The 71,515-nt window shown below is 45.9% G+C and overlaps 2 protein-coding genes across 5 annotated transcripts; one reads left to right on the forward strand and one right to left on the reverse strand.

Annotated features, from left to right (window-relative positions):
- The first annotated feature begins 17,898 nt into the window (after positions 1-17,898).
- Positions 17,899-33,924, forward strand: PDZK1 (PDZ domain containing 1). Of its 3 annotated transcripts, none has more exons than XM_074997821.1 (9): positions 17,899-18,086; positions 24,202-24,413; positions 24,814-25,054; positions 26,363-26,499; positions 28,599-28,794; positions 29,556-29,752; positions 30,706-30,900; positions 31,679-31,978; positions 33,025-33,924. In XM_074997821.1, the coding sequence occupies exons 2-9, from the start codon at positions 24,204-24,206 to the stop codon at positions 33,091-33,093; spliced, it is 1,545 nt and encodes a 514-aa protein (XP_074853922.1). In that variant the 5' UTR covers positions 17,899-18,086; positions 24,202-24,203; the 3' UTR covers positions 33,094-33,924. The 3 variants fall into 3 exon arrangements, with proteins under 3 accessions (XP_074853922.1, XP_074853913.1, XP_074853930.1); XM_074997812.1 differs by lacking the exon at positions 17,899-18,086 and adding an exon at positions 18,792-18,878; XM_074997829.1 differs by lacking the exon at positions 17,899-18,086 and adding an exon at positions 18,792-18,878 and having other exon boundaries at positions 28,599-28,788.
- Positions 33,925-34,362: 438 nt separating this feature from the next.
- On the reverse strand, positions 34,363-60,224 carry LOC142014766 (Golgi pH regulator). Of its 2 annotated transcripts, none has more exons than XM_074997843.1 (14): positions 60,115-60,224; positions 56,507-56,566; positions 55,200-55,303; positions 54,013-54,119; positions 53,354-53,455; positions 50,333-50,453; positions 49,954-50,034; positions 45,919-46,028; positions 42,523-42,611; positions 41,710-41,802; positions 41,257-41,352; positions 36,719-36,808; positions 35,137-35,202; positions 34,363-35,030 (listed from the first exon to the last, which is right to left on the reverse strand). In XM_074997843.1, the coding sequence occupies exons 1-14, from the start codon at positions 60,154-60,156 to the stop codon at positions 34,824-34,826; spliced, it is 1,368 nt and encodes a 455-aa protein (XP_074853944.1). In that variant the 5' UTR covers positions 60,157-60,224; the 3' UTR covers positions 34,363-34,823. The 2 variants fall into 2 exon arrangements, 1 of the variants encoding a protein (XP_074853944.1); XR_012646039.1 differs by lacking the exon at positions 34,363-35,030 and adding an exon at positions 40,504-40,645 and having other exon boundaries at positions 35,153-35,202.
- Positions 60,225-71,515: the final 11,291 nt, after the last annotated feature.

Below are 71,515 nucleotides of genomic sequence, written 5' to 3' on the forward strand. Positions count from 1 at the left end.
TTCCACGCAGGTGACCTCTGGTGTGCCAGTGTGACCTTGCCTGCCCCGGCCTGTCCTGCTGCTGCTGCTGCTGCTGCTGCTGCTCTAGGGAAAACCCCGGCATGGCAGCAGGCTGGGGAACTGTGTGCACAGTGCAGCAGGAAGGAGCCAAGCTAATATGGCCCCCCAGCACAGGGTTTGCGTGTTTCACTGGGAATTTTAAAACACTCACCCTAGACCAATGTTGCCTCTAATCTTTTCCACCCTTCCCCCAGTCCCCACCCCCAGCTCAGAATCTGCTGCCTCCCCCACAGCTTCCACTAGCTCCTCTGCCCCCATTACCTCCCCCACCACACCCTGGTGGCCTCCGCTGCCACCAAGGGAGCACAGCCCATAACTTCAGGGACACTGCTGCTCACTTCCAGGGCTCATGGGGGTGGGGGACCCCTGCTAATCGCAGGGATGAAAAGTGAAGCCCTACTTAAACAGTTAGCTCACCCCGGTCTAGGGCATGCAGGTTAGCCAAATATTTTCTGCCAAGGCAAGCTTCAAGACAAGATTGAGTTTGATAAATGTCAGCTTTCCTCAAAAAAAGTGCATTTTTCATCAGAAAACCAGAATTTTCAATTTCCAATCATTTGACTGAAAACTTCCAATTTTTCCAAAGAATGACCTCATTGTTTTACAAGGTATGTAAAAATTTTTTTTTCCTATCAGCTCTAGACATTCCTTCCGCCAAAGGCAGAGTTCATCTTCTTTCTCAGTCTACGTCCATTCTACAAGTGAAAGGGTGTGATTGTAGCATGGGTCGGCAAACCCCTCCTAGCTGCACTCTAACCAGCACAGATAATAGCAGTGTAGACATAAAAGCAGAGATTCAGCACAGACTAACTGAGTATGTCCCCATCATCCCTAGAGGGCAGATTTGCAGAGATGTCCTTACCTACAGCTTTTATTCCCAGCGTTGCCACCAGAAGACCCACAATAAGGCTGCTGCTTCTTCCACATCCAACTAACTGACCCTTGATTACTGTCATTTTCTGGAATGCCATCAGATTGAAATCTTAAACAGTTTTCAGCAGATCACTTTCCACTCCCAGCAGGGAGAGAGAGAGCATGCGAAGCCTCTTGTGACACTTTTGAGCTATCTGGCAAGTATGAATCTTCCCCCGTACTAGTTCCGTGTTCACTATTCAAAGCCACTAGACCTCATCTGAGCACACACCACTGTGAAGAGATCCTCTTAAAGAGACAGACAACCATCAACACTTCTGCCCCTCAGTACACCTACTCAGTACTTACAAAGGTGGCCTCCTAAAGTTCTAGTTATTCCAAGGCTGGCCCTCTGCAGCCAAGAGCATGGAAAGTCATACCTCCCTAGAATGGAGCCAAATTATCATCACGCCAATTTGCAGCGATTTCAATGACATTGAAGAAATTCAATTCAACAGACTTTCTAGCTTCTTTCCCTTTTCAGCATGGCTTGGTGCCAGCTAGCTGATCAAACATATAGTTCATCAAAAAGGGGTCACGAAACGCCAGCCAACTGTATTTAGAAATAAAAAATCCCATACTCCGTACTCTGTCCCATTCATTACCATTTAGCGGGGAAGGCAGACTTCCTGTCTTGTCCCATTTAGGAATTCACTGGAACACTCTTGGTGTGAAATGTTGACTTCAGTGCTATTGCTTTCATATTCTGGGAGCGTTAGGGAGCCATAAAGGAAGAGAATTAAAAATCATACTTGCACCAGCCTCACCCTAGTTGAAGGGTACTAGGCATCCAATTCCTGAATCAGGCCTGTCCACAGAGGTGGATGGAGAAGGGGGCAGTTGCCCCTGGATCCCTTTGAAACACTGTGGCTGCATGCGGCTGTCAGGGAGTGGGGTGGGGCCAGCACCATGGTCCAGGCAATACTGAGGACTAACTGCCCTTAGCCCCACCTCTTTTACTCTTGCCCTCCCCTTCCAGGGTGTAGAGCCAGGCCCCACTCCCACCTTGCCCTGGGGCCTGCAGCGACTGTTGGCTGCACTGTCCCTGATACAGCATGTATGCTTCCCTTCTAGCTAGGAAATATGGATGTCTTTGGAAGAGATTCTAACAATTACTACAGAAAAAATGTTTTCTAAACCTAAAACCAAGTTAGAAAACTTGAACTCTAAGTTCAATCATCCTTGGTTAGTACCACCCCCAGTTGGAATCAAGGTGAGCCCATTTCAAGAAGTCCTCAGGTTTGGTATCAAAAAGCACCCAGAAGTGGGGATTCACCCCACCAGCCCCAGACCTCTGGCCCGAGCACAATAAGACATTTATAAAAACAAAACTAAGCAGGGAATATTGGCTTTCGTAAGTTTTCGAAAACTAACAATTTCCACCTGAGCTAGAAACACGGAAAAAACAGCTCCCCTCTCAGCATATTTCTGGTCGTCCACTCTTGATTAGAACCAGGAAGAACAGAGAGGTGGGAAAATGACAAACATATATTCAGACCCAAGAGAAGTGTCCATGATGCAAAAGTTTGAGGTAATTCCTAAACTAGTCAAATCACCTCTCATATCACTAACTGATTCTGATGGCCCTAGGTCAGTAACGATGCCCTGTTTTGGAAAGCACCACCATGTGTTAAGAGTGTTTCTACTTCAGATGCGAAGTGGCAGAGTAATTCCTGTCTCACCTTCTTTGCTAGGGCTCGACTCAGTGCAGTTTAAACTGTCCAATAGCCTAGGTAACATTTTACAATATTTGATTAAGTTCTGTTAGAGCATGGAAAAAAGCGTGTAATCTTTCAATAGCATTTTAAAAGGTGGTGGCTAATGTGTGGGAGAGGGAACTCAGTGAAGCCATGGAGCAGTTTCAGTAGTGTATGAAGGCAATCAAAGCCACAGACTGTGTTAACAGAGGATAAATTAGCCTTCTATCCTCATTCACAGACTGAAGAATAAAATCCTCTGCTCAACAAATCAGCTTCCAGCAGCAAACTAAATGTGAATGACTTTAATACTGGTGAAGGGTGCCAGGTGGACGGCCTTTGAAACTGCCATCATAACATAGGAGATTCAAGTAACAGTCCAAGACTCTTCCACATTGCTGTGCCTATCCTATCCACTCTTCATTGTGCCTCAGTACTGCCCTACAGAGTCTACTTCTAATGTTGAGAAAAGGGTTTACCATCTAGGGCCCATTAAGTCTATGGACTCTACTGAGGAAGCTCACAGGGGTGATCAGTTGTGATTATAACGTAATTATGTGGGCAGACTTGCAAATGAAACTGAACTGAAAAGCCTCCCTCTTTCCACACAAGCCATTCTACAGACCTCAGAAAGTTAAAACCTTTAAGCCGCTAGAAACTTCTGCCTGGACTTTGGCTGGCAACTTGGAAGCCTACTAACAGTCCCCTGGGCCATCCACTTTCCCATATGGCTGTTGGATTTTTGAGTGAACCGGGAAGACGTCAGGAGCAGCATGGGAAATTAAAATATGCCCATTTCATTTTACACAGAGGTACTAAAAATAAAATATTCAACCAACTAGTTCAAATGCTCAACTAAGCAAATGAACAGCAAAATTCTATTCCCCCACTCACTCGAAGAAATGAATGCTTGCTTGTTTTAAGGAAAATAACATCGCTTTAGATTTACAGTACCTGCCACTATTCAGTTGCAGTAACATCTGAATTTTTTGTGCAAGATGTATGTTTTCATGACAGTTTTGCAAGGCAAGGGTAAATTAGACAGGAAATGACCTACAAGATAAGATCATCTAGTCTCTCTGCTTGACATAGTGGGATTGTTTCAGCATATTCATGTATTCCATGAATTTTCCACTCCGCAGAATCCGTCCAGTCAGAAAAAAATATTAAGATTCCAGTACTTCTGCATAACATGCATCAATGTCAAATGCTACATATTTATCACAAAACTAGAGTTAGCTTCAAAGTCTGCCTTTAAGTATTTAAATCCAGTCACATTTAATGTACTTCGCCCCCCCCCCCCCCCCAAAAAAAAGACAAATAGTGTAACAATTAGAGCTGGCTGGAATCTTCATCGCCAAATGAGACCTTGGCAAAAAGTTCTGTTTTATCCAAGCTCAACTGTTTCATGAGTACATACCAGTTTCCAAGAGACAGATTCACCAGCAAGGTATTTTGAGGGGACAGGAAGGAAAAAAGGAGCTACAGATGAGTGACTCGATTACTAGGCAGGGAGGTGGAAGAGCATGATATAGGTCTCAGTGGAACATGAACTCTGAAACATCAAAAGTTGCCATCAAACAGACTTGTCATCGTTCATTCAGGTCTGTGAATTATAAAGCAACTAATGAACAGTTAAAAACTATACAGATTTGTCCCAAACTGTTGCACATTCACCTGTATGAGATGGCCGAGTGAGTTTGGAACTTCTCAATCGTGAATAATGAAGATTATTTTGTTTCCACTGCCATGAAAATGTTTTGAGCCCTGAAGAGGGGGAAAGGAGAAGAGTATATTTTAACCACGAACAAATTTTCTGAGTGGAAAACAACATAACCACCTGGATATAAACTAAGCTTAAGATCGATCCATTCAGATGATGCGGGTTGCAACTACCCCGACAGATATCTAGCTGGCTTATACAGTTACACACTTCTGTGATCACAGCAAATGCCACCTGAGGTTCTGCCAACGTATCCAGATGTGTAAGCTAACCAAGACCATGAAGAACTAAAACCCTGAGAGTTAAAAACTTATACTGATACTATAAAACAGCTTCTCCCCACATCAAACCCTGGTTTGTATGGGATTTTTTAAAAAAGAACGTCACTAATTAAACAACTTATTGACTATTTTGTCTTCTTGACTTGTGTGTTTTCTCTTTTGGTCAAAGTGTCTCTGAGTTAGCACCTGTATCTAGAGTCTGAAGGTTTGTATCACCTCCTCCTCACACTCCATCATAAACGTAAAGAACAGAGAGCTTGTTCCCATGACCACCATGCCGTATGTTGTGTCAGACACAAGCCTTTCAAAACCACAATGACTGCACTAGGTCATGGAGAGAAGCAGCTCTCCTCCCCCGCATTTCTATTAGCAGCTTTACCTAACAGGCTCGCTGCCAGGTACTGTCAAAGCCAAAAACACAAATTCATCTCAGATGTTCAAAGACAAGACAGGAAACAAGAGCTCAAGGGGCTGCAATTAGGTCACCTCCTCATCTTCACAGCTTCACTCAGACTTTCCAGTGCGCTGATGGTGCTGAGGAAGGTGAACCCGATTACAGATCAAGCTACTTTTTGTGGCAAGCCTGGATGCACCCAAATAGAAATTCTATCCCCAAATAGGACAGATGGTCCATTTCATTTGCACATCAGTACCTACCACGCTCCTCTAGCTCACAGCTACTGCAACATCAACAGTGCATGAAGGAAACACTAATACAGAATTGGAAACAAGCAGCCAGCCTACGCTTCAGTTTTGCCTTTGGGTGCATCAAGGTCTCTATATGCTCTGGAAGGCAGAAACATAGGACGCTACACTCATGCCTAAGGCACCACCTTCTAATTCAGTATAGCAATTTCAGTTTTGTGGAAGCTGGGTCACAGGGGGTTCCCCTCACTGACTTTAATTCAGTTCAATCAGACTCTGCAGCTCAGCAACAAGTTGCCTGTGAGAAGAGGCATATGATACCTCTAAGCAAAGTCCCTTCCACCAGTTATGAGAACCGCACATTTCACTACCCTATGTGTCCAAAACATAAGGGAATTTTAACTAAAATGACCAAAATGTTCACACTGGAATTGTGGGAATGAGCCATACAAATTAATTTAGATAAATAGTTTCTTCCTCCACTTTAGCAGTACATGACATCAGATAGCTCCTTTTCCTGTGCTTTTCAGACACAAGGGTATCAGAGCCAGGAAAGAGAACAACATATATTCAGGGAAAAAGAATTCCAAGGGCAAAAACAGTGAAAAAACATCCTGCTTTCTGCTCTCCCAACCCAACACACAATCCTGCATAGAGACTGAAGTTTCATATCATACACACTGTAACAAAGTTTGAGTTTTATATTTTATTTATAGATATAATTAACTAAACCCAAGTTATACAGATAAATTAAAGAAACATTTTGAAAAATATTAGTAAAAACAATCAGGAATCCTGTAGCACCTTCAAGACTAATAATTCTATTACAGCTTCAGCTTTCATGGGTAAAACCCACTTCATCAGAAAGACTAATGTGGAAAATCAAAGGCAGGTATATAGGTAAGAAAACTGTGGAAAAGAAAGATGTTACTATCCACTGTAAATCAGGGTGATCAGTCATGGTGATTGTGGCCATTGGATGTAGCTGATGAGGAGAAATGGGCATCTATCAAGGGGAAGTTGCCCCTGTAGCATATTAACCTATTTAGATCCTTATTAGCCATGTGTCTACACGTGCATGCTACTTCGAAGTAGCGGCACTAACTTCGAAATAGCGCCCGTCACGGATACACGTGTCGGGCGCTATTTCGAAGTTAACCGACGTTAGGCGGCGAGACGTCGAAGCCGCTATCCTCATCAGGAGATAGGAACAGCACCCTACTTCGACGTTCAACGTCGAAGTAGGGACCGTGTAGTCATTGCGCGTCCCGCAACGTCGAAATTGCGGGGTCCTCCATGGCGTCCATCAGCTGAGGGGTTGAGAGACACTCTGCAGTCCCTCAGCTCAATGGTGGCCGCGTGGAGCGGCCCCTTAAAGGTCCCCTCCCCCTCCCTTCCTGTGCAGGAAGCTGGGGGAACGTGCAGGCGGCAGCCTAGACACGCGGCCAGCCTGCACATCCCTCAGCCACCCAGAACAGGGCCAGCACCTGCCATGGCTGCCCGGAAGCCCCCCCAGCACCCCCAGGGGAGCCAGAGCAGCCAGGCCAGCCAGCCCGGCAGCCAGGCTGGGAAGCGGCAGCACGGCCCCTCCTGGACAGAGGCCGAGCTGCGGGACCTGCTGGGGCTCTGGAGCAAGGAGGAGGTGCTCCAGGTATTGGGGAGCAAGAGGCGGAACGCGGATGCGTTCGCTCGGCTGGCCGAGGGCCTGGCTGCCCCGGGTCACCCTGCCTGCACTCTTGACCATGTCAGGAGTAAGGTTAAGGAGCTGCGGCAGGGTTACACCCGGGCCTGGGATGCAGCCAGCCGATCTGGGGCCGCCCCCGTCACTTGCCCCTTTTACAGGGAGCTCAGGGACATCTTGGGCCCCCAGCACACCTCCTCCCCTCTGGCCACCCTTGATACCTCGGCCGACGAGCCCCAGCAGGCCCTGCAGCCGGAGTCCGCCCCGGAGGTAAGCCCCGCACCCCGGGGGCCCCCCCGGAGCCCACCCCGGGGCCATCGCAGCAGGAGAAAGAGGAGGAGGAGGAGGAGGAAGGGGGCTCCTCCTCTGCAGAGTCCGGGCTGCAGATCCTCCTCCTGCCCTCCTGGAGCAGCAGCCGCGCCTCCGCCCCCCGGGGATCTCTGGACCGTGGGAGTGGACCGACAGGTATGTACCCCCCTCTGGTTGACACCCCCGGGGTTGAGGGGTGGGGGGTAATAGATATGTGCCCAGGGCCCCCCACATGCCCACATGGCCATGGCCCCAAGGACAGCAGGGCCATGTCCCTCACAGCAGTGCATCAGCCCCTGCCCCTGCCCCCACCCCACGACAGTGCCATGGCCCATCCCCGGGGAAGGGGGGAGCGGAACCTCGAAGGGCCCCCGGGAGGAGGGGGTGGGACACCCCACAGCAGCAGCATGTGATGGAGTGGGGGGAGTGCAAAAGGGAGACTCAGGCTAGATATGAACCACCAGCTGAATAGCTCCCAGGGGCAAAGGATGATCCTGGGGCTACAGCTGGCAGGTGACACCTCTGCCCTGAACAAAGAGGAGGGAGGAGCCGAGCTGGCTTTGAATCGGGGCGGGGGCCGCAGGTAGAGGCTAGGGGAAGGGAGAGCTGGAAGGCAGCCAGCCTGAGGAGGGGGAAAGCCACACCCCAGAGGGGCACCCCTTGGGGTCTTCTCCCCAGGACAGGTTGGAAGGACTGTCTCTCACTGCTGTGCAGTCACTCCCGAGAGAAACCAGGCATCTGTGGCCTAAGAAACCTCTCCTGTCAGACCCTGCTGAGTGAAGTGAGAGTTACTCCCGCAAGGGGACGGGGTGCAGTGCAGGGGGACCCCTGAACCCCATCCATCCCAGTAGCATCTCCCGGGGACGGGGATGGGGAACCTGCAGCACAGGGCTGGGGGGACAAGGGTCACACCTCGGGGCCCACACTAACGCCTGTCTCTATTCTTCTTCCCCTCCTCCTCCTGTGTTCCGCAGCTGCACCATCGGAAGGACTGGAAGAGAGCGCCAGCGAGGCATCAGTGGTCCCGGAATCCACTCCGGGGCCATCGCTCCAGGCAAGCCCCTCGGCGGAGGACCGACCGGCCCCACGGCGGGCTAGACAGCGGACCCCGCAACAGCACCCGACGGTGACGGACCCCCAGCTGCTGGCCATCCATCGTCGGCAGCTGGAGGTCGCGGAGCAGCGCCTGCGGGTGGACCAACGCCGCCTGGACCTGCAGGAGCGGGCGCTGGCCTGGCGCCAAGAGGCATGGGGGGCCTACATGGAGACATTCAACCGTCTGGTGGACTACCTGGCCTCTCATGCCGCGCCGGCCGCCACAGCGCCCGCTCTGCCTGCTCCACCCGCCGCACCACCTGCTGCTCCGCACGTCGCCGTCCCATCCGCCGTCGCCCTGCCACCCACCACCGAGGGCTGGACCGCCGAGGGACACCTGGGGCCAGCTGAGACTTGCCGGTCATATCTTCCGGTCCACCCGGCCCCCAGCCAGCCCCAGACAGGGCTGTGGCCGAGGCGGGGCTCCCGGTAGCCCACCCCCAGTGCCGGACTATAGGGGCGTGGGGCCCGGGACGTGGCCCCCCCCTTGTATATAGTTTATAAGACTGTTGCGACATTTATTTGTGCCCCCCCTTTGCCCCACTCCCCCCATGTAAATAGTTCTCCCCTTCCTTATAATCCCTGTTTTTTTTTTATTGAAGAACATATCCATTCTATGCAATCTTTTTTATTATTGTTTTATTTGTACAGAATACTTTTGTTAGAAGAGGTCTTGTATATAGTTTGTTCTTGTTTTAATTATAGTTAAAAAAAAAAAAGTTCTAAAAGAAAAACCAGTTTATGTTCAGCCACACGTGCGTGCTGTCATTTGTCCAGGAAAAGTGGCGGGGGGGCGGTTGGGTGCTCCGTGGTGTGGGCGTAGGGGCAGGGAGTGTTGTGGAGGAAGGGATGGGCAGTGGGGGGCCTGGCAGAGTTCACCCCGTGGCCTCATCATCGAAGTGGGCCCACAGGGCCTCCCGGACCTGGGTCCTTTCGGGGTCCACCTGGCGACTGGGGGCAGTGGGTGGCTGCAGGTCGGCCCTGCCAGCCTCCACAGCCCAGCCCTGATAAAAGGTCTCCCCCTTGCTCTCCATCAAATTGTGCAGGGCGCAGCAGGCACCCACAATCCGGGGGATGTTGTTGGGGCCCGCATCCAGGCGGGTGAGGAGACATCTCCAGCGTCCTTTCAGGCGGCCAAATGAGCGCTCCACCACCTGGCGCGCGTGGTTCAGGCGCTCGTTGAAGCGCTCCTGGCTGGCTGACAGATGGCCCGTGTACAGGTGCATGAGCCAGGGCCGGAGGGGGTATGCTGCATCTGCGATGACGCAGAGGGACATGGTGGTGTCCCCCACAGGGATCTCCCGCTGGGGGATGTAGGTCCCCGCCTCCAGCCAGCAGCACAGGCCCGAGTTCCGGAAAACCCGGGTGTCGTGGGTGCTGCCAGGCCAGCCCACATAAATGTCCTGGAAACGGCCCCGGCTGTCCACCAAGGCCTGGAGGACCACAGAATGGTAGCCCTTGCGATTGATGTAGCGTCCTCCACTGTGATGTGGGGCGCAGGTGGGGATGTGAGTCCCATCCAGAGCCCCGAAGCAATTGGGGAAGCCCAGTGTGGCAAAGGCCGCGATGGTGGCATCTGGGTCCCCCAGCCTCACAAGCCTGTGCAGGAGCATGGCGTTGATGGCACGCACAACCTGCAGGGAAAGCACATGGGAGAGCACCAGTGAGGGGTGAGCAGGGTGTTCGTGGCCCTGCCCTGCCCTGCCCTGCCCGGGCTCCCCTCCCCTGCCCTGCCCTCCCCCCGTGGGTCCTCTTACCTCCATGAGGACAGCCCCGACGATGGCCTTGCTGACACCAAACTGCTGTCCCACGGATTGGTAGCTGTCTGGAGTGGCCAGCTTCCAGACAGCGACGCCGACCCATTTCTCCACAGGGAGGGCATGCCGCATGGCAGTGTCCTGGTGCCTGAGTGCGGGGGGTGAGCCACTGGCACAGCTCCATAAATGTCTGCCAGCTCATCCTGAAGTTCCTGAGCCAGCGGTCGTTGTCCTACTCCTCAAGCACCAGCCGCTCCCACCAGTTGGTGCTGGTGGGATAGCTCCACAGGCGGTGGCATGTGAGGCGGAGGGGGGGCGGGGTGCTGCAGGGTTGGGGGTTGAGCCCTGCTGCCCTGGGGGCAGCTCCTCCTCCGGTGTAGCAAGGAGGTGCTCAGCTGCCTCCCGCATGGCATGGAGCAGGGCGAGCCCTGCTCCTGCCAGGAGGGCTGGGTGGACCTCTGACTGCTGCTGCTGCTGCTGCTGCTGGGGGTCCATGCCTGCGTCGCCCGGGGTCTCTGTGCCTCTGGCTCCTCAGATCGCGTGCTGTGCAGGCTGTGTGTGTCTGGGAGGGGCCCTTTAGGGGAGCGGCTAGCTGTTGCCCCGGAAGCGCTAGTCCACCCTGTGACCCTGTCTGCAGCTGTGCCTGGCATCCCTATTTCGATGTGTGCTACTTTGGCGTGTAGACGTTCCCTCGCAGTGCCTATTTCGATGTGGTGCTGCGCAACGTCGAAGTTGAACGTTGACGTTGCCAGCCCTGGAGGACGTGCAGACGCTATTCATCGAAATAAGCTACTTCGATGTCACTACATGGAAATAAGCTACTTCGATGTAGCATTCACGTGTAGACGTAGCCATTGAGGATGAACTGTATAGTTTTGAACTGGCATATGAGCTCTAATTCAGCTGTTTCCCTTGGTAATCAAGTTTTCAAGCTTTTTGTAGAAGGTTGGCTACTTCTAAATACATAAACTTGTAGGGGAACACTTTAACCTCTAGGCCCATTCAGTGAAGGATCACCCTAATTTACAATGGATAGTAACGTCTTTCTTTTGCAGCAATTTTCTTCCAATTTTCTGACAAAGTGGGTATTTCCCATGAAAGCTTAGGCCTCAAAAAATCTGTTACTCTCTTTGGCTCTACAGTACAGTACTCCTTGTTGCTTCTACAGATAAATACTAACACAGCTATCCCTCAGAGACAGCAAAATTGAATTAAGATCCCAAAATTCAAATTCATATCCAATAAACAATCTAATAGCCTAAAAAGGTGATTCTGAGGTGTATAGTCCTTGAATAAAAGGACATTATAAAGGCCAATTCAATATTTATACACTTTCTGCAAAGAATAAGAAACACTGGAGAAAACTGCCATTTTAATTCTCTAAGGCTTAAAAACTACAAACCCAACATAACAGCTTTGCTGGTCTATTTTTAATATCAAAGTTTTTGCTCCCCTTCCACAAAGGAATGGTCACAGAAAATCTTTCAGTAGCATTTATAACAAGAATTTTGAGGACAATGCTAATTTGTTATACCTGATTAACCAAAAAATGAAGTGGAAACATTTCTCAACCTTAGATATACAACTTCTTTTAACTCAAACCTGAATGCATGTGGGACTTTTCCAAGTAAATCGTTACTTGACTCATAGCTACTCGGGGGCGGGTTACTTGCAACGCCTCTGCACCCTTTGCAAAGCTTATTTACACTCACAACCACACTCATTCAGACACACACCACTAAAAACGAACATTCATACCTGCATGCAGTGTAGTCATAGCCATGTTGGCCCCCCAAAATTACAAAGACAACATGAGTGAAGCAGTGTCTCATGTGGGACCAACTTCCGTTGGTGAGAGAGAAGTTTTTAGGCCATACAGAAGCCCTAGGTGGCTCAGAAGTATGCATCTCTCACCAACGGATGTTGGTCCATTAAGAGAGAATACATCACCTGCCTTCCCTCTCTCTTAATATCTGATCAGCATGTCTGATGCATGACTCCTCCATTGAGGAAGCTGCACAAGCCCAGACTGCTCCTACCCTGAAGCCTGACCCCACTCAGCTCCAGCTCCTCCTCCTCCTCCTCCTGAAGCTTGATTCACACTCGGCCCCCTCCCACAGACCTCCCCCCAGCACTCACACATCTTCCTCTCCCTCCTGTTTCCTTCCCCACCTGCTGCTCATGTCTCTTTGACCCCTCCTTCAGCCTCCTTCCCCCATCCCACAGCTTGTGCCTCTTTGCCCCTCCCACAGGCTGTCCACCTGCCTATCAACTACCCAACCTGCTGGCCAGCCACTGACTTCTGCCCCCCCTCACCCACTCCAGCAAGGCTCCCATGCGGGCAGAGCAGGATGGGATAAGAACAAATAGGGCTAGGGATCTTTTAAAAAATCCAATACATTCAAAACAAAACTAAATTTAAATAAAACAAGACTGAATTCTAAGGCTTAACTGCAAAAATACCCATTCGTGCACCTATTCCTGCATGTTACTTCCTTCAGTCTCAGGACAAGCCAATTAGCAAATCTATTTCAGTGTAATTATTTCTCCTTATATTCCACTGGCCTGAGCAGATATCAAAATAACTATTCATATGGCACTCATTAGAAAAGAAGAAAAAGACATTTCTTTATTTTACTAAAAACTAGGTTTTTAAATCTTCAGAGGACCCTAACTATTAAATAATCATTTCAGTACATAGTCCAGGAAAAATTTATCAGAAGATGTATGTAAGAAAAAAATGGAAAGGTTTTTCATAGATGCCAGAGCCAGAAGGGGCCATAAACTTTCTCAAAATAAGTCTTGCTTGTACTACAGCATATATTTTAGCAATGCATGGAGTCTCAGCTGTAAAATTGTCAGCAAAGGAGAATCTACCACGACCCAATGGTAAACTGGAACAATTATTCATTAATTACCTTCGCAGTTAAATATTTACAGCTCATTTCTAATCTGAATTTGTTGAGTTCAACTTCCAACCACTGGATCCTTATTACACTGTACTTTTGTCAACTAGCGTTAAAAAATATACTCCAACATTTGTTCCCTGTATAAGTATTTTCAATCCATTGTCAGTCACTCCTCAATCTTCTCTTTGTTAATCTAAATAGATTGAGTCCTTTAAGTCTATCACTATAACCCTTTAATGAATCGCACGGCCTTACCTATGAATCCTCTCTGATTTACCAACAACATTCTCGAATTATAGGAAAAGAACTGGACGCTGTGTTCCAGTCACAGTCACACCACTGCCAAACACAGCAGCAGTATTACGTTAACGTTAACCTCTTTACTCCTGCTCGCTAGTCCTGTTTCACACATAGTGTCACTGCAGATTTGCTCAAGGGCAAGCTACCAAGAAACCCTCAGTCCTGACGCTGAGGAATGGATCTCTCTCAGGGCAGCAGAATGGACTAGTGGTTAGACTTGTAGTTGTCACCCATTTGCAAACCAAGATTCCCCACCTTTAGCAGTGTGGTAACGACAGTTTGCTTTTGACCTCCTCTCCCTTGAAACCTATTCACAACCTCTCCTGTTGCGGACTACTGAGTTAGAGCCCAGGGCTACGATTCATATTTGGGTTCCATTCCCAAATCCTTCTTTCTTTCTGTGAGGCAAGTCAGTCACAAGCAAGACATTTAACCCTTCCATGCCTCAGTTTCATTTGGAAGATAGAGGTATAATAGCCAGCAGGTGATAGGCTTGACCGGCTCTTGGGAGCAGCGGGCGGGGGTTGGCTCTGTGCTCCCACAAGAGGTGGGACTTCAGGTGGAAGCAGCAGGGCTGGGGGCAGCCAGTCCTCACTGCCACCTCAGGCACGCTGTACTAGACCCCCCATTCCCCAGGCAGCCCTGAGAGCTGCCCAGAGCGCACCGCAAGGCACTCTGGTGACAATTTACAGGGCCCAGGACTCCAGCCTCTACCACTCCTGCAGTAGTGGTGGCAGCAGCTGGGAACCCCAGGCCCTTTTAAATTGCTGGGCTGTGGGGCAACTGCTTTCTCCCTCGACTCCCCCCTCCCTTCCACCGTCTGCAGACCTGAATTATAGTTACTATATGTTATTTGGATGGAGGCGTTACAGAAGCTCTGCATGTTATTTTACTCATTGGCTAAAGAGTCAGCTCACTTTACACTTAAAACAACCTGAGATTGCCCCTATGCTCTACAATTAAACAAAGGTTTTTCTTTTCATGCGTCGTGCAAATATAATCCTGTAACTAATCAGGCACCGTACCATACACCTTCAATCCCTGTATTTATGTCTGATACAAAATTGGAATAAGGTCTAGTAACGAGGCCACTGCCTGAGACACAGACGAGCTTCCAGGAATTTCCTCCAAGCCCACATCTGCCAGCACCAGCTGTTAGGACCAAATCAGAGCAGAAGAAACACAAGCTTGCTTTAAAGTTGTTACTCCCTAACTGCTCGCATATGGAAGAATGTGAGGAGGCAAATGCAGCTAAATTAGGAAGGAACACGACGGAGTGCACCAGGCCCCGAGCCACCATATTCAGGACTTAGGTACAGGTAATTAACCAAGGGGCAGGGGAAAGGAAGGAGAAGGTGGTCATTGTTAAAGTGAGCTCACATTTTGTCATGGAGCGTTAGAACCATTGTATTAAACTGTCCTGGGTTAGTGCTGACAAGCCATGCAATATTCAGTGCTTCCCTGAGAAGCGCTGCTTCTGCAATCAGGTGATTAAATGAGACTATCAGCTTTCTATTTGTTGAAGGAAACTTCTAGCCCCCACAACATCAGAGATGTTTGAAAACAAGCCTGCTAGGGTATGCAGGCAGGAAGACTGAGCTCAGTCTATTATCAGCATTCAATCCCCAAATGTGGGCCTCTCCCTGCTGGCTGAATGTGGCAGCACAATCACTCCCCACCTCCTTTTTTTAACTATTAAAAATATTCTTTTTTACATAAATCTTCAAAAACTTTTTACAACTTGGTCATCTTAGTGGATACAAAGAACTGAAGTATAATTTGACCCACAGAACTAGGGTTTTCTGTCTCGCCTGGGATTCAGGTGGCTCAAACCTCCACCTGGCTCACACTCTGGGGTCAATTCCCTTCTGAGACAAGAAAAGTCCAAACAAACAAAACATTACTTCATCCAGCTTGTGCCCTCTCAAGCCCACCTTCTAGGTTCAGTTCCCCTTCCCCTCCTGGGCTGTCTTTCAGTCTCTCTGGGATAGCACCCTTACTCCCAAGTTCTTCCCTTGAAATTAGTCTTGGCCCCTTTGGGATAGCTTTGAGTCTTCTCTGCTCTGGGGTAAGGTGCTAACTCCAGGGAGTCCACCCAGACCCCACTTCAAGGTCTTCTACAGGAGTCCAATTTGTTCACTATCAGAGAACATAAGAACATAAGAATGGCCATACTGGGTCAGACCAAAGGTCCATCAAGCCCAGCATCCCATCTGCCGACGGTGGCCAATGCCAGGTGCCCCAGAGAAGGAGAACAGAAGACAAGTGATTTATCTCCTGCCATCCATCTCCTGCCCTTGTTATGAAGGCTAGGGCACCATACTTTATCCCTGGCTAATAGCCATTTATGGACCTGACCTGCAAAAATTTATCAAGCTCTTTTTTAAACCCTAATAGAGTCCTGGCCTTCACAGCCTCCTCGGGCAAGGAGTTCCACAGGTTGACTGTGCGCTGTGTGAAGAAAAATTTCCTTTTATTAGTTTTGAACCTACTACCCATCAATTTCATTTGGTGTCCCCTAGTTCTTGTATTATGGGAAAAGGTAAATAATTTTTCTATATTCACTTTCTCCACACCATTCATGATTTTATATACCTCTATCATATCGCCCCTCAATCGCCTCTTTTCCAAACTGAAAAGTCCCAGTCTCTCTAGCCTCTCCCCATATGGGACCCTTTCCAAGCCCCTAATCATCTTAGTCGCCCTTTTCTGAACCTTTTCTAATGCCAATATATCTTTTTTGAGGTAGCCATGGTAGTCTGTATCTTTGAGAACAACAAGAAGTCCTGTGGCACCTTACAGACTGGTATTTTGGGGCATAAGCTTTAGTGGGCAAAGATCCACTTTGTCAGATGCATGAGTGTGGGGGAGGCGGGAGGAGTTCAGAGGAGTATTTAAAGAGTGGGGTCCCAGTAAAAGGGAGGGCCAGAGCTGACAAGGTCTATTCATGTTGAGTAGTAAGAGAGGGAGCGACTTCTAACTCACTTAGACAAAGGGTTAATGGGCACAAAACAGACACCAAAATACTCCAGATCCACAAACCAGTTAGTCAACATTTTAATGGAATGGGGCATTCTGTTAAAGACTTGAAAGTATGCATGTTTGAAAAAAAACTTTTGCACCGCTGTTCAAAGGGAAGCAGCTGAGCCAGCTTTTATATTCAAATTCGGCACATTAACACGTGGTTTGAACCGGGATGAGAATTTTCTGAGTCACTATAGGAGCTCATCTTCATATTTGGCTTAATCTAATTCTTGACCTCCCCCCACACACTCTTTGATTTGCTCACCTTTATCATTTTTTTCTGATTTGTCCTCTTTGATTACTGTTTTTGGTTCTCTGCGCCTTAAATATGGAGTCTGTTCTGGTCTGGCTGTGGTCTGAAGAAGTGGGTCTGTCCCACGAAAGCTCACCTAATAAATTATTTTGCTAGTCTTTAAAGTGCTACTTGACTGCTTTTTGTTTTGAAGGTCTATTCAGTCAGGGTGGAAATGGCCCATTATCAGTAGCATACATCAAGAGGAGAAAAAACAAGTCAGATCAGCTGGGGGGTGTGTGGCCCATTGACAGATTCTAATGTGGAGGTGTGAACTTCAATAGCAATGAAACTGCTTTTGTAAGGGGCCAGCCACAATTTGTTCACTGAAGTTTCTCCAGCAAAATCAGTTTTCCCAGACTGTCTCACTGGGACATCTACACAACAAGCGGCAGTAAATCTCAGAGCCTGAGATGACAGATACAGGCTCATGCTATGGTGCTACAAACACCAGCGCTGATGTTGTTGTTTGGCCCATGAAGCCCAAATCCCTCCCTAGACTACAGAACCTGGGTTTTTATTTTCAGAACTATAGCACGAGCCCAACTTGCTAGACCCAGGCACTGAGACTCCCAGCCACTCACTGTGAAGGTAAGGGTTGCCAGCCCTCACAGATTGTCCTGGAGTCTTCAGAAATTAAAGATTAATCTGTCATTAGATTGTCATGTGATGAATCCTTCAGGAAAGCAGCCAACTAAAATCAGCAACCTTAGACATAGTCTTTGAGGCTCAGGTGTTTCAGGCAATTAATTCTCTCTCTCTCTCTCTCTCTCTCACACCCCCATCAAAGACGGTCTAACTATGGGTTTGTCTATCACGTAGCACAATGGGGCTTTATTAAGCCTCAGGATACTATTGCAATACAAATAATTCCTACGCTCAGCATGCCTTGCAAACTCACACAGCATCCATGCCCAAGGTCCAGGAGGAAGATTTTCCACATTCATCCTGACTATATGCAAAGAGTGTATTATTGCAACATTCAGGGGGCGATTTCCAGGCCTTTACTTCCACTTCTACCCCTCTTGGAACTGCTTTTTCCGATTCTTTAGCCCTTGACAGACACAGATATCATGCCTCACTGATTCCACAGAAAATCTGTCTGGTTTACACAGGTAAATATGTTTAAGTGTATTTTTCCTAGTAAACTGAGCTAATTTGCTATGGACACAAGCAAGTTATTAAAATTGGAACTCCACAATGCCATTTTGCCACACTGTAAATAGGCCAGTATTAATTCAGAGACTACAGTAGTCCCCTGAGTTATGCAAGGGTTCCGTTCCCGCTCACCCTCGCATAAATCGAATTTCACTTAAGTCGGGGGATGGCTTTTTTTCCCGGGTGGACCACACGTTCTGCAGCTGAGGAAGCAGCAGAAGCACCTAAATCTCCTTTTGAAAGGTAAGTCGTGGAGTTGATGGGGCGGTTGGGAAGGGTTAAGCCTGGGGTGGGTGGGGGCTGTGGGTGGAAGGCACAGGGGTTAAGCCTGGGGAGGGTTATGTCTGCAGGGAGCATAGGGGGGATGGAGTTGAGCCAGGGCCACGCAGCCCTGCAGGGGGTTGAGTTGGAGTCGCACGGGGGTGGGGGGGGTGAGTTGGAGCCATGCATGGAGGGGATGAGCTGGAGCCGTACAGGGGGTGGAATTAAGCTGGGTGTGGGGTGAGCCAGAGCCATGCTGGAGGGTTGAACCAGGGCTGCGGGGAGCAGGATTTTGATGAGAATTAAGCACAACTCAAAATTGCGCATTTCAAGGGATTACCGTACAAGGATCAGAGGTGCAACAGAACTGTTATTATTTCCAATAGCTGAGTCCCTGCCACCAAAGTCTGCTGATGTGCTTTTCCAGTAGCTGAGACAGGTCTTATATACAATCCATGCGAGCCCTTGTATGTCTCAGGGGAACTGCTCTCAGCGAGGGCAAAGATCAGGCTTAGCTTGTATCTGCGTCCTGTGAAAGTCTGGGTTTGAGAGTACAATGATCAGTAAAAACCCAAAGCAGAATTCAAAGTTGCTGAGAAAGGAGAAGTGACTTGCGCTCTGCTGCCAGGTAATGGAGGAGGTGAACGCATGAAGTGAGACTCAGTTAAATAGATCACCTTTTAAATTAACCTTTGCTCAGTGCAAGTTCAGCCGTACCTGCAGGGACATACACAGGAGAGACTTCTCTAGGGCACAGCAGACAGACCGACACAGGTAAGAACTTCCCTTCTTTCTTCACTAACCCCTTCCCCCAACTTCCCACTAGTTACTATCCTGGTTACCTTTGTAGGTTCTTTACCCCCATTTGCCATAAAACATTCATGCAGCAAAAGGAGAATTAGCATTGAGCCCTGTACTAGCACCCTTGCTTGTCACTGCAGTGCACCAGTTCACCACCTGCCTTCCCCAACACCTGAATGTTTCTTCAGCCTTGTCTAGGCTGGGATTTGCCTCTATTTCAGGCACCGGTGTGTACTCCAGAGTACGAACAGCTATGAGCTTCAGTTTTCACCAATGCAGCCTGCTCTGGTTCAAGTAGAGTGAGCTCCACAAGCGGTAGCTTTGCCTGCCTACATGAAAAATTTGCCATAGTACAACTGCATGGTGGCTAAAATCAGGACAAAAGGAGAATTTTCAAAGGGAAGGGCAAGTAAATCATGTGTTGTGGCTTCTTCTTCTTCACTGACAGGGGAGTTGTATTTGGGATGACCTGAGAACCTGTCAAGTGAAACTTTCCAATTTGAGTCTAGATTAGTAGGAAAGGCTGCACCCCCTACAACAACAGAATTTACTTCAGTCTTAATTTCTCTTTTGTGGATATGTTTGAGGTATTGCAGTATATTAAATCTTTCCAGCTATCTGATCTATGGGCTGGGTCCTAAGGTACCAAAATGTTCCTATATCTCAGCTTCAGTAAAACATCTGTGCCTCTCTGACCTTCAGTATGCTAGCTGACCTAACCCACTCATGTTCCTTCACCTAGAGGGACAACAGTCTATTAAAAATGGGGAGGAAGATCATTTTAGGGTTTGTGTACATATGGAAAGTAATCTAAAAGGAAGTCTGGTGTGAATTTAAAGAATCTTTCACTTGTGAACCTCATTCAAGAACAAAGGTATCTTGTGCTAAATTAAATAGCTCCAGAAGGAGATGGTTCACACAGGGAATTAATCAGGAATAGCTATTCCAGAATATGAGTGGCGTCTGCGTGTGAGTCTGTCCACCAATTCACCTTCAGAGACATAGTAAAAATAGAGCCAACAATTTGGTAGGAAATGTCAGCAGCTAGGAATTTTCTAGCATGAATGGGAGCTGTGACAACCTTGTCAAGAGAGAACAACAAGAAGTCCTGTGGCACCTTATAGACTAACAGATGTTTTGGAGCATTAGCTTTCATGGGCAAAGACCCGCTTCTTCAGATGACAACCCTTGTTGTCATCTTAGAAATACTCTCTTTTAAATTTTCCCTACACCCAGGAAGTCCCAGGCCAGACCATCCCAGCAACACAGGCCTATTCCTCTATAAACTAATCCAATTTACTGTTTGATGATTCTCACTAGCCACAAAGCAGCTGATGGACTCTGTGAACCCAGGCTAGTGGGTGGTAACAGAGAGAGGTTCACAGGATCACAAACCGGCAGTGATTAGATTACCAGCCAGATGTAGTGAGACAGTTCCTACATCTCTTGGTCATGATATCTGGTGCATAAGGAGATAAACAAGAGTGCCTTTGAAAACATTACAGTAGGATATCACACGTACTTTATTTGCCCAGGTTGTGATTAATGTGTTATCTCTACATCACAGCTTGCCTTGGTCATATGGTAGATTTTTCTCTTAGTGATGGTGAAGGGATAGGTCATGAACTACAGGACATTACTACACAGTTCTGAAGAGCCACTCAGAGAAAGATGTCTTAGTTAACTACCCCCACATTCTACGCAAATACTGACTAGTAGCATTCTTTGGCAGTAGTTGTTGAAACAGTGAAACGTACTCTGCCCTGGACCTGTTCCCCAGAGAGAGGTCACACACCTTTTCCATGTATTAAATTCTCCCTTGATGTGCATTTTATAGTGGTCAGGCATCCAAGAGAACAAAGTTCCATCCCAACTAGCAGTTAGCTCCCAACGTCCCATTTGCTGCAGTCAGGAGGCCCTGAGTTCTGCAGGGTTTGCGAGGTATGCCAGGGCAGCAGAATGGAAATCCAGCATCAATTAACATAACACTTAAAAACCCACGTCTTCAATTAATTAAATGGAAAGTAACGAACACAGTCAGTGCAGCAGCTTGCTATTTCTGTAGTGTATTCAAATCCCTTTGACATCCAATTTCCTCCAAAGTGTGTCATGATTTTTGTACTGATCAATTGTAAAGGTCATCAGGGAGGGAAGATCTGGCAGTTAGAAAGGTAGTAAGCTGAAGTTGTTGGTACCTGAACAAGGCAAGTTAGGATTGTGGCATAAATGTATTACCTAGGCAATTCTGCTCAAATGACCAGCAGCAAAAGCATTAAAACCCATTCCCAAACCATTAAGCCTATCTCTATGCTAACACAGCCCCCTCCAATAGATGTACATCCAGTTTTCCCACTAGTGTAAAACGTCCTCCTTAGTGACATTAGCTCGGCTGACCAAAGCTTACTTCTGTCAGCCTAACTGCATCTACACTCGGGGGTTTTAGCAACATAGGGGCTGTGGGGTCTCACACCTCTGAACAACATAGTTACATTAGTACTGTTTACACCTCTCAAATCCAGTACACTCTCGTCCAGAGACATCCAGGCGCCAGCAGGACCACAGACATTTCCAGGATCAGAGTGCCAAGTTGGGGCTGTGTCTAGGGCAGGAGCCCCATCTGCCCAATGGCAGCAGAAGGTGAGAGCAGGATCTCCACCCCATCTAGCCCGTGGGGCCAGGGACAGTTCCCTGGCTGCCCTCCAAGAGTGGCAGGGCAGGGTCTGGAGCCCCATGGGAGCCTGCACTGGGGTCAGAGTCTCAGGAAGGGAGACTGGAGGCTGGGACTGCAGCAGACCAGGGCTGTCAGGGGGCAGAAGCCCTGAACCTCCCCTCATCCAGCAAATTCTCTTGTTCGGAATGCGTCGGGTTCCAACCATGCTGGACAAGAGCGGTGCAACCTGTATAAGTTTTAGGTATAGACCAGGAGAGAAGGGATTCAAAACATCCAGCAAACCCAGATTCCTTCCTTGGCTTCTATTTTTATTCCACCCCCGCCCCAACCCCATTTACAGCAGAAATATCTGCAGTAACAAACCCTGTCTCTAGTTCTCTGCTCCTTTAGTCTGAGTATACGGAACACTCAGAGCACTGAGGGGAAACCCAGGCTAGTGAGTGGGCCACAGTATTGCCATAACCAATGACTGTCTTAACCAAGATTGTTGTATCCCAGGATAGGGTAGTTTTGCTAACTGCACTGCATACTTAGCACTTGTGTGGCGCGCCGACTGAATCACAGCAGCTCTTTGGTTAAATAATATATAGAGATATACCACTCATAGAACTGGAACGGACCTCAGGAGCCCAGTCCCCTGCTCTATTGATAGAACCAAGCACCACCTCTGACAGATTTTTTTTTAATCTCTTTGCCCCAGATGCCTAAATGCCCCCCTTAAGGATTAAGCTCACAAGCCCAGGTGTAGCAGGCCAATGCACGAACCACTGAGCTATCCCTTACCCTATCCCTATTTAATGAGGGAGCTCACAGCTCTCACAGTCAATGTTGCTTGCGATCAGTACACTCCTCATTTCACATGTCCTTGCTTTAGGCGCCTGCCACTTTTGTAATACTGGTAGGATAAAACCTACACAAATGAAAAGCAGCAGAACCTGGCAAGCCCGTCCATGGGTAAACAAAATGTCCTGTGGGCCACACACAGAACCCCAAGGAGCTGTAGGCAGCCTGTGGGCCACAGGTTTCCCACCTATGACTCAGAGTCAACGGACCCTAGGCTCCTCTGTCTATATAAATTGGACAGTGTCTGTAAGTGTGTGTGTGTGTCTGTCCAAGAACTCCTCCTAAACAGTAAGAGCTAGGACCACCAGATTCAGTATGCCACTTCCGCTGATCGTTGCTTATAACACAATAAGGGTTTTGTTGGGCCAGGAAAATGGGATGTGCCTGGAATGCGATTGCTTCTCATAAAACCAAACAGAAAAGAGAATCACCAAGCAGGTATAAGGGATTGTGTGGGGCATCCCCCATCCTCAGAGACTGTCCCAGCCCCAGGCCTCCCACCAACCCCCAAGTACTATTTGGGGACGTGGAGGGAGCAAAGCTCCCTCCACCTCTCACTGGTATGAGAACATTGCTGGCAATGTTCCCTTTAAGCTGAGCACTTAAGCAGTCACCTAGGAGAGACTGAGGTGCTGTTCAGTTGATTCACAGAGCAAGTACAGCCACCAGCATGTGTTTCTGCCGGTGGTGCACATCCACATACGCCTCAGTGCACATAAGAAAATTTATTCTGCACATGGATGGAAAATATTAGAGGGAACAGATGCTGGCTGTTCCCCTTCTTCAGGGGACGAGGGGAAAGACCCCGGTGTGCAGATGAACCTAGACCTGCCCCAGCTGGGGGACATGCACTCTTCCCCCAGCTGTGCCCCATGGAGCCGCAGTGGCCATGAAGAGGCACTTCTCCCCTGGCCTCAAGCTGCAACCTGCATACGGAACCCCTCCAACCCTAACATCACCACAGAATACTGAGTTAAAAGAAGACAAACAAACATTAAGGAGCTGAGCAACACCAGGTGAATCTTCTCATTTCAAATATTTTAATTCCATAGGTGGTACTGGCTACGCTTCTAAAGGGACCCATAAAGCCATTGGTCTCACTCCACACACAGCAGCATAAATGGAACAAGAGAGAATTTAACCCCTTTGTGCAAAGGGAGAGAAGTAAACATTCATTTTGTGTGGGAAGGGCTAGAATTATAGGGACTGACACTCAGCTTGGACAGAGAAAAGGGCTTTGTACAGTAATTAGAACAGATCAGCCACTGAAAACTGATATGGCAACCTAGGCTCCCTTAATTCCTTTAGTGTTTCCCCCGAACAATCTTTTTGACCAATGAGTGAACCAAATAAAACCTCTGGTGTTCCCACTTAATTCTGCTTAGCTAAAAATACTAAGAAGGGTCACTTTGCTCAAAGCCACCTGTTCTTTTCTTAATTTTGCCCTCTTCCAAGAATTCATTTTTAGCCACACCTCAGTTTTCTTTATCACTGGCAACTCCTGTCAGTTTTACCTGCCTTATGGTTCCTTTCCTGTGATGCTTAGCTCTGGAATAGACCCTGACTAGTTCTCCTATCTTATTTTCCACAGCAGACAACTTCTTTCTCTATCATTCTGTCTCCTCCTTAGTAATTGGCAGAGATCAACTTCACCTGAAATGGAGGACAAAAGCATTTACTTCTTTATCTTTGTTAACATACCCAGTGCATTCTCATAAGGGGACATGCCTCCTTTTTTCCTGGGCCTGTTTTTATATACATCTTTTCCATTCTGCTTGGCAGAAATGACCTCCAATCTTCAGCCTCGAGAATGCGAAGTGACCAAACAACAAGGGGAGAATTATGGATTCTACCTGCGCATTGAGAAAAACAAAGCTGGTCATCTCATCCGGAACGTGGAGGAGGGCAGTCCAGCTGACAGAGCTGGACTGCAGGATGGAGACAGGCTTCTGAGGGTCAATGGATCATTTGTGGACAAGGAAGAGCATGCACAGGTAAGTCTAACTATATTTTGCAGCCTCAGACATTCTTCAAAACTTCAGCCTCACTTTGGGTATTTAGTTCAGCAGATCTCTGTCTGCCTTGCCTCACAGTAACTTCTGTTAGAAATCTAAGGGCTGAACAAAAAAGAGGAGTCCTGTGGCACCTTAAAGACTAACAGGTGTAGCTGGGCATAAGCATTTGTGGGCAAAAACCACGTTTTCAGATGCATGGATCATTTGTATCTCACATATTGGCATCAATAGATCTCAACAAGCTTCACTGGAGCCTGAAAACTTTAATGAAATACCAAGAGCACAGGGAGATGCAGTGTTCTCATGTGCTGTGCTTCAGGGTAGGGGGGATTTATATCAGCCACCTTCACCGCTTCCAAGCTCATTCTATCCATTACAGGTAGTGGAGATGATCAGAAAGAGTGGGAATTCTGTAACCATTCTTATTCTGGATGAGGCATCCTATGAAAAGGCAGAAAAAGAAGGGGTGAACTTGGAAGAGCTTGGTCAGAAACAGACAACCCAGCAGCAAAAGCAGCCACCAGTGATGAATGGAGTCACAGCCCCAGTTCCACAGCTTCGGCTCTGCTACCTGGTGAAGGAGGGACACAGTTTTGACTTCTCCTTGAAAACCACACCTGGTGAGCACAATGGGCATAGATGGTATGCGTTTGCCAATGCACACAACTTCTAATTTCCTGACTGCACATTTCCTGTGGTTAGGTGTGGGGACAGATGCTGGTTCTTCTTCAACCTGTCCTATTTTCTGTCAACTGTTGAAGCAGACTTGGCATAACCCCATTTGCATCAGGGCCCTCCTCAGATGCCAAATGATTGCTCCAAGTCCTGTGCACCTCCTTCGAATGTCCACGGGAATCAGTTCTCAGGGTTCTGGAGTTTGTTTGAAGACTACCATCTGAAAGGGGCTGAAGCAAAGGATCACACTGTGCAAAAGACAAAGAGTGGCCCTGTCTAGCCATGCTCACATGAGAAGCAAGAAACTTAGGGATTTCTTTTTCCTCTTCACACTGACCCTTTCCAAGAGGCCAGTCAAAAGAATGGGTAGGGTTCTGTACACCTGCATCTTGCTGCTCAGAAAGTGTCAGGCTCGTACAAGGTGCAAACAACGTAACTATCACTGTACCCTAGAATAATTCAGGAATAATATATAGAAGTCTTTCACACACAAGAAACTCTAAAATGTGGATAAGCCACATTAAACAATAGAAGTTGGCCTTAATCAATTCTAACTTTAGAAAGCAATTCTATTCTCAGTAGTACTAAGGATCAACCAAGTTACCATAACTGGTGCCTTGGGCACTCTCAGAAGAGAGGAAAACAACAGTTTTGGGACAGAGGTGATGAAGTTCCCTCTTCTCTGTAGGGTAGTGGTGCCCAACCTGGGGTGTATGGACCCCTGGGGGTCTGGGACGGTACTACAGGGGGCCCGTGGAAAAAAATTTAAAAAAAATCAAAATGATCATAGAAAATGTGTTAAATAAATTGCAAAGATAAAATTATTATTTTTAAATTACTAGCTTCCAATGTTATTAACGGCTGTCCAAAAATCTACATTGTGGTTTTCTTTTTCATTTAATGGAGTGTACACAGTGACTAAAATTGGCTTTGATGGGGGTCTGGGAATGGTTTAGAGGGATGATTGGGGATCTGTGAATGGATTGGGGGAGTGATTGGAGGTCCACACTACTGACAAGGTTTGGAACCACTGCTCTAGAGTTTATCCCCCCCAGGGGCAGGATCAGGTGCAGAAATGTGGCTGGGTAGGGAAAGCACGTGCTGTTATTGTACCACTTCTGTTGACAAACAGAGCCCTGTGATGCCCAGGGCTATCACTACAGCACTTGCCAAGAAAACTCCATGCTGATGTAATCTGTGCAAGCATGTTCCAGCAGCTTCCTCTGTGCAGTAAGTTCTCTCACCTGTTCTAGATCAGAAGGGCATCTTCATAACGGGTCTGTCCCCGCAAGGAGTGGCTGCAAAGGCAGGAGTCCAACACAATGACCGCCTCATCGAAGTGAATGGGAAGACTGTGGAAAATGACAGACATGAGGAAGTGGTTGAAAAGGTACCTGTCAGTACAACCCCTCTTCTTCCTTCATTAAAGGCCAGCTCCACAGCCTGAGGCTACGAGGTAGTAGCGTTGACACTATTTGAATGCATTCAGAAAGCAGGTGAAGAGGTCAATACATTATCGGCAGTACTTCAGTCCCAACACAGGCTGCTGCTTTGGCTTTGTTTCTTGGGTGGGTCAGGAATGGATAGCTGGAGTGCAAGGCTAGGGAAGAAATTAGTTGTTCTTGAGAGAAAGTCAGGGACAGACTTCCACCAGACACCCTCAGCTTCCTTTGGAAGGATACTATCCTCAGGTCAGGCCTAAGTGGTGTAAGAACCACAAAAGTACTGTTACCATAAGCCTGATTACATAAACAGTAGAAAGTCTTAGGAATTATAAAAACTTCTCTGTTACCTAGGTGGATGATTTGGTCAGCATGTCTGGGATGGAGTCCAGTAAAAGGGGAATCTCTCTGACATTCAGATGATAAGACTGGAAAGCGCAGCAGCTTGTGCTCCATGATTGAGAGTAGTACCTGATTGATGTGAAGACCTGGATAGCTAGAAAATAAAGAAGGATGTCCAGGAAGTGGGATTCCTTCCTGCTAAGAAATGCGCAACTAATTTTAACAGTGCCAAAAATGTAACTTAACTCTCAGTAAAAGGGGTTCAGAGCAAACAAAGTATACAACAAAGCCTACATCTGCGATTATGAAATGACCTGCTGTCACATCGTCCCAACAACTGGTATATTCATATTTGTGGTGATGGTGGTTTAAAGATCTACTCCGCGGTTATGGAAAATAATGAACATTATTTGAGAGACCAAACCCACCACTGATCCACTAAGAGAAGTAAGGATGGAAAGAAAAGAACATGTGATTTTTTCCATTAGTCTCTTTTGCAAAAAATCACACATGCTGAGGCTGTAAGCAACCACCAGTATGCCTATGAAGCAACTTGAGCTAGAAAGGCTTTCTGAATATCACTATTGAAACTACAGATCCTACAGCATTTCACTGAAACAGTGCTTCTCAAATTATGGGCCAGACCTCCCAGGGGAGGCATGGGAATGTGTCAGGGGAGATGTTAGCTGCATGTTTTGTTTTTCTTGTTTGTTTAAAAGGCCCCTGGCTGTCAGCAGCCCATGCAAAAGGCAACAAATTCCCTGGAAGAAAGAAGAGGGACAGCTAGAGCCCTCTCCTCCCAGTCTTGGGCTGTCCTCTCCCTGCCCGACCTCCTTACAAATCCCACCCCAGGATCAGACTTGCCTCTCCTTCCTCCCAATCCCACACTTGGAGGAAGATGGGCTCCGTTTGTCAGTCCTAGGGTGGCATCGCAGAAGTGAGAGTAGCAATAGGAAATGAAGTCTGCTGTGAAAAATGCTATTGCTGAACTTCTCCTTTCACATTGCCACCCTTCTTTCTGTACTGCTAGTGGCACAGAGCTGCCTTCAGAGCTGGACACGCAGCCAACAGTGGCTGTTCTCCATGCTACCATCAGAGCAGAGTGGCAGTGTGTGTACTTGAGCAGGGCAAAAACTAATACAGACAAAATAGAGGGTCCCAGTCAAGTAAGTTTAAGAACCACTGCACTGAACTTCTATATGTACTAAGAAAACCTGCAGTGCTTGGGTTCTGTACTATTGTTATAACACATTCTAGAAGAAGTATGCAGATTTGGAGGATGAAGAGAAGAATGGGAGTAAAGGGGCAGAGGTATGACAAAGACAGACTATAAAAACCACAATCACGAAGAGAATGCAGGGTGATGGAAGTAACTCCGGCCCATCAGTATCTGCAAAAATGAGCCACAGAGAGCAGCATTCATATACGTGCATGCAGATATCCATGGCTATAAAGTGTGTATCTGTGGATTTGCAGGGTTCCATCCAGAACAATCAGAGCTGAATGTCCCTGCAATATGTGTTAGTTGTGGAAGAGTCTACAGTAATATAGGCATATATTAGAGTACCACCTTGCTACTTCCTCAGTATAGACACTACTGCCTATTCATCTACTGCCTACCATTGTACATCAAAGAACCTGCCAACATAAAGTCTGGCACAGCCCCCACACTCCACTCAAAGCCTGTGTGTATGCACCGTTGCAGGTGAAGAAATCTGGGAACCATGTCGTTCTTCTGCTGTCAGATAATGAAACTGATGAATACTATAGCAACCACCAAATGACACCGAAAAGAGAAACAGCCAGTCTGAAACTGCTTCCCCACAAACCTCGACTAGTGGAGCTCAAGAAAGGAGATGATGGCTATGGATTTTACTTGAGGATGGAACAAAATGGTAACGGTGAGAACCCAGCCATCAGCCATGCTCTTGCATGCCTCGTAGTGCTCTTTTATGGAGCCTGCAGGACGCTTACTCTCCAGTGCCCGTTGGTCACCTTGGAAAGAATTTCCTGTCCTGCTTATCGACCTCCTCCCCTCCCACCAAAAACCCCTCACCCACAGCCAGTCTATGCCAATCTACAAGCTGTGTTACACACGAGGTCAGACTAGATGGTCACAAACAGTCCCTCCTGACTTTGGAATCTATGAATCTCCATCAACCCTTCCAGTGTGAGGTGGAACAGTCCACTGTGGTGCTTGTGACCTTGCCTCACCTGTTACAGTCCAGCTCCTATAATCTCCACTGAGATGCAGCCTCCAGCCCCATGTTGTTGATGGTCAGCAACACGTCCAGAGTAACATTTGATTTTTTTTCAGGATATCCTGAATGTTTTGAAAGGGATCCCTGAGTGCTCTCTCAGAACTGGATTCACCAGATTTAAGTTGACAAACTCCCACACCCCATTTTTGCCTCAGAGGAAATCACAACTTTCGGGGAAAGGGGATCTATATTCAAGTCACTTAGAAGAAGACCAAGGCTCTGCACTAGAGTTAATACAGAATAAACTAAATCAGGAAACTTATTTTTTAACCTGAATTCAGAGAATTAATTTGTACTTTCTTAAGTATCAGTTGTAATCCAAACCAAACCTATCCCATGAATAACTGCTTTTCTCTATTTAAACTAGGCCTGTTTTTTGTTTGTCTTCTTTCTGAGGTCAGATCATTTAATTAAGGACATTGAATCTGGCAGCCCAGCAGCCAAGGCAGGTCTAAAGGACAATGATATTCTGGTGGCTGTAAATGGGGAGTCGGTGGAGGCATTGGATCATGACACCGTGGTGGAGAGGATTAAGAGGTGTGGAGAAAAAACCACATTGCTGGTGGTGGATAAGCAGACGGACACCATGTACAAACTGGTAAGGAAATGGAGGCGGGGGTCGAATTTGTACAGCTCCTCTCCAGGTAAGGCATGAACAGCAAGGAAAAAGTTGGTCCTTTTTGAAAGCAGTACCATTTCAAAGGCCTTCTAATAATTTACTCCAGTACTCTATATCACAAAAATCTGAGGTGAGCTCATTTCTGTCTCCCTCAGCAGAGACTTCTGCAGTACATCACTGAACTTCCCAATTTACTCTTGCACTAGGCCTTCCCATATACTACTGAAACACCACCAAACTTGAGGTCAGGGCAGAGATCAAGTAAGTCAATTGCAACTACCAGGCAGTTTTTATATTATTAGAGGAGAGATCCCTATTCACATGTGTGTTCAAGTTGTGGCTTTCTACCTTTTTCACTAGAGTCGTTTTAAAAAGCAAGTAGAATCCACAGGTGGGACCTATATTATTGTAAAGATTTCAAACGCAAGCGGTGCATCTACACGGCCCCCCATTTTTGGAAGAGACAGGCAAACGTGACAACTCAAAAATGCAAATAAGGTACTAATTTGCATATTTTGTGACTCATTTGCCTAACGGAGGCCACTCGTTGTTCTAGAAGTGCTGTTTTCGGGGTGGGGGGGGAAGCCATGTAGATGGGGTTCCTTCAAAAAACCCCTCGTTTTTGAAAGATCTCATCTTCCTATTTCATTTCAGGAAGAAGGGATCTTTTGAAAACAGGGTTTGTTTTTGAAGGAATCCCGTCTATACAGCTGTTTTTTCCGGAAAACAGCTCTTCCGGAAGCATGACAGTATGCAAACAAGGAACACGATTTGTAAATCTGTGCCTTATTTGCATTTTCGATCAGCTGCATTTTCATGCCCCCTCCAAAAGGGAGGGGCCATGCAGACGTAGCTAAGCTGTTTAGATAGATTTTTCTTTAGGAGTTTTTATACTAACATACACTCTCTTTCCTTTACTTTTGGTCTTTCAGGCTCAAGTTTCCCCACGTTTGTACTACCAGGAAATACCAAATTCCTCTCCAGATGAAGTAAAGGAAGAGCCAACCACACATGGTGAACAGGTGGTCAACCACAAGCCCAAAATCTGTAGGCTAGTGAAGGGTCCTAGCGGATTTGGCTTTTGTTTGAATGCAACCAAGAATATTCCTGCAAATTTCATCAAAGAGGTACTCTCTCTCTCTCTCTCTCTCTCTCTAGCTGCGGAGAAGCAGGCAACACCAGAAAGGAGAGTTTAGACATCCATTCCCTTCCTTCTATGCTGTGACTGCACTTGGGATAGGTCATTCTGTCTAAACCATATGTAACTAAAAACCAAGGTCTGTCATATGTGCTCTTGGCTGATAAGAATTTTAGTCACTGAACTCAGAATGAAGTCATATCGTTAGAGGTGAAAGAATGATCTTGTGATTAAGGTACAGGAGTGAGAAGACTTAGTATATAGTCTTAGTTCTGCAGGAACTCTGAGGTAAAAATGCATAACTTCTGTGTCTATTTTCTAGTCTTTGTTAATACTTACCAAACCTACAGGAATGTAGTTTTGAATGTAATATCTGTAAAGGGTCTGAGACCCACAAGATCCTATTAAAATGTAAAATATGACAAATCATCCTCTCATCCCCCTAAGCACCCCAGTTAGCACAACTCCCAAATCTAGTTTAAGTCCACATGATACCACCACAATCTCCAACAAAACAAAAGACCTGTCCAAGTCAAAACTCTTTACAGGACTATTAATAAAAGTGGAATATATTAGAATATTATGTTAAGGCACAGTCCCTCCCCCAAATCAGTTTTGCTCCAAATCATTTTCTTCCAGCCTTTACTCTTTCTCCTCTATTGGAAAAAAACCTCACAGAACATTCATTCTCAATTTATATTACCTGGGTGTTTAATGTACCTTTAAAGGTAGTGTGCTAGTAACATAACCGGAGAGCCTGTTTGCAGATACAGAAAGGTGGGCCAGCTGACACAGCAGGACTGGAAGAAGAGGACATTTTGGTGCAAGTGAATGGTGTGAACGTACTGAACGAATCCTATGACAAGGTTGTAGCAAAAATAAGAGACAGCGGTGACAGACTGACGCTACTGGTGTGCGGAAAAGCAGCGTATGAATACTTCAAGTCTCAAAATATTCCTGTGACTGCCTCTTTGGCAGATCAACTGCATGACACAACTGATCCTCCTGAATATACAGAGAACACACCAGAAGAGCCAGAGAGGACCTTGTCAGAACCAAGAAACAGGGTGCGTAATCTTTAGTTCACTAAATCTTGGGGACTAGAAGATAAGGAAAGGAACCTGAATCAATCACAAAATTTGCTTGAGGTAGGATCTAAGACTTCTATTTGTATTCTGGACTCACAAAAGCTACATTAAATAGTAAAGAGCAGCAGACCTGGTTACAGACGATAGAACTGCCCCCTTTCCCTACTCCACAGAGTACCTACTGGAGCCAGGGAAGAAAAAGTGAATGTGTGTGCTCGTGTGCGTGCATATGTGAGAGAGAACATGCAAGCGAGTAGAGATACTATGCTGCTGCCAGTAGGTCTCCGAGTACAGCATGCATTAATGTACATGAGAACCATGTCATGCAGGATTCTTTGTTCAACTACTAGGAGCACAGGACCCAAGTAACTGGGCTTAAATACAACTGTGTGCATGGGAAAACCATGTGAAACATTCTAAAGTGGTACAGACTCTTTGGTGAGCATGGGTAGACTGTGACAAAGAGTGACCAACAAAAATCCCGAGAAAAGAATAAATATTCTGACAACACTGGGCTCAGGGAAACTGTGCCAGCAATGAGAATTTGAAATACACTATTGTCAAAAAAATGACACCTGTACTCAGTTGCTCTGATGCCGGTGTAGATTCAGGTGGTAATCAGTTTGCTGTGAAAAATAAACAAGTTTTTACTCCTGTCTATGCAAAAGAAACAACAACCAGAGAGGAGCTAACTGGATTCTATTCCTCCTCATGTATTATCCCCAGAATTGTCATTTAAGTTCCAATTTTGGATTCTTTCTTGTATGCCAGGCTGGATTTGCAGAGCTATAGTTAAAGCCTTCTTTTTATCTGTGAGCTTGATGGATTTGATATGGAAGTTGAGCAAGCACATGGAATTCCCACTAGACAATTTAACTGTTTTGTAACGTGCATTTAAAAATAATTCACTAACTCCTCATGCAAAGGCAAATACCTATTGGGCATAGGGTCAGAACAGACCAATAAATTCAGAGGCAAGATATCTGCAACTATAAAATAAATTTCTACATACTGTTTTTCCACAGACTAGTTCATCCTCCTCCTCATCACTCTCAGGAGCATCAGCAGAAGAGGAGGATGACACCCAGTTATGAGAAAGACCACAAGAGAAACCAAAGAGACATCTTCCAAGGCTTAAACGAATTTCTCTTCCTCTGAACAGTCTGTTCTTTTACCTCGCAGAACTACACTATGCTATCGAACCTCACACTTGTGAGGACTGGAACAGCAACTTCCTTCTGCTTAATTTTCCTTGATGAGGAAAACCCCACAATCACTTCCAAGAGACTCGCACTCACCTAAGTCTGCTAATTGTAGTTCATTGGCCTTCTGCTTGGTGAAGTGGACAGTTACTGCTTCTATTGCTCTGTAAAAGCTTAAATGACTAATAAGGAATATCTGTCACCTTGAAGAGAGAGGAAATGTGATTCACAAGTGAGAAAGTATTTTGGTCTATTAAGAACAAGCAAGCTCCTAAATACATAAACTGATTTCTCACATTCCCCACAAGAAACTTCCTTCCTCTAATCAAAATTCATCAGTCCAATCACTGTGTCTATTATGTCCTATATCTACTGTAACACAATCAGTTCAATCCAGTAGGTGTAACATATGATAAGCTAATATTGTCTGTAAACACCACTCCTGCTAGCAAGCTGTAGATATTGTCTGTTCAAAACAATTAGTTAACTTAATTGTTCACTGGTCAGAAGCTGCCAGCCACCATTCCCACCACACCACCTTCCTAGCTGCCAATCATGCAGTTTGAACAGGGTCTGTAATTCATAGTGTAAACAGTTTGACTACACACTGACACTTTGTCTCTAATCAGTGGAATATGAACCAACTCTGTAATACCAATAGTATATGCTATGCTTCCTTGCTGTGAACTTGAGACAAAGCATAAATAAATCATTCAGTGTGACTATTTCTTTTTACCAGGTCTTTCACTCCTGCTATCCATAATGTACATTCCACAACTTTAAAATGAGCAAGATCTGGGAAAATGGTTTTCAGGGAGCTATATGTTTAATGTGCATGAGTGAAATTTACCTTAGTCACTTGCAGGAAGCCAGAATGGGGCATGAGCTGATGTAGAACACACAGATCGGTGAGGAGCACAACATTTCTGGTGTATAATGTAAACCTGTTGTAGCTACCATCCTTGACTTCACAAGGAACAGTAACCCAAGGCATGGATTCTGATTCATTAGGTCTTAAATGGTAATAAAGGACAGATTTATACTACTAATACACATCTCAAACCATTTCCCCCTGTGCCAAACAGTGACACATTCACACACTTACTCATCCACATTAAAGACACTGGAACTGACACAAACAATTGTGATGCTAACATGAGGTATTATAGAAGTTGGTTTAATTAAAAAGACTCAGGCATTCAGACCCAGGATCAACACCCTCCAACTCTGAATTAAGACTGATTTATTTTTAAACTGAAATCATGCTGCCTCAGTGCCTTCTGTGCTGAATCTGTCTACCTATAATTTTAAGAGGTCTTTCCTCAGACCATCCCTGGCAGATTTTTCATTACCATAAAGGCACCTCTGGGTCCCATGGAGTGTTCTAGTCCGTGGCTCTCAGCTGTCCTCCACTTTTCTCCTAACTCTGCTGTTTGTTCAGCTCATGGCACCATTCTCACAGGATGAACCGTATAGCATCTAAAAGCAACTGTGGAAGTCAGAAGGGCCTGTCGCATCATCGGAGCACAGCTGCCCTTCCTCTCTCAAAATCCTGTCACCCTGATGAGTTGCAGTAGTCCACCAGAAGGGATTACAGAATAGTGGGCAGAACTGGAACAGAATCAGAGTGCCATGTGCTTTTCTGGAGCCTGTTTATGTGCCAAGTAGAGGAAAAGGATGCTTGAGAGAGCGCTAACCAGGAATATCACATCAAACCAACGATGATAGAAGTTGAACTGCAACTCCCCCAAGACTTCTGTGATGATAATGCGATACTCTGGGGGCATACTCATCCGAATTAGGAGCACTGATGAGACGAAGTACATCCCCTGCAGATAAGATACACAAAAAGCATCAGTTACTTGATTCGTACGTGACTATTTTGCTGAGATTGGGCAATATGACAAAAGCTCACTAGCTGGTCTGGATACTCACCATGATCTGTGCCAACAGTAGAACAATAACATTGGACGACTTACTGCTGGAAATGGCATAGAAGAACTGCAAAGAGGAAAAAAAAGTATTGAAAACCGAACTCATCACCAGGCAAGCTTGTGTTCCCTTTGACATATTCCAATCATTCCCATTTGGTTCTAGAAACCAGCATTGAAGAAAAAAAGGTAAGCTTCCTACGTGTGTATGTACACCACATTTTTCAAAGATACAAATCTAGGTGTTTATCCCACTAGAGCTAAAAGTGAAGAAACTTAATGCATGGTCTGCCAGTATGGAGAATCAGGCAAGGTACCACTAAACCCAGTTTACAGGCCAGCAAAAGGTTTACCCTACTGTGTGTTCTCCAAGTTTGCATTTAAGAATTAATCCACTGCCTGCTACCAGGAAACAAACAGCAGTTTAAATGAAGCAACACAAATACAGGTTGAACCTCTCTCGTCCAGCACCCTCAGGACCTGACCAGTGCCAAGCAAAAGAATTTGCCAGACCATAGGAGGTCAATATTGTCTGGCACCATTACCAACACTTCCACTGCTTACTAAGCTCTTTTAAGCAATTTAGGGTAAATTACAGCCAAACAACAGCACAAAACACTGAGAACCAGGACTGCTGGCTGGAAACAAACTTTTTGGGACCATAGGAAACCTGGCCACACCCATGGTATGTGGTCATCTGGCTAACTAAAATGATGCCAGACTACAGATGTTGTCAGAGTGCTGGGTTAGAGAGGTTCAACCTGTACTCTTAATCACCATTCAATACCTGATACTAACAAATCCAGGTTACCATATCACTGTTAAAATGTCTCTATATTACACTCCCTCCCTTAATTTCCCAAACTTTCTACCACTGATAGTAACAACAGTGGAAGTGGTCACAGAAATTGCCTATACGTAGCAGCCAGGGATTTAATCACTAGATCTGTTCTGAGCAGTTACAAAGCCTGCTGATTAAAACTGTCCGTAGCCACATAGAAGGTTTTTGTTTGTTTGTCTGTCTTTTTTTTAAAGTGAGGAAGTCTAGTGCAGGGTCAGTCTCACCCATTATACTAAAGACTTTATCAACATTTGTAATACTCCTTAAAGACCTAACATTCACACTATTTCTCAGCTTGAGCTGGAAGCACTTATAGATGGTGCATTGCATTTAGTGACTGAAGCTGATGACAGCATTCTCAACAGGACCAGAATAAGTAGATCAGAAACAGTTATTCTCCCCTTCTCCCTCATTCTGCCAGAGAAGACCTTTTTGTCCACCCCACACCCTTCAGGGACTTCAATCGTCATCATGTTTACTTCCCCCTTGTTCACTAATCGAAACAGAAACCAAAGATCCTATATTTGTACTGAAGGTTTACACCCGTGGTTTTCAACCTGTGGTCCACAGACTACATCTAAGATTTCCAAAGGAGTCTGCAATTCCATTCAATATTTTTCAGGGCTCCTAAAATGAAAAACGGTTGAAAATCTCTTTGTTTACATAATGCTCTGTTAACTAAGTAAGAAATGGACACACACTCCCCAGGACTGCTATCACATAAGAGGGCCCTAGCCAAACATACCTTTGTGAGAGTGATCAGTAAGCCCCTGATGGAAGTTACAATGATTATTCCAACCAGGATAAAAGAAATGTGCTGAGACCAGAATTTTACCTGAAATAACAGAAACAAGAAACTGTTAAATCTGTGGAGCCATGCATATGAAGACTGTGTATGGATATGCACTTAACAGGATATCTGAAATCACATACAGTGCAGGCACTGACTGAAGAAAACTCGTTTACAGATATATGTTCTCCTGGAAGGCACGCAGATGGATACTTTCATGTACTTACTCTACTTACATGGGAAATGGCGAGATCTAACCTATATGACTTAGGGAAGGAACTCATGATTCAGATGTGAATATTGAGAGGAAATACAAAAGAACACACATTATTTCGTCCATAACGGTAACTGCCTTTCAGATATGTGTAACTAGACTAGGAAACGTCCGATGCTTCCATCTGCTCATAATAAAGATGTGAAGCATTGCCCTCTTCTGGGTAGACGGTGTATGACAGCAGCAAACAGAGAAGATTATTATTAAAGCACAAACCTATTAACTTTAGCACCGCTATTCAAAGGAAAGCAGCCGAGCTGGCTTTTATATTCAAATTCGGCACATTAACACATGGTTTGAACCAGAATGGGAATTTTCTGAGTCACTATAGGGGTTCGTCTGCACACTTGGCTTAATCTAATTCTTGACCTTCCCCCACCCCCTCCACTCTCTGCTTTGCTCACCTTGGTCATTTTTTTCTGATTTGTCCTCCTTGATTACTGTTTTTGGTTCTCTGTGCCTTAAATATTGAGTCTGTTCTGGAATGGCTATGGTCTGAAGAAGTGGGTCTGTCCCATGAAAGCTCACCTAATAAATTATTTTGCTAGTCTTTAAAGTGCTACTTGACTGCTTTTTGTTTTGATTCTATTATTATTATTGTTATTGTTTGGGCTAAAATTTTCCCTGCCAGATGTCCAGTTCAAAAGTCCAGAAACTTTCAGTCACAACAATTTAGCCATTTCCAGGAATAAGGTTAGGGAAAAAACACATTGTTTTCACTATATAAAAAAACCTGGAACCTTTTATTTAAAAAGCAGTAAAGGCCGCATTAGGGTAGGGACTACGAATCCAGGAGGGAGTGACCTTTGTGGTCAGGAACAGGCTTTTTGACAACCTTGTGAAAACCCATCCAAGTGTGTTCAATTACATAACAACATGAAAAACTCCAGATTACACAGGTTGGTAGGGATCTGGAGGAATGGAGGTATGTTCCCTGACAGTTACATCCATCTTGAAAATGCCCCAGCCAGGGATTAGTAGGAGTTTCCCTGCAATTACAGCTCTGAGCTGCTAGGGACTGTGCCAGGTCCAGAAGGGTGGATGAAACATCAATTTTTATTTAAATGCTTTTTATTGTTTAACTTATAATATTTTTAAAAGAACCTGGTTCAAATAAAATCTCAATTTAGCACAAAATACATTAAGACCTAAACGTCTTGTAATTTATTTGTAAATAGGTAAGTTATTTTGGTAAGAGATGTTTACATATTCAAAATATTAAAGGTTGCTTTGTTTAACGAATGTAAATATCATATGCTGTTTTGTGTATTTAAATAAATTCCAGTTGCCATCCTAGTGCAGTCTGATACACATAAGCCAAAACGTTAATTATATAGTAAACAAGTAATACATCATTCACCATTTCCTAACATACTAAAAAGGTAGACTTAGGAAGCTGAAAATATTAAGCTATATAATTGCTTAATTAAAAGCATATATAGTGTTGTACCTTCCGAGGTGGCAAACAGGTGTATCAAATCTAGCTTAAAAGTTATATTTAGTTGTATAACAACATTGTAATGATTAGATCAACCAATACAGAAGTATCTTCCTTTAGAAAATAAGGCTATGTCTAAATTGCCGAGAACTGCTGGCAAAAGATACACAAATTGCACAATGCACTTGAGTATCTTTTGCAACAGTTCTGTCAGGAGAGGCTTTTCTGATATTTGGCCCATCACACGGGGCCAAACCCCAGAAAACCCCATGCAGAGACATCCCTTTTTCCTCGTGGAATGAGGTGCATAGAGATGTCGACAGAACATTCACAACTGGCAGATCTCAGCTGAAAGACCTGCGGTCTGGATGCATGTTCTGTCAACAAAATTTCTGTTGACGGAAGTTTTGTCAACAGAAGCCTGCAATCTAGACATAGCCTAACTGCAGTACAAAAGAAAAAGTTAATTTAAAAAAATCAATTATTAAAATACAGGGTTTTCACTTGGTAATTTTAATTGTTTTGACATTCAGGCACCTGAATTTAGATCAGGGAGCCTCTCACTGTTGTACTCTCAATTACACGGGGGAGTGATGGACAGACAAAAGAAGAAAGGAAAAAATAGTACATGATCACATAACTACAGAGTGTACCAGATTGCATACACACAAGGAAGCTAAACTAAGGCTGCATAGACAACCTTTAAGCTGGCATTTCCTAACTTCAGAGTGCTTGACTTTGCAACCTTAATCATGTTCCTTTAATGTAGTTTTGCATGTGTAATTATTTATATAGCACCAGAAAAATGTAACAATGTGCAAGAAAAAAAAAGTGAAAACTGAAATAAGCAGAAATAAAAAACCACAATGGTAGAGTTATTTTATGAGTCACAAAACAAGTACTAACTAGTATAAAAACTGTGCAGGCACACACATTACTTTTCATTGTGAATATTGTCTATCCAATGAATACACTAATACAGACAGTAAATTCTTCAGGTCAGAGCCCTTTTACATTATTGTCCATTATTATTACCAAATACTAATTTAACTCCTCAGAGATCTACTCCCATGATCTGTAAATTCAAACCATGTATATGCACACACATCGTCCACTGTTCCCCTTCATATTTGATACATCATGGACAACCACTTCTACGGTGCTTGCTCTGTAAATTGCTAATGAAGTCTCTGCATCCCAAAAGATAGGTATTCTAAATTTATGGAAGGGAAAACTAAAGCATATAATGATTAAGTGACTTCTCTAAGGACAACGGCAGAGCTGCAAGCAAAAATCCAATTCACTGGACTCCCAGATTTTTGCTCTAACCATGAATCTGTGCTTGGGAATTATAAACCCCCACCTCTGGCAATAACTCCATTAAGATGAGGGTGAATGAAATGCTTGCACCTCATGGAGCTGTGACATGAAAGCTCAGAGGAACCTGTCCCCCTTCTAGGTTAAGGAATGCAGCATGGTGAGCTACTAACATGCGCTAGGCCTGCTCTCTGGATAGTAGACTTCCTCCAGTATTAATTTCACTTAAAAACAGGCACTCTCTCAAGGTGATACCCATAGAATAATAACGCATTATATGCACCTCTAGCATAGGGATAGGTATGAACTCAGGACTTGCAAAGACAAGTCATAACTTTGTGGTGAGAGGAGTAACCATTAAATTTTGATACTGAAGTATTAAGAATAACATTAATCATGGAATCACAGGACGGGAATGGCCCTTGACATCATCTAGTCCTGTCCCCTACACTCATGGACAGATTAATTATTATCTTGAGCATCCCTGACAGGTGTTTGTCTAAGCTGCTCTTAAAAATCTTCAATGATGAAAATTCCATAAGCTTTCTTGGCAATTTACTCCAGTGCCTAACCACCCTGAGAATTAGAAAGCTTTTCCTAATGTCCAACGCAAACCTCCCTTGCTGCAAATTAATCCCATTGCTTCTTGTTCTATCCTTAGAGGTTAAGAACAATTTTTCTCCCTCTTCCTTGTTACAATCTTTTACGTACTTGAAAACCGCTCTCATGTCCCCTCTCAGTCTTCTCTTTTTCAGACCAAACAAACCCATTTTTTCAATCTTCTCTCATAGGTCAAATTTTGATCATTTTTATTGCTCTTCTCTGGACTTTCTCCAGTTTGTCCACATCTTTCCTGAAACATGACACCCATAATTGGACATAATACTCCATTTGAGGCCTAATCAGTGTGGAGTGTAATGAAAGAATTTCTTCTCATTTCTTGCTTACAACACTCCCACTAGTACATTCAAAAATAATGTTCACTGGTTTTTCCGAGTATTAACACTGTTGACTCATTAACTCGTGGTCCACTATGACAACCAAATTCCTTTCTGCAGTACGCCATCCTAGGCAGTCATTTTTCATTCTGTATTTGTGCAACTGATTGAGACTTCCGCGATGGAGCACTTTGCATTTACCCTTATTGAAATTCATACCACTTACTTCAGACCATTTCTCCAATTTGTCCAGATCATTTTGAATTTTAATCCTGTTCTCCAAAACACGTGCAACCCCTCCCAGCTAGGTATCATTCACAAACTTTAAGTGTACTCTCTATGCTATTACCTAAATCATTGCTATTGTTCACACTATTCTGTTCATACTGTATTTCCCATCTTAGAGACTGATGGAGAAATCCAAGCCCCTTCTCAGATAATCCCCACCACCTGCTCCCACAATATTCAGTTAGTAATAGATAAAATATAAATTTTTGATGTGAATGGGGTTTTAAATGGTTCTCACATCAAACTGGATTCCCAGATAATTTACAGTGATCTCAATTCCTCTTGTGACGGGATCAGTCTTCCCAACTCGATCAAACACAATATTGATGGTTGCCTGCAGGAGAGAGAGAAATGCATCAGCACTACGAAATGGGACATACAAAGCACAATTGTATCTTTGGCACACATACATGCTCTGTATTTCATCACAGAACAGCCTCACAGAGGTAACCAACAGTATACAAATTATGTGAAAACACACAACAGAGAAAGTTATTCCAAATTGATGCCAATTTCATTCAAAGACTTATTTCCAGGTACAGAAAAATAAAAGAACAACGGAAGAATACTCTCAGGGTGCAGTCAAGAATCTGTGTACAAAACCTCACTCCTCATGTGTGTCAAACACAATCTAAACAAGGTGAAACACTCTAGACAAGATATTCATGGACAATGTATGACATTTACATACCATGAAGATTTTCCAGACACAATAGATAGAGAAAAAGTAACCCAGGAAATTAAAGTATTTCCCCTGGAAAGTTTTGGAGTATTCTATTCTCTCCTGAAAGAGAGCAAAGAAAAATTCCACACATTTAAAATTTTCAGGTTCACATAAAATCCGAATTTATGTAAGTTACATGTAAAAACAGAAATGACTTTGTCCCGCTGCAGCTCTTGCCACAAAAGTACTTATAAACACATTTATGAATGAGCAAGTCCCAAGTAAGACAGAGCTATAACAGTAGTTCCTCTTATGCATGGGGAAACTGAGGCACTGACCAGTTACGTGCCAAGGCATCATCGCTAATAAAGATCTGGAAAGTGAATTTAGATCACTAAACTCCCAGTCCTGTCTTGCAGTAAGCCATTCCACATCCTGACATTTTAGCACTGATATGTATTAAAAAAATATGAGCTTTTATAGAATGTACAAACTCATTACTTCAGTATATTGCGAGGCCAAACTGAAGAAGAAAAAATTGAGTTAGGGACTTATTAGCAGGGAAATGGAGCACAGGCCTCTTGGTTACTCTCTCCCAACATAGTTTGAGATTTCCGGCCTCTTCTGAGATAAGGTACAAGTTGCACTGCATGTCTGAAATGGAGAGAATGGTTTGAGATTTGACAGACTCTTCCAAAATTGTGTCAAAGGTGAGAAATCAGCTTCTGTTTTCATTGTTGCCAACTGAATGGCTTGAAAATTACTTCTGCCTACTCTGCTCATCACCTCCCAGACTATCAATCTGTCCCTAAGAATCTGGACTAGCTCTTTGATCCATACCTTGGTTGCATGCAGGTCAGCAGTCTCCAGGAAAAGCTGCCGACTCAGCTCTTCCAATGCATCCACTTCCTGCTGGATAAGGGACAGATCTGGCAAACCAAAAGAGTCAAGGATAGAATCCACCAGACATTTCTACCATCAGCTGGAAATAAACACCCTGAAGTTTCTCCATTCCTAGGCAACCAGCACAGACACACTTTCAGTTTAAACTGAACGAAAAACCTTCAGATCACCCCATTACAACAATGCTGGGCAGCATACTCCCTTCAGCGGGGACAAATAACTGATCTCTGTGTCACATCTAGATGAATGCCTCTTTGGAATATGACAGGGTTTCTGGGCACAGGCAAGGAAATCAATCCAGGGTATCTCTGCTTAAAACTGGGCCACTTAGGCTGTGTCTACACAGGCACAAATCTTCAAAATAGCCATATTTCGAAGATTACTCATGAGGCGCTGAATTGAATATTCAGTGCCTCATTAGCATTAGGATGCCTCCAGCCGCAGCGCTTCAAAAGTGCGCAGCTCGGTACAGCTACACAGGGGCCCTTTTTGAAAGGACCCTGCACCTTTCAAAACCCCCTTATCCCGCTCACTGATCGGAATAAGGGGATTTTGAAAGGTGCGGGTCCTTTCGAAAAGGACCCCTATGTAGCCGCGCTGAGCTGCGTGCTTTCGAAAGCAGCACTTTCGAAGTGCCACGGCCAGAAACGTCCTAATGCTAATGAGGCGCTGAATATTCAGTTCAGTGCTTCATTAATAATCTTCGAAATACAGCTATTTCGAAGATTTGTACCCGTGTAGACACAGCCTTACAGCCCCACACTGGGATTTCCTTCTTGCTAAGGCAACTCAAACCAGCCACAAAAGCACCTCTGCCAGCCCCACTGGCCAGCCAGAAGCCACACAAGCAAACCCACAGACTTCCCAACTGCTTTAGCAACTCAGACCAACAAACCCCACCCTTAGGAGAGAGGTTAGTAAACTTATGTCACCCAATCCACACAGATTCTTCCAGGCCCTGTAGCCAGACAGAACCCCCTCTTTTGCTCTACTCCATCTTGCCTTCCCTAGGTGCTTCAGAGCACGAAAGGGTTAAAAGGAATAGCCCAGCCCCGGAATGCCCGAGAGCGCAGATGGGCTTACCTTAGCCACGGCCTTTGGCCTTTGAAGCTCTGGAGCAAAGCTAAGAACAATGGGCTAATTAACAACCAGGCCTCAGACTGCCCTTGGCTAATTACCATCAGTTGATTCACCAGGACACTTGTCCCAGACATGAGGAAAAATCTCCAGCCCATTAAGACACAAATGCCCTCAATTGTCTATCTCACAGGTGTGAACTATGCCCTTGAACTCCCTGTAGGAACCAGTATCAGACAGTTTAATTCAATTAAACCAAGAAAGAAGCCTACGTGACCCAATGGGTATAAAGAGGGATCTGGCAGACCCCCTATTTGAGCTCCAATCATCTTTCCTGCCGGACAGGAGGGTGGGGGGTCTGCCCAGGTCCCCGGAGACGCTCGACTCCTGGGAAAAAAGGACAAAGGACTTCTTCCCAAGGGATTGAGAGGAAACTGGCCAAGCCATGTTGGTAATGCAGTGGTAAGAATAAGACCTGCTAGGTATTTTACTTTTCGTTTCTTTTTGCGCGCATTCAACAAGTATAGATCTATGAATTTAACAAGTATAGATCTATGAATTAGAGTGTATGCTAGCTATTTGTAATCAAAGTATAAACCTTGTAACAATTGCAACCACAAGAGCTTAACTGGCTAGGTAAACAAACAAAGCAACATTGTAACAGTAAGAGATTAACTTGTTAGATAAATAAATGAAGTAATTGATTAAGTGGTAATCTAACTCTTCCTGTTACTGTGCAAAACTGAACACAAAACAAAAAACCTAGCTGCTTTTCAGTGGCTCTCAGCCTGGTCACTAGTGAGCTCTGCCCTGGCAGTTGAAATCTCATATTAATACAAGGGCATAGTGGCATCTCACCTGACCATCAGTAACAGGCCCCAAAGGGTCCAGCCACAGTCCCTGGTCAATATACATTTGGATCTTACCCAAATCATCATGCTTGCCAAATCCTTTAGATGTAAACCTCTAAAGGTTTAATAATAAAAAAAGAAAGAACAGGGCTAGAGAGAAAAATTGTTAAAGCAATACTTTACATACATCCATTACAGCTATTGATGCAGGCCAGCAATGTTATCTGCTGATTCTTGAAAATCTCTGAAATTACACCCCATAAGGGGTAGGATTCCAGATTATACTGTCTTAATTACTGGAGAATTGTAGCTCCAGCCAGCTGGGGTCAGTGTGCTGGAACATGGATCCTTGGAACAGGAAGAGGAACAAAAGACAAAAATCTTTCTCGAGACAAGACTTCTCCAAGATGGGTACTACTAGGCCCCTTTTATAATTTTCCCCTATGGAAGGGGAAAAAAACAAACAAACAAAAAAAAACCTCTCTTCTTCCCATCAGGCCTTTGAAGGGCCTTGTGAGCGGCTATGGCAAAATGTCATTGGTGGCTGGTTTTGTTAGCTCACCCCATGGCAGGTGGAATGGATGTCTAGGCAGCTGATTTCAATTCTTTTGTTCGACCCAGGTCACCTGACGAGTCGACTGCATTCCATTGACAAGTCCCAAATTTCTGAGATGTGCCGACGTCTGAGACTTTGTTAAACCCATTATCCGGGTGGGATTGGTGATCACACCTCCCATTGCGTACTCTTGGCTCTGAATACTCCTAAAACAACTACAGAGCTAAAATCTACAACCTTACCTACCAACATGATACTAACATATAAGTAGCATACACAGATTCGGGGCATCAGCAGCTTTTTTTTTTCAACACCTCACATGCCCCCCTGCCGCAGCACAATATTTGGCACCAACAGATATACAGAGCCCATAAAATGGCTTCCATATCCAATACAAAAATCCATTAACATGACACCATTACCAAACAGAACTAAGCCTATCCCAAAAACTGTATTTTTTTTAAATATCATCCCCATTCCTTAATCTCCATTGGCACCTCCTTCTTACTTGCCCCTCCATAACCATCTGCAGAACTTCTTACAGGAGTTACAAATTGATTACCAAACCATGTGAAGAAACTGCCTCACTGTCCAGTACTCTTATGTTCCTTCCTGTTAGCCCAGAACCCCACCCATAAAGCTCTAAGTGAGATTCCCTGCCCCTCCCCGTTTTGAGGGATTTGATTTTCAACGCTGAGCATAAATGGCTTGGCAGGAACTACTGTCTTTAATTCCCACTGTTTACCAAATGTACCTCAACACTTTCTGGTTGTCCTTTTTCCTAATTAAATCCCACTTCTACTCAGTGGAGAATAGCCTGGGGCCCCAGGGACAGGAGAGAAAGGATACTTTCACTGCCAGGCGTGGTTGCCGTAACACTTTTTATCATTCCCCAGAAGCCAGTGGGTTTGTTGTGAACTTCCCCTCTTTGGAACATGGTCCTGTGAGCCATTGCCATCCTGAAAAGGAAAAAGATTCAGTGCTCAGAAAAAGACACCTTCTGCTGCAGTCACTGTGAAACTCAGGGTAGAGAGACACCTCAAACATTCACCCAACCATCAGTCTTGCTCCAAAACAGACACATCTTACTCAGCCCAGGAATGGAATCCAGTCCTAATCAAACAAGTTGCAATGCTGTCCAGGTTTCAGTAATAGAGAATGGATTTCACACCAATTAAAAATAAAGATTTAAACAGTGTTGCAATCATGTGACTTGTCGCTTTCCTTGTCATTTTCCAAATCATATGACTCTGAGAGACCACACAACCCGCTAATATCCTCTTACCCAGGGAGTATCTCAATCACTGTACAACTGGTTTCTCCCCTGAGCTGTAAAGACTGGACTGAATGTAATTACTAGCCTGTGTGGCAAGCTTTCATAAAGCACAAGCACGTAAAACCATTACGGAACTGGACTGTCTGATGCACTAACAGGAGCATGGGGAGCAAGACACGAGACGTCATTCCTCTGCTGTACTGTGCACTGGTTAAGCCTAATTTGGAGTAGTGTGTCCAGTTTTGGGCACCACATTTCAAGAAAAATGTGGAGAAATCGGAGAAGGTCCAGAGAAGAGCAACAAGAATGATTAAAGGTCTAGAGAGCTATGAGGGAAGACTGAAATAACTGGGCTTGTTTAGTTTAGAAAAGAGAGAAGACTTAGAGGGGACATGATAGCGGTTTTCAAGTACCTCATAAAGGATTACAAGGAAGAAGTAGACAAATTGTTCTCCTTGGCCTTTAAGATAGGACAAGAAGCAATGGGCTTAAACTGCAGCAAGGGAGGTTTATGCTGGACATTAGAAAAAAAAAAAACTTCCTAACTATCAGGGTAGTTAAATACTGTAATAAACTACCTAGGGAGACTGTGGAATCTCCATTGCTGGAGATATTTAAGAGCAGGTTGATAGATATCTACAAGGGATGGTCTAGATAGTACTTGGTCCCACCATGGGGGCAGGAAGTCCTTTCCAGTTCTAGTGTTCTATGACTCTATGCTTTGGATCACCTATAAAAGACTTCAAGAACTGGTTCAAATACAGCTGCTATATAGTGTCCCTCATGCTCCCTAATCCCTATAATCACTGCTGGATCCCACCCTCACTGATCCAACATTTACCAACACTGAAATGCATGAGCCACTTATGCACCCCATGCTGAAACCTATTCTTAGCAGTACCAGTGCAATATATGATTCCACTGGGTTTACTGGTCCTCTTTTTTGTATCTGCAGCCAGTACAGTCACATTTGGTATCAAGCCCTCTTCAAGGACATTAATAGTTATTTTATGTTACAGTACCTCTCCCTCCCAACTCAAAATACAGACCCTTGTGACACTCAGCAAAGCACAGAGGGAAGTTCTCCAATAACGAGAACATACAACTATTTATTTCTTCCCTATCGTAAAAATGTGCAACTCAAAAGGACCTCCACAAGGTTAACACCACCATGCTGAAGGAGCACCAAGGAAACTCAGATCACCACTAATGTGTGTTTGTCCAACCTGTTCCTAAAAATTTCTCTTGACAAGGAACAAATCACCATTTTTCTTATTTTTTTCCCCACTTCTACTAAACACCACTATGCTTGGATTTACAGAACTCTGTTTTAAACTTTGCCTTACAAGCACATGGACTTCAGTTATATGATCCATACAGCTGTTGGGGAAAAAACAGAATCATACAGAACTTAAGCACTTAGTATAGTCTTACTGAAGCCCCACAGCAATCTGCATTTTTAAGCCAAAGAGAGTTAAATATCACCCCCAAATATTCAACACACTATAGATGCCATTACCTAATAATAATGTAAGGATGGTTCTGTATCCAGAAGGTTTTCTGACTGATGGCAGGCAGGCCTGATCTGGCCAGGGGCATGTCTCAATCATCTCTACCATCCCAACAGAAATATGGCAAACAGAAACCAGAGGTCCCAATGTGCCATATATTACAACCAAAATACATGGATCAAGATGCAGCATTAAATGTAAATTCTGTAGGCACCACATCTATGAGGGCCGCTATTTACTGTGTTGCATAACAGACAATCTACGCTAAACCACTGGGTTTTGGGTTTGATCAATTCCCTTCCCACTTACTATCAGAACATCTCTGCAATTACTGACTGAACCTTAGTTCTCTAACAGGTTTTAGAACATCTCCTTCCTCTCCCTTTAGAGCTTAAATCAGATATACATTTGGAGAGCAGTGACTAAAGATACACCCACAGAGTGAATCAGATAGCAGGCCTTTGCCAACTAAAAGCAAGCATATTATGACAAGCGCGTGCCAGAAGCAGTTGTTTGAGGGTTTACTTCCATTTTTTTGCTCTGTGAATTTGCTGCTAGGCTGACAACCTAGGAGAGTGAAGTCCCCTGTTGAGCTACAGAATGGGTACAACAGGTCTATACCAGGGATTCCTGACTGCATAGTTACATCGGACAAGAGTGTGATGAGGTATGATTCCCTGACTGACATTGCTGTGTTGACAAATGTCCCCAGCATAAACACAATTACACCAGAAAAGCTTTCACCATAACAATTTATTTTTCTGGGGAGAGAAAGGGAGGCAGAAGGTGTTAAAACAGCTACCCAAGCAAAAACGCAGTTTTGCTAGTATATCTACATCCACCCTATGAGTGCTTCACTGTTCAGTATATCAATATACCACCACCAGTTGAGCACTCCTAGAGTAGACATAGACAAAGGCAGCCATATAAACTTCCAGCTCTGGCCTGCCTACATGTTTCAACCCGGATGAGGAAACACACCTAAGGGAGAGATGGGAACTTACTCTCCATGCAACTGTTGCTTTCCTGAAACTCCCAAAAAGGGAGCCATCAGTGGTGGTTTTACAGGACACAGACACTCATTCAGACAAAATGGACTAGAACTAACAGCTCACTTTAGACAGGCCACTTAACTGTCAGATGGCAACAATATGTCAAAGAAGCTCCATCAGTGCCCCTGTAATCGAAAATCAGATTGTTTGGGATTTAGGCCCATAATGGAACAGATTCTGTTTCAGGCCACAAAATGACTGCCTACAATAAAATAAACCATTTTAACCCCTTCAGAGTGCTTGTTTTACTACAGCAATGAATCTTACCTGATACAGCTATGCAACTACTTCCCGCTTCTTTAATGCAGTCCTGATGGCCAAAATTTTGGCTATTCCAAGAACACCCTATCTCTGTATTTAGCTAACTCCAACCCCAATGTCACACAATGTGCTGATCATACCAATGAGCCCACCTACCACCCCTCTGCGGCACCCCACCACCCTGTCCTGCTGGGCCAGAAGCTCTGGTCTCCCCCAGCAAGGACAAAGAATTGGGGTAACAGCCCCCCAGCGGAGTAACAAAGTGATAGAATATTAGCTTTGACAGGGCTCAGTTACAGGGACTTGTCACCATCCGGGAGCACCGTCCCAAATAAGACCAAACACCAAATAAATCTGTCTTACTCTGTAAAAACGTTTTTCGCAGAACAAGCTCATAAACTTTGCAATCCCCTCTCTACCAAAATAGTACAAAATTCAATATGGATTCCAGCACCAGGTGGCATGGTCACATGTCTTTATAAGACTAAGAACAATTCTGGCTTACAGGGAAAAGAAAACCATTTACAGATCATTGTCTTGAGCCTTAGGCCATTAAGTTCCTTAAGTACCACTAATGGCTTTCACTAGAAGACCAAGATTAATAAGCATGTTTACACTTCATATTTCTAACATCACATAAGAATGACACATTCACACAAATAGAAAATATGCATTCTTGAACGATGTTACTTTCCCTGTTTTGCAAAAAACATATTCAAATTACGCATATTCATAGCCAATACCACATTTCCATAAAAATATGGAGGCATAGTGTCTCACTCACCTTTTCTTCTTGCTGATGATCATGTCTATGGTTTGGAGGAGACGGCGTTCCAGGGCTAGAATATCTGCATCTGTCACATTCCTGCAATTTACACACAATATCCTTGCTACTCCACTCCAAGAAGAATTTGACCAAGGGCAAACATGTGCGACAAACAAATTGAAAATGACGAGCCTAGCGAGGACAGCATACATCAGCGATGGAAGGGGTCCTGCAGTGTAGATGGGACAGCTAGAATCATCAGGAGTGGAGGGATGGGAAAGGAAGGGTCAGAACCAAACCTGTGCAGTGTCCTAGGGGAACCTGAAAGAGTGCATAAACAAGACGACGGAAAAATCTCAAGGGGTGTACAAAATTAAATGCAAAGAGGCTGCGTTACCTGAGAAAGTAGGACATGTATGTGTATGGACAGTTGACAGCACCAAATCCAGAAAGCAAAGCCATGAGTGTCACCCCAATCACACCCACTCGGCTGATGAGCTGCTCTATGGACAAGATTCCTAAGAAACAGAGATAACGTGAGTAAGCAACTGCTTTTGCTGTACTGCTTTACATTTTGGTGTCCTAATGAAATAATATAGTATTCATTTTATTACTTACTCTAACTAAGTGCCTCCAAAGTCCAAGTGCCAGGTTGAGGAGTGGGGGCATGCTCTCCCAGGGAAGAATGCCAGGTTTTAAAACAGGAGAGGGAACCAAGGCTCAGGAGAGTCTGCAGCAGATGCTAAATCACTAGTCCAAGGGCCAGATGCAGTTCACCAGTATTAGCCCCAGCAGACTGCCAGATGCTTTTTTACCTCCGCAGGGAACTAAAGCATCCGGCAGCCCCGCAGGAGCTAACCCTGGTGAACTGCACCTGGCCCACGGGCAGCTTCTTTTCCCTCCTGCTGTAGTGAGTGCCTTCAAGGGACCATGGGGGGGAATAAGGTGAAGTTGCCATACACTACAACAGTCACTCTGGCATTTTGTACTAGTGCTAAATCCACTCTGAAAATATTTCAATAAAAACACACAGACTAAGGCTCAGTATTGCAACCAGCACTGTAAAAATATTAAAATATTAATCCAAAATGTGGACTAAGTTTAGTTTTCCACCCTAACTCTTTCTTGCCGGTTACAACCACACACCAAGTTTTCAAAGACATCAAATAACCTGGACTAGTAAACACCACCCACATTTTAGGAATGGGTTACAAAGCTGCAGTCACACATTGCACATTTGGAGTTTACATGCTTATGAAGCTGAGGTGGCTGAGAGCCAGGCCACATTTCATGCTTCAGAGAAGGGAAATAAATGATGAAAATAATAGGAAATAGCCTTAACAAAAGGAGTCTGAGACCACAGAGTCACGTGCAGCCACATGTACATTTACACCAGTTAGACGACAACAATACATTGGCCTTTTGCCCCACATGCTGTTATATATATAAGTAAAATACAGATGCCTTTAAAATGACATGTTCAAATGCTTAAAGCAAGACATCCCAAGTTTTTTCTTAGCATTCCACCTCTTGTGATCAGACAGGAGACATACAGTGTTCATTTTATAAAGTCATAATGGGGAGCAACAAAAGTTTTAGTGGAAAATTGTTCAGATCTGGAGATCCTATCTCCAGATCTGAAGAAATGGGTCTGCCCTATGAAAGCTCATCACCTAATACATTATTTTGTTAATCTTTGAAGTGCTACATGACTGCTGTTTTGTTTGGTAGGATACAGACTAACACAGCAACCTCTCTGTTACTAGTGAAAAATTGAAGAATATGCTCTGACACTGGTGATGCAGCAGAGGGTGATCTTCTCTTAGTTTCTTCAAGCCAACACCTGCACACAGGGCTAAAGGACTGTGTGACTGAGACCACCATCTTTAAGACTGGATGCAAAATATGAGATCCTTGACATTTCCAGTGGTCAAAGATTCCACAGCACTTTTTCACCTAAAACGGCCTGGCCAAATTCCAGCTGGAGGGCTACATTCTGCCAACCCAAGCTCTTCATGAAGCTTCAAATGGACACAAACTACATGTTGCACCTCCCTAAAATGGGACTCCAGTCTGGCAACATCTGTGGTTCAGCAGGATCAGGATGTTCCCAGGCTAGAACACACCAGTGGCCAGGAGTCAGGCAGCAGAAGGGCCAGCAGCTCGCAGCCCGGCAGAGCCAGGGATCTGGCAGCCCAGCTGGTGTCTGAAATGGAGCCAGGACCCTTCTCTGGTTAGGCAAATTCCCTTGTTTCAGACCAGTCAGGTACAGAGGGTGCCTGATCAGGGAGGTCCAACCTGTACTTTCCTCCGGCTCCTTGAACTGCTCCGCAACGTTGTTATACGCTACTGAATAGCTGCTGTATTCAATCCCAGAGAAAAGTAGATTTCAGTGGGGTGTGAAATAATCAGCCATTCTTTCAGAGACAAAAATGTTTTGGAATCACAGGTCAAACATTTCAGCTATTATAGGGTCATGCCATACTGTTAATTTTCCCTTTCTTCTTTGGTCCTTTCAATTCGGGGGGGGGGGGGGGTTCCAAAGGGGGTAAAAATCATCCATTAAGCATTTAAGGACTGATTCTGAAGACACTCATGTGTACAAAATTCTCATTCATTTCAACAGAAGCTGGAGAACATGATAACAAAAATCAGGTCTCAAGAATTCAGCAGTGACTATTCAATAACAGGCTGTGGCTAGACTGCAGGGAACTGTCGGCAGAGGATACACAAACTGTGCATTGCAATTTGCATATCTTTTGCTAACAGTTCTGTTGGGAGAGGTTTTTCCAACACTTGGCCCAACCACCCAGGGCCATACGTCTGAAAACTCCCCTCTGTTGAGGCACCCCTTCTTCCTCATGGAATGAAGCATACAGGGATGTCAACAGAATACTCCTGACCAGATCTCTTCTGAGAGATCTGCAATCGAGACACATGCTCTGTCGACAAAACTTCTGTTGACAGAAGTTTTGTCGATAGAAGCCTCCCGTCTAGACATAGCCTAAGTCCTCTTCTTCCCTGGACTTGTTTGTTCTAGCATCTGTAAGAAAAGGGAGTGAACATGGTGACCAACATTTAGGTCTTAGATTTTGAGGACTCTGTCCCCGAAAACACTGGCAAAGTATGTTAAGTTCCTTGAGATTCACCTAACACTTGCTGACCTGCTAGATTTTTGTTGTTTTCAGGAAGGAAAACAATCCGGGTGATTCAAGCAGTACAGTTTGGAACTGTGCATTGTGGTGACATTAAAGGTTGACAAGGGTTCTCCTGACTTTCAGAACTTCTCATCAGGAGTAAGCAACCACTATGGAATCTACTTCAGTTCACAGCATTGCCAAGAGCCAGACAGTGAACGGCTGAAGCACTACCTCTGCAAAGGAGAAAGAGGAGAAAGAAAAACGCATATGAAACTCACCATGTTTTGGGCTGAGAATAGGAAATGGATCTCCCAGTTTCCAGAAGAAATACATGAATGTCAACCAGACGACACAGGCAAAGAGCAGTCTTTGTCTATGTACTGTGAAAAGGAAGAGAGAAAACAAGCAACATTAGGAAGTTCCCATATCTAGGCTTCATGAAAGGCTGCAGAATCAGTAAATTGGTCCAAAGGCTGTGCTGAATGCAGATACAAAAACAGGCACACTCAGGCACTGCTTGAGTGCTAGCAATATTTAGTACTTGAATACACTGGAAATTGGTCAACTCTAAATGGCTCGGTCACCTGACAGACACAATCAAGAGCAAGAAGTCATGCAGTGATGCCTCTGAGAAGTTCTGAGTAAGCCTACTTCTCAAGACGTAAGCCACTCTGGAGCTCCCATAAACTGGGAGGGTGAATGTTGCTAAGTCCTGGGGTTAAAACCCCAACCAATTATTTATTTAATTACTTTCAGACTGAACAGTCTCACATTTGAAGCCCTGAAAACTTTGAGACAAACGAAGAGGAGTTACACAAATCAGAACTGAGAGAGTATGAGACCAAATAAAGTTATTCTTAAAAGAGAAAAGGGCCTGTCCCATACTACGAAGCATAATTCTTGAACAAGTCACACACCAGTGGATCTGTACACTCACATAGTCGAATATTGCTCACAACGAAGTAGCCAATGTAAAAAGGCACCATGAAGACTAGGACGAGCAAAATCACACACAGGTTCAGTTTCCAGTGAAAATACCGGGAGCTGAAAAGGAATCAAAAGATTAAAGTTTAACTCTACTCAACCTTCTCCTTCACACTAAATTACACAACGAGGTAACATCTGCCCTGAAAGCAGCACATTAGGCACCCCATACTGAATTCTACTGTAGAGCTCACAAATGTGCATAAAAATGAATTATCATACCAGAACACAGCAGTGGGCCATCTGATCAAGTATCCTGTGTCCACAATGGTCAATGCAACTTCATAATGCATCTAACTGAGCAATAACGCAACAATATTTCCTAATTTTGGCTATGGATCAGTTTATTCCACAAAGCAAGAGACTCTGAGAATGCCTGCCAATTTTTCCAACCTAGTGTAATGTGCTGTGTTCTTATTTATACCGGTACTCATGCAAACTGTTCTTCTCACTGATGCACTGCAGTGACAAGTTCCACAGATTAATAATACATTGGGAGGAGGAGACTTCAGTTTATCCATTTTAAATGTGTTGCCTTTTAATTTCCTTAAGAGTGGACTCTTATTTTTGTATCATGGGAAGAGGTAAGAGCAAGTAAGAGGCTCACTTTTCTTCCCAGCAATTAGGATCAACCCCCTCCCCACCCACCCCCCACACACAGCCCTGTCTAATGTAATCCAACTGATGGAAATTTCAGTTATGTTCATATTAAAAACAAAAAACAAAAACAAAAACAAAAACAACCAAACAAAAAACACCTTTCAACATGTGTAAGAAAATAAGCAGGTGAAATGTAAAAACTTTATTGATAGGTATATAAATGTGAACACACATCCATAAAACAGTAACATATTTCAATATTTTTGATGAGATGGATGAGTAAGACCCAGCAGCTGTTTGTGCTGTTCCCCCACTTTATAAAATTTCACACCTCCTGTCCCCAAGGGGACTCGCTCCCCACTTGGTGCACCCCTAGTATGGATGATACTGCTGCTCAGATGTCTTCACTGAGTTATTCACAATATTGCCTACACTCTGATATGGGGATATTTAACCCAGAACTTGTACCCAAGCATCTGGAGAGTAAAACAAAAACTGGGCCTCAATCTAGGAACGCATGGATAGTAGCCCCACACATACCTGCTATTTAGTACCCCCAGGATCTCAAAGATGATGAGTTCAAACATGGTGCAGGAAAAGGCGAAGGTCACAGAGAAGACTACCTGCACAACATACTGTCGCACCTGTGATGGAGCAAACAAGGTCAGAGATAAGACATTTCCACCTTCATATACCAGACAAGGGAAATAATCCATGAGGTGACTCAACACAAAACAGCGTCGACGCTTGAGGTGCCTGGACCTTGCCAAAAAAGGTGGGGGGGATAAACTGGGAGTTTTCAAGGAGCCGGGGGCTACATCCGGTTTGTACAACGTTAAACTGACTGTAGTTGCCTTTGTACTCAAGACAGCAGTACAGAATATAGACATGCAGTATAGAAAGAGACTACGTGCTCCAGCAAGGCCACATGAATCAAGATGGTGCATCGCTCACTGGTCCCTCTAGTCTCAGCGTGACTGAACTCTGAATCCTGGACATGGGAAGTCATAGCTCGTACTGTAGTGCTCTCTGGGACTGCCTCTGGCCTGCACTTTGATCATTCCCAGCCAACACAATACTCTTGCTCCCTCTCGCATACCTCTCTCATTTTGCGACACTTCACAGTTTTATCATCCTCCTTAGCTTCTTCATAACACTCCAGTCATGCTGTTCTCAAACACGTTGCCAAAATTTAAAGTCTCGGGATACTAATCAACTCAAAAATGTTGCTTTTGACTATTATGAGGAATATCAAAGGTGAGTATAATCCAAATAGGCAAGGGATACATATACATATGTAGTTTCTTAGTAACAGAGAGGGAGCCGTGCTAGTCTATATACTATCAAAACAAAAAAGCAGTCAAGTAGCACTTTAAAGACTAACAAAATAATTTTTTAGGTGAGCTTTTGTGGGACAGACCCACTTCTTCAGACTATCGCTACAGTCTGAAGAAGTGGGTCTGTCCCACGAAAGCTCACCTAATACATTATTTTGTTAGTCTTTAAAGTAATACTTGACTGCTTTTTTGTTTTGATATGTAGTTTATACATTTTCGATTTGTTTATGTTTAACAGCTCTGTGCATGGTAATTTCCACTAGTTTTCCCAGAATAGTCTATTTCCTCTGTTTTCTAGGTGGGTTTTTCAAAGAGGAAAAAAATTATTTTTTTAAAAGTATGAAAATGTAAATGTAAAACCACAAAAATACCACCAGGGGAGGAACCCAAAGGAAGGTAAAGTACTCCAAACTGCTTTTTACTCATTGTATTAAATGGACTTGATTTGTAGGTGACAACTTTACTTTGAAAAGTAAAGAGTCACACTTTGAATGAAACAGCCCTACTCACCTCATAATCCTTGAATAGCCGACGCATGAAGAACAGCCACCCAAATCCAAAGAAGAGCACCTGTAAGAGAAAGGCAAATCTGCAGGCATTGAGAAGAAACTTGCAAAATGTCAAGTCCCAAACTTGTTGGCAATGCCACATCAGACAATGTACAGAAAGAAGCACAATTCCTTCCCTTAACACAGTTCCTAAGGATCCAATACCAGAGGTCAATAATGGCTATTCATATGGGGAGGGGAAGATACTAAAGTGAAATGGAAATGTAACTGAGACACCGTATAGACAGACATGAAATAATCTCTTTCACTAGACTAATGAAGACCTAAAATGCCTTTTATGTTTAAAAAAAATAAAAACTGCCTTAAAACACTGTCTCAGAATGCTCTGGAAAGACATTTAAGCGAAAGAAAAACCACGAGAAACAACTTAAAAGGAGGTAAAGGAAGTTACAAATAAGGCAGAATATGTGAAAGCCAAATCCCCATCTATAAAAAAAAATTGCAGGGAGAAGACAGATAAGATCCAATAATGCTTTTCATTGACATAGCACTTGTCATTGGAGACACTCGAAGCAAAACACTTGATTAATTTACTTTAGATAGGCGTCAACTTTTGGGAGATAGAATAAACTCCCTTTTTGGAGATGGGGTAAACTGAGGCATACAGAGGTTAGGTGACTTGTTCACAACTGAATATGTAAAGCACAGAACTCTGACTGCCAATGCCCTGCTCTAGCCACAGGGCCACACCTGTCTCTCAAACAGCTCAAGAACATTGGTCTGAAAACAGGTGGGTATACGTGCTCCAACTCCAGTTAAGAGCAGATGAACACAAAGAACATGTAAGACTTTTTTAATGTATCTTAGAAGGATAATTTTGATTAAATAAGATGTGAAAGGCAGAATGGATGGCACTGATATAGCATCAGCTCTTAAAGAATAGAACAGTCTGTTTTTTGTTAAGGTCCATATTTCTTATCAAAGTATAGGTGAGGTCCCTACTCCAGAGACAATAATAAAAAACAATAATGATAATAAGTAAGTGAAAAGATTTCAAGATCCATGCAAAAGCATCCGTGCTCTGGATTTGGCCCACAATTCACCAACTGACTACTCCTATCCCTAGGACACACTAAAAATTTGACAGCATTATGGCACACAGAAAGCTGGGATTGAGGAGTAACAAATAAATAAAGAGCAACAAGCAGTAAATGAGCACTAAGAGGACAAACTGAGGCTCTGCTCCTGAAACAGAAAAAACATTAACAGATAAGGGAGACCTGGAAACCATGGGTCAAGGAAGATCAAACACTTTTGCCTTGAAACCAAATTAAAGTCTGAATTAAAGAGCGACTGAAAGGAGTCAGAGCATTTATTATAAAGATTAACTTCATCCTTTGAAACAACTGATAGCGAAAGGGAAAGACTTATTACCGTCAGACAGAAGGCTCAGAGAATGAGTTAAGGAGGCATTATAGGCGCTACCTATGTAAAGTGATTCCATTGCTAAGGCTGGCAAGGAAAAGTACAGAGTGAGCAGAGAAATAGTCTGGAAGATGATCAAACATACACATGAATTTTTACCTAATAATATCAAGATAATAATACTATACTAATATTTTTACCTAATAATATCAAGGTTAGGGCTCCTCTGATATCGGATTATACAAACACTCAAGAAGACACAATCTGCATGCAGCGTTTACAGTCTCAGACACAAGTGAGTGAGCCAATATAAAGGGTTTACAAGAGAAGAATACCAGCAATAAATTGACACAATAACAGTACCATATTGATGTTTCTGGAGACGATGCAAAGCCTCCACAGAAACAAAAGTAAAAGAGGTAAAACACCAAATCAGAAACAAGTGAAATGGAGACTTGCTCAAGGGGAACAGTGTTCAAAAACGTCATTGAAATCAAGAAGAATAAGAGGAAAATGATGTGTCATCAGAGACAATGCACAAAGTTACGACCATGCAGAAGACAAGCTGCACTGAAAAATGGCCAAAAGCCAAACTGCAAGTAGTACACAGAGGTAATCAGAGAGGAAAGGACAACAGTTGTTTTAAGAATCTGGATTTGGGGAGTATGGGAGAAGACAGAAAACAGGACAAGCAACTATCACATCACAACTATCACATATGAATTACCCCTCCCTTCCCCCCCAAAAAAGATAAAATGGCTTTGGTTATAAAAGGGCAATGATCCAGTTTAACTGGAATAACTCCAAGTGAGAAGACGACTATGTCAAAAGTAGACAAAATTAAGGGTGATCAATGGAAACTCTTGGAAATGAAAGCAGTAGAGATGGTCCTGGTTTGCAAACTGGTCAAGGAAGAATGTTGTGTTGGAGCTCAGTTATTTGTCAAAAAACACTTAGACATAAATTAACTTTTTTTCAGACTTGGAAAGTGAAACTGCTGCAGATTTCTCAGTGCTAAACAGGAGCCTGAGGCCATGAGTAGTGACCAGTAGTCTGGACAACTACAGAGCCAAGTGGACAGCTCAAAGGACAGCAGGTAGAACCTGCTTCCTGGGCTGCCACAATTGGCAAATGTGGATTTGTACAAATTATGCTGGGTTACAGGAATTCAATTCTCAATAGCCAGCCAACCCATCTTGCTTGATATCACAAACCTGTGATTATTCTACTCAGCTGAATATTGTTTTAGCAATTAAAAGCTCCTAATTGATCTTGAGATGTCTGTGTTATCCAACTCCAATATGGACTTCACATCAGAGCACCAGGTTCTCAACAGGTGCCACTGAAAGGTTCAGGGAGGTTGACAACCACTTTCTATTTATGACTATCTGAGAGGTAGCAGAGTTAGTCTGTATCTTCAAAAATAACAAGAAATCTTGTGGCACCATACAGACTAAGAGATATTTTGGAGCATAAGCTTTCGTGGGCAAAGACCTGCTTCGTCAGATGCACGAGTCGGCAAAGTGGGTCTTTGCCCACGCAAGCTTATGCTCCAAAATACCTGCTAGTCTGTAAGGTGCCACAGGACGACTTCTTGTTTCTATTTACAGTTACACAGAGGCAAGTCCTCATTTATTTTTTTCGTGTTTAAGCATAAGGAGCATAACACTGAAAGGACTGGGAACCACGAGCACAACGGGAGGGAGCTGGCCGTGACACTGCACTCGTATTTGACCACTGTATAAATGGAGAGCCCCTTCGGCCCCATAATCTTGGGGAGCGCAGCGAGCAGGCACAGGCCCCCCGAGGCGCTGCCAGTGTACGGAAGGTCAGAGCGTAGGGAGCACTAACACAAGCGTTGGGAGCTGGGCGCTGCCCCCGGCCCGGCTGAGGGGCTCGTCACCACAAACGGGGCTCCCGGCTGGGCTCGGGGGCTCCCGGCAGCGCGACCCGCAGGCTGCAGCCTGAGTACGTGCTACTGCCTGCGGCCCCCGCCCGTTTCGCTGGCTCCGCAGAGCTGTCGCCGGGGACCCCGCCCAATGCCCCGCAGCACGGTGGGCGCGGGGGCCGCGCTGGGGGCCCAGGCCCTGCGGGGCGCTAGGGACAAGGCTGCAGCAGCGGCGACACCACCGCCGTCCCGCCAGGCCGGGCGCAGCCGAGGGCGGGTCCCGCGCAGGGCGCTACCTGCGAGGTGACCATGATGCCGGAGTCGAGGAGGAAGCTCATGGCGGCAGCGGAGCGCGGGGGGCACGAGCTGTCCCAGCCGCTGCCCGCTCCGGCTTCCAGCGCGCGCGGCCGGCCGGGCCTGGCTCCGCCCCCGCCACCGTCTTCCAGCTTCTGCGCCTGCGCCCGGCCGGCCCAGCTGGGGTGGGGGAGGACCAGCACGCAAGGGCAGTGGCTGGGAAGTTGCAGTGGGCGTGGCCAATGAGCAGGGAGCGGAGCGCGCAGGCGCTGATGTGTGCCGCGTGGCCGGGATCGCTGCCCGTCGCCTGCAAAGCGAGCCGGCTACGCCTGGGTGGCGCAGTTTTGAGCTGGGGCTTGTTGAGCAGATCGTGGAGGAAACTTTGCCTTTAAACCAAAAAGCCTTTGATACACCCGCATTGGACATAAGGGAGTACAGAAAGCTTATGTAGCACTTTAAAGACTAGCAAAATGGTTCATTCCGTGATGAGTTTTCGTAAGAGAGACCCACTTCACCAGAACTGAAGAAGTGGGTCTGTACCACAAAAGCTCATCACCGAATAACTCATTTTGTTAGTCTTTAAAGTTCTACATTTCTGCTGCTTTGTTTTGTTGGGGTGCAGTCGAACACTGCTACCTCTCTTACAACTCACCTATGTGTCATTTGTTTCACAGAAGCTGTGTCTACACGTGCACGCTACTTCGAAGTAGCGGCACTAACTTCGAAATAGTGCCCGTCACGGCTACACGCGTCGGGCGCTATTTTGAAGTTAACTTCGACGTTAGGCGGTGAGACGTCGAAGTCGCTAACCCCATGAGGGGATCGGAATAGCGCCCTACTTAAACGTTCAACGTCGAAGTAGGGACCATGTAGTCGTTGCGCGTCCCGCAACGTCGAAATTGCAGGGTCCTCCATGGCGGCCATCAGCTGAGGGGTTGAGAGACGCTCTCTCCAGCCCCTCAGCTCAATGGTGGCCCCGTGGAGCGGCCCCTTAAAGGTCCCTTCCCCCTCCCTGTGCAGGAAGCTGAGGGAACGTGCAGGTGGCAGCCCAGACACGCGGCCAGCCTGCACGTCCCTCAGCCATCCAAACCAGCCACCCCACCTGCGATGGCTGCCCGGCAGCCCCCCCCAGCACCCCCAAGGGACCCCCCCCCAAGGGGAGCCAGGGCAGCCAGCCCAGCCAGGCGGGCAGCCAGGCTGGCAAGCGGCAGCGGGGCCCCTCCTGGACGGAGGCCGAGCTGTGGTCCTGCTGGGGCTCTGGAGCGAGGAGGAGGTGCTCCAGGTAATGGGGAGCAAGAGGCGGAACACGGATGCGTTCACTCAGCTGGCCGAGGGCCTGGCTGCCCGGGGTCACCCTGCCCGCACTCCTGATCACGTCAGGAGTAAGGTGAAGGACCTGCGGCAGGGTTACTCCCGGGCCCGGGGTGCGGCCAGCTGATCTGGGGCCGCCCCCGTCACTTGCCCCTTTTACAGGGAGCTCAGGGACATCCTGGGCCCCCGGCACACCTCCTCCCCTCCGGCCACCCTTGATAGTTCGGCCGATGAGCCCCAGCATGCCCTGCAGCCGGAGTCCGCCCCGGAGGTAAGCCCCGCACCCCGGGCCCCCCCCCCCCCCCCGGAGCCCACCCCCGGGACATCGCGGCAGGAGGAGGAGGAGGGGGGCTCCTCCTCCACAGAATCCGGGCTGCAGATCCTCCTCCTGCCATCCCGGAGCAGCAGCCGGGCCTCCGCCCCGCAGGGATCTCCAGACCGTGGGAGTGGACCAACAGGTATGTACCCCCCTCTGGTGTACACCCCTGGGCTTGAGGGGCGGGGGTAACAGATACGTGTCCAGGACCCCCCACATGCTCACATGGCCATGGCCCCAAGGACAGCAGGGCCATGGCCCTCACAGCACTGCATCAGCCCCTGCCCCCCCCCACCCCGCACGACAGTGCCATGCCCCATCCCCGGGGCGGGGGGAGCGGAACCTCGAGGGGCCCCCGGGAGGAGGGGGTGGGACACCCCGCAGCAGCAGCAGCAGCATGTGATGGAGTGGGGGGAGTGCAAAAGCGAGACTCAGGCTAGATATGAGCAACAAGAGCCGAATAGCTCCCAGGGGCAAAGGATGATCGTGGGGCTACAGCTGGCAGGTGACACCTCTGCCCTGAACAAAGAGGAGGGAGGAGCCGAGCTGGGCTTGGAATTGCGGGGGGAGGGCAGGGGCCACAGGTAGAGGCTAGGGGAAGGGAGAGCTGGAAGGCAGCCAGCCTGAGGAGGGGGAAAGCTGCATCCCAGAGGGGCACCCTTTGGGGTCTTCTCCCCAGGACGGGTTGGACGGACTGTCTCTTCCGACAGCTGGTGCTGTCACTCCTGGCAGAAACTGGGCATCTGTGGCCTAAGAAACCTCTCCTGCTCTCAGACCCTGCGGGGTGAAGTGAGAGTCGCTCCCACCAGGGGACGGGATGCAGGGCAGGGGGACCCCTGAACCACATCCATCACAGCAGCATCTCCCGGGGACGGTGATGGGGAACCTGCAGCACAGGGCTGGGGGGACAAAGGCCACAGCTCGGGGCCCACACTAACGCCTGTCTCCATTCTTCTTCCGCCCCTCCTCTCCTGTGCCCCGCACCTGCACCATCAGAAGGACCGGAAGAGAGCGCCGGCTAGGTGTCAGTCGTCCCGGAGAGCCCTCCGGGGCCATCACTCAGGCAAGCCCCTTGGCCGAGGACTGACCGGCCCCACGGCGGGCTAGACAGCGGACCCCGCGCCACCACTAGCCGACGGCGACGGACCCCCAGCTGCTGGCCATCCACCGTCGGCAGCTGGAGGTTGCGGAGCAGCAGCTGCAGCTGCAGGAGTGGGCGCTGGCCTGGCGCCAAGAGGCATGGGGGGCCTACATGGAGACTTTCAACCGCCTGGTGGACTACCTGGCCCCCCATGCCGCGCCGGCCGCCGCAGCGCCCGACGTGCCTGCTCCACCCGCCGCACCACCAGCTGCTCCGCCCGTCGCCGTCCCATCCGCCGTCGCCCCGCCACCCACTGCCGAGGGCCGGAGCGCCGAGGGACCCCTGGAGCCAGCTGAAACTCGCCGGGCATATCTTCTGGTCCGGCCCGCCCTCAGCCAGCCCCGGACAGGGCTGCGGCCGTGGCGGGGCTCCCGGCCGCCCACGCCCAGTGCCGGACATTAGGGGCGAGGGGCCCAGGACGTGGCCCCCCCCCGTATATAGTTTGAACTTATTATTTTGTGCCCCCCGTTTGCCCCGTCCCCCCCATGTAAATAGTTCTCCCCTTTATCCTCCCTGGTTTTCTTTTTATTAATGAGCACACTTTTTTCTTACTATTGTTTTATTTGTACATATTACTTTGGTTCCACACGTTGTATATAGTTTGTTCTTGTTTTATATATTTATAGTTAAAAAAAAAAGTTCTAAAAGAAAAAGCAGTTTAAGTTCAGCCACAAGTGCGTGCTGTCATTTGTCCAGGAAAAGTGGGAGGCGGGTGCGGTTGGGTGCTCCATGGTGTGGGCGTTGGGACAGGAGTGTGGTGGAGGAAGGGGTGGGCAGTGGGGGGCCTGGCAGAGTTCACCCCGCGGCCTCATCATCCAAGTGGGCCCGCAGGGCCTCCCGGACCCGGGTCCCTTCGGGGTCCACCTGCCGACTGGGGGCAGCGGGTGGCTGCACGTCGGCCCTGCCGGCCTCCACAGCCCAGCCCTGGAAAAAGGCCTCCCCCTTGCTCTCCACCAAATTGTGCAGGGCGCAGCAGGCACCCACAATCGGGGATGTTGTTGGGGCCTGCATCCAGGCGTGTCAGGAGACATCTCCAGCATCCTTTCAGGTGGCCAAATGAGCGCTCCACCACCTGGCGCGCGTGGTTCAGGCGCTCGTTGAAGCGCTCCTGGCTAGCGGAGAGATGGCCCGTGTACGGGTGCATGAGCCAGGGCCGGAGGGGGTATGCCGCATCTGCGATGACGCAGAGGGGCATGGTGGTGTCCCCCACAGGGATCTCCCACTGGGGGATGTAGGTCCCCGCCTCCAGCCGGCGGCACAGGCCCGAGTTCCGGAAAACCCGGGCGTCGTGGGTGCTGCCAGGCCAGCCCACATAAATGTCCTGGAAACGGCCCCGGCTGTCCACCAAGGCCTGGAGGACCACAGAATAGTAGCCCTTGCGATTCAGGTATCGTCCTCCACTGTGATGCGGGGCGCGGATGGGGATGTGAGTCCCATCCAGAGCCCCGAAGCAATTGGGGAAGCCCAGGGTGGCAAAGGCCGCGATGGTGGCATCTGGGTCCCCCAGCCTCACGAGCCTGTGCAGGAGCATGGTGTTGATGGCACGCACAACCTGCAGGGAAAGCACATGGGAGAGCACCAATGAGGGGTGAGCAGGGTGTGCGTGGCCCTGCCCTGCCCTCCCCTGCCCTGCCCTGCCCTGGCCTCCCCTCCCCTCCCCTGCCCGGGCCCCCCTCCCCTGCCCTGCCCTCCCCCCGTGGGTTCTCTTACCTCCATGAGGACAGCCCCGACGGTGGCCTTGCCGACACCAAACTGCTGGCCCATGGATCGGTAGCTGTTGGGAGTGGCCAGCTTCCAGACAGCGATGCCGACCCGTTTCTCCAGTGTGAGGTCACGCCATATGGCGGTGTCCTGGTGCCTGAGTGCGGGGGTGAGCCACTGGCACAGCTCCATAAATGTCTGCCGGCTCATCCTGAAGTTCCTGAGCCAGCGGTCGTCGTCCCACTCCTCAAGCACCAGCCGCTCCCACCAGTCGGTGCCGGTGGGGTAGCTCCACAGCCGCCGGCGTGTGAGGCGGGGGTGGGGGTGGGGTGCTGCAGGGTTGGGGGTTGAGCCCTGCTGCCCTGGGGGCAGCTCCTCCTCCGGTGTAGCAAGGAGGTGCTCAGCTGCCTCCCGCTTGGCATGGAGCAGGGCAAGCCCTGCTCCTGCTGGGAGGGCTGGGTGGACCTCTGGCTGCTGCTGCTGCTGCTGCTGCTGGGGGTCCATGACTGCGTCGCCCGGGGTCTGTGTGCCTATGGCTCTTCAGACCGCGTGCTGTGCAGGCTGAGTGTGTCTGGGAGGGGCCCTTTAAGGGAGCGGCTAGCTGTTGCCCCGGAAGCGCTAGTCCGCCCTGTGACCCTGTCTGCAGCTGTGCCTGGCATCCCTATTTCGATTTGTGCTACTTTGGCGTGTAGACGTTCCCTCGCTGTGCCTATTTCGATGTTGGGCTGCGCAACGTCGAAGTCGAACATCGACGTTGCCAGCCCTGGAGGACGTGTAGACGTTATTCATCGAAATAGCCTATTTCGATGTAGGCTTCACGTCTAGACGTAGCCAGAGAGGTTGCCCTGTCCCTAGCATGACGAAACCAAGCACTTATGTAGCATCTTAAAGACTAAAGGATTTATTTTTTAGGTAATGATCTTCCTGTGTAAGACCCATGCTTCAGAATCTGATTATGAAAAAGTGGGTCTTGCACACAAAAGCACATAACCTAATAAATAAATATTTTAGTCTTTAAGGCAGTACAGAACTCCTTATCATTTATGCCAGTGTTTGGTCTCTCATGGATGAAAGGCAGAGGATCCCAACCTGCTCTGCTGGGAGCTGCCTAGCCTATAAGTAGTATCTGCTAAATTCACACCCATCATTTAGGCTGGTAGGATCTTGAAAACAGTAAATTTTATCATTTCAGCTATTTAAGTAGGAAATTTCATGGAGGTGTAATTGCAGAGGTTTTGACCCAAAATGGAGCAAGGAAGGGGTGATGCTTTAGAGGTTATTTTATGGGGCCCAGTAGTGCTGTCAAACTTATTTCTGTGCTGCTGCTGGCAGCGGTACTGCCTTCAGTGTTGGGCAGCTTGAGAATGGTGGGTACTTGCCAGAGCCCCACTCTGAAGGCAAAGCTGCTGACAGCAGCAACACAGAAGGAAGGATGGCATGTGGTATTTCCATCCTTCTGACCCCTTCATTCATCAGTTGCCACTCTCCTGCTGCCTTGCTTTGAAGGCCTGGCAGAAGTAAGGGTGGCAACACCATGATCCTTGACACACACACATACACGTGTACAAATAACCTTGAGACCCTGCTGCAACTGCTTGGCTACGTCTACACGTGCCCCAAACTTCGAAATGGCCATGCAAATGGCCATTTCGAAGTTTACTAATGAAGCGCTGAAATGCATATTCAGCGCTTCATTAGCATGCGGGCAGCAGCGGAGCTTCGAAATTGACACGGCTTGCCGCCGCGCGGCGCGTCCAGACAGGGCTCCTTTTCGAAAAGGCCCCGCCTACTTCAAAGTCCCCTTATTCCCATGAGCTCGTGGGAATAAGGGGACTTCGAAGTAGGCGGGGTCCTTTCAAAAAGGAGCCCCGTCTGGACGCGCCGCGCAGTGGCAAGCCGTGTCAATTTCGAAGCGCCGCTGCCGCCCGCATGCTAATGAAGCGCTGAATATGCATTTCAGCGCTTCATTAGTAAACTTCGAAATGGCCATTTGCATGGCCATTTCGAAGTTTGGGGCACGTGTAGACACAGCCCTTTAGGGTCAGGACCCCCAATTTAAGAAATGCTGGTTTCCCCTGTGCAATCTGTGTAGTATGGAATAAAACAACATAAACAACCAGATTTCATGGTCTGTGATACACTTTTTGTAGTTGTTAATTTGTTAAGATCCTGTCCATAGGGTACAGTTTATCCTTATTTCTAACTGCTAAAGAACATTAATTAAAATACATAAACATTTTTCTAATTTCACTTTTTCCATGTAAGTAATTGCTGCAGTTATTAGAGGCCTGTCCTATTATGAATGGAAAGGATTGTGATTCTTTCTGAGTTGTGGTCCATGGTTTGTGATTTATATTTCCATCTTCTATGCCCACAGAGCTTCAAATTTTACTATTTTTAAAGTAAAGAGCACTACTGGCAACAGTGTTCTTAACTTTCCTTTCTGTTTCACAAAAATTAAGTTACTGGCCATTAGACTTAAGGGAATTAAATTAGGGGCTAGTAGAACTATTATTGCTGACAGCTAGTTAAACGTCGAATGGAAGACCTGAATGCTAGAATTTATAGTTGTATTTAGAGTGCTAATTAGGAACACCGTGGGAAAACTGATTCAGTTTCCTGACTAATGCCAAGAAACGAGACTAGCGACTGATGGAGAATATACGGCCACAGAATGTGTGCAAACACGAGAGCAGGAGGAAAGCTGCAGCTGCCACCAGGGATAGGGGATCCGTAGGAGACATAAGTAGAGTTCTACCACTTTTCTCCTGCTTTGACTCCTGTATTCCAATTACATTATCACACATGACTCAAGATCATCACCTGAGTGCTACAGGCACATCACCCTACACACAAAGGTAGTAAATTCCACTATAAAGAACAAACTCCCCTATAAGAGCTGATGAGCTACATGCTTTCAAAAAGATTCAGCGTGTAAACTGGAGAGGTGGATTTTTTCCCTTAAGTCCAGCAGGAATAGCACAAAAGGGAAGTAAAAGTTTAACCATGGAATTTCCTGGAACTTATCTGTTTGTGAGCCAACCCTTAATACTAAATTAAGCACTTATTTGTATTTAGTAGTATTCTTTATCTGTCTCTCAAAATATCTGGCCCAAGCCATTTCTAGTCAGATATAAAAAAACTGTAAGCAAAGAGGAAAACGGGTTTGTAGTTTGACAAAAACAGTATACTTCCTGTTTGAAAATCAGGGACATTTATTAATTACAACTTATTTTATTGTAAAAAGCATTCTCCATTGACTTCTCTTGAGTTACCAGATTGGTCTCAAAGTCTCTCAGTCCATTTGAGAATTCACATTGCCAATCTTCCTGTGCATGGGATTTTTTTTTAAATGTGCATGTCTAAAGTTAAGTACCTAACTAAATGTTGAGGATCCTAAATAAGTGACCTGATTTTCAGAGGTGCTGATGATCCACAGCCCCTGCTGACTTTGAGAATTTTGGATGCTCTCAGCTCTGTGCCAAAATACAGACTGAATAATAGCTGGGGGTTTTTCATTTGTAGATCTCAAAGTACTTCTCAAAAAAGGTGAGTGTCATTATCCCCATTTTACAGATGAGAACACTGAGGCATGGGGCAGGGAAGTGACTTGTCCAAGATCATGGCACAGCCAGGAGAAGTACCCACATCTGCTGCCTCCAAGTTCAGTGCCATATCCACTGGACAAAGATTGAACATACTAGCTACACTGTAAATTAAAACAGACTAAGGGTATGTCTACACTTACCTGGAGATGAACACATTTAGTGTCGATCTTCTGGAGTTTGATTTCACAAGTCTGGTAAAGATGTGCAAAATTGATCTCTCTGGGATCTGCAATTGGCCCCCTGTATTCCTGCTCTCACAAGGAGTAAAGGAGGTCGATGGGAGAAACGCTCCCGTCAACCTCTCTCCGTGAGGACAGACTTTACAGTCGACTGCAGATATGTCGATTCTAGCTATGCAATTGACATAGCTAGAACTGCATATCTGCAGTTGACTGCAAGATCTAGTGTAGACCAAGCGTAAGACTCTCTGGAGTCTGCACTACAGCTGTTCATGTTACTTCAAGACACTTCTAGGGCAGTGTTCCCTCTACGTTTTCCCTCCATGGGTGGAATACATTTGGTTATGTGCACCTAGGCATGTGTTGGTAGGCACCACCAGTAGAAATACATGCTGCTGGCTGTGGGTGGATATGGGCACTCTACTAATCAGTTGGGTGGCACCTGAATCTCTCCTGGGCAGCTGCCCAAGCACTCAGCTTATAGGGAATCCTGTTCAGGAGTCCACCCATTCTTAATCACTTGGAACCCACCACAGCTGGGCGAGTACTTAACATCATTTCAGAAAAGATCCTGTCATCCTCCACAAAGAAACTAATCATTCATCTCTGTAAAATGAACAAAACATTTGTAAGGTAGTAGACACTGGTATCCTTGCACATTTTGTAACTAGCAGTCCGCCTGCCCCATTGTCATTATGTTATTAGACAGACAACAGAAGAAATCATCTGATACGCACAGACAATGAAGATATAAATAAAAATAACTGTTTATGGAAACACACACAACTGGGAATCACCCATCATGTCTGATGCTTTTCCCATCTGGGGCTGAAAACTTCTTACCTTCTCAATGGTTCATCTTTTCACATCACTTTTATTTTACATTTTAAAACATTAATCGTGGGTAGAAAAAGAAAGGAAAACACAAAAGAGGAAGACCTTGGACAATGTGGAGAAGATATTCTGAGAGTGAAGGACAACAACTGGAGTTCTCCTGGAATCAGCTAGAAGTTTTGTCCCAAGACAGAGTGAAGTGAAGGAGACCTGCACATGACTCATATTCCACTTGGAGTACAAGGGTTTAACTAGCAGTAAGTAGTAGAAAAAGAACCAGAGCAGTTGTAGCCCCCTGTGTCAATTTGTGTCACCGTACATATCCCCCTGTAGTGGCTGAACTATGGAGTAGAAAAGAGCCCATTATTGTAATTGGTAATGGAAGTACTCCCGTTCAAGTAATAGATGATGGCTATATGATACTTTGTGGGTATGTGGGAAGTAATAAAACCACCAAGCAAAGGGAGAAGATGGAGCAGAACAAATGATCCATAGAAAACTGGCATTATATAACCGATAACCCACAAGAATATGTCAATATCACTTGTGCACTTGCAGGTGTCCATAGCACATATGAATGAAATTTAGACTGGCAGTTGACCATTTTCTTTCATTTTCACTCCAGAGCACCTCAAGAGTAGGGTCTTTGAGGCTTGGAACAGAAAGATTTTGCTATGATTTCTGAACTCTTCTGAATTCACATGGTGTCAGATTAGTGTATGATTGCAATTTGGCTCTCACCAGCTATCAGGAAACCTTCCAAAGTTTATTTATGAGCTCACCTCATATAAGCATTGAAATTGCATGTTTTTATCCAAACATATCTGAACATCTTTGTTCAAATACTTCTGAACATCAGCCAGGCCATAATGACCTCAAGAATAGCCTTCCTCAGGCTAATTTTGTTCTTTATCTTTGCCAAAATCAGGGAAATCCAAAGAGTTGTGCAGCAAACTTAGATATGTACTTAAAACTGTTTTCTGACCTTTTTCAAGCCTCAGGAAACTTGGGTTCACTGCAATTCATGGTTACAGTAAAGCCCTTCCCTAGTTCATACCTGTTACCTAGGACTGAACTGGTGAACTCAGCCACAGTCCAGTCTCAATCCCTACCTGCATTATTGTACTCACTTGCTGTGTTGTTCTGGAATTCAACATCTATCTGCTGCTGCTATGTACAGGTGCTCATCGGCATTCTGACATCTGCTTGGTGGTGCAATGTAATCTAATACTTGTGGGTGCTCACTTGTAACCTCCTGTTCCTTTTGTTTTCTGCTCAGTTTCAGCCTGACATTCTCCCAAACTGCAGAGAGACCCAAAGAGAGGAACTCTCAACAGACTTTTCCATATTGTGTTTCCATTGAACTATTTCCTTGCCATGAATCTTCATGGCATTGATCTGCAAACTTTCTGATATCCCTCTTCATTAACTCCCAAAAGCCACACAGCCTTTCCAACTGTGCTAACCAGAAAATGACCTATTTTCCTTTGTCCACCTCTTGATTTAGAAAATCTAAATGTTAATAGTGAAAGTCAACAAAAATCATTCTTTCTCATCTCTTCCAAAATAGCCTCACAATCACCATTTCTTCTCAGTTTGGCTTCAACTCAGGTCAGCATTATCCTTGCTGTAAGGTAAAGAGCTTTCATTTAACAGGACACTAAACCCCATCTGCATTATAGCTGAAATTTGTGAATGGCTCTAGACATACAATTCCCACTGAAATGAATGGGGGAAGTGCATCTAAATCCCCATAATAGCTTTGAATATCTCAACAAAGACAACCATATTTTAGTAACTGGTTCACGACAGTCTTATCTGGTCCAGTTACATAAATCAAATACTGGTGTGTCCACACAGCACCTTTTCTCCTGACACAAGAGCATGTCAACTGTGTTTGCACAAAAACGTCTACCCTGCTACTTGACTGTGTTTGGTATAAGTGCATTCTGGGAAAATCTGGGCAGTGATTCCCACACTCTCATCCCAGTAGCCTCAGCAAGTAGAAAGTACCTGGAACACATGAAGAAGGTTTGGCACCAGCAGCATATGAGATAATGCACTCTGGGCTGCTCAAATGCCCTGAGAGGAAGAGGGACTGGTCAAGCACATTAGCCTGCTAAATCCCGGGTTGTGAGTTAAATCCCTGAGGGGACCATTTAGGGATCTTAAGCAAATAGATTATTAAAAAAAAAAAGGCAGGGGGGTGTTTGGCCCTTTCAAGAAGGCAGGAGACTGGACTTGATGACCTCCCAAGGTCCCTTCCAGTTCTATAAGATATGTATCTCCACAAACTATCTACACAGGCATGGT

The sequence above is a fragment of the Carettochelys insculpta genome, chromosome 1, assembly GCF_033958435.1.
Source record: "Carettochelys insculpta isolate YL-2023 chromosome 1, ASM3395843v1, whole genome shotgun sequence".
NCBI classification, from domain to species: Eukaryota; Metazoa; Chordata; order Testudines; family Carettochelyidae; genus Carettochelys; species Carettochelys insculpta.

What these genes read in the sequence shown, in the direction of transcription:
- LOC142014766 (XM_074997843.1), bottom strand. Translation starts at nt 60,156, where the DNA reads ATGAGCTTCCTCCTCGACTCCGGCATCATGGTCACCTCGCAG. An exon ending in TGTGAGCAATATTCGACTAT is followed by an intron (nt 53,456 to 54,012) that starts GTGAGTGTACAG and finishes TCCTTTTCACAG; the next exon opens with TACATAGACAAAGACTGCTC. An exon ending in TACTGATCACTCTCACAAAG is followed by an intron (nt 35,203 to 36,718) that starts GTATGTTTGGCT and finishes TCCTCTTTGCAG; the next exon opens with TTCTTCTATGCCATTTCCAG.
- PDZK1 (XM_074997821.1), top strand. Translation starts at nt 24,204, where the DNA reads ATGACCTCCAATCTTCAGCCTCGAGAATGCGAAGTGACCAAACAACAA. An exon ending in GATGGAACAAAATGGTAACG is followed by an intron (nt 28,795 to 29,555) that starts GTGAGAACCCAG and finishes TTCTGAGGTCAG; the next exon opens with ATCATTTAATTAAGGACATT. An exon ending in TGTCAGAACCAAGAAACAGG is followed by an intron (nt 31,979 to 33,024) that starts GTGCGTAATCTT and finishes GTTTTTCCACAG; the next exon opens with ACTAGTTCATCCTCCTCCTC.